The sequence below is a fragment of the Crocodylus siamensis genome, chromosome 12, assembly GCF_052110815.1.
Source record: "Crocodylus siamensis isolate JL-2025a chromosome 12, ASM5211081v1, whole genome shotgun sequence".
Taxonomy (NCBI): Eukaryota; Metazoa; Chordata; order Crocodylia; family Crocodylidae; genus Crocodylus; species Crocodylus siamensis.
In genome coordinates this window covers 7,856,020-7,916,967 of record NC_143406.1, presented here as the reverse complement: position 1 = coordinate 7,916,967, position 60,948 = coordinate 7,856,020, and the positions used below count along the sequence as shown (strand labels likewise).

Here is a 60,948-nt window from a genome sequence, read left to right as displayed (position 1 = left end):
TGCTCATTCATCAGGAAATTGACTCAGTCTGTCAAACACATTTCACACCAAGCAGTCATCAGATGGCAACGATTTACAGTGAGCAATGGTTTGGGCTGGATGCGAATCGTCAGCAGATGCTGAGGAAGGCTCTGTTTCTCATTACAGTACATCTCATTACAAATGCCTTGAGCCAACTAAGCCTTACTATTTATGGCTCATTTCCCAACGCTTCACGTGTTGGTAGCTTATTACATAACATGCAGAACAGCTTGCAAACAAGAATTCCTTTCTCTGGATAGCCATCTCCAAACTTCAGTGTTGTCAGGCTATGTGCTGTTAAAGACATTTTTATAGCACTCTAAATGGCCTTCAAAGCGCTCAGAAAATTGCAGCCATTTACAATCAACGTCACCTCCCAACAAAGGCTCAGAATTTCCTATGCAAGGCTGGGAATTCTGAGTAGACTGGAGCGTATAAAGGCTCCATTTTCTGTCCCCTCCGGTCCATATTTCTGGGGCCACAATGAACAATGAGCAATTTTTAGGCACCATAATGAATATACTTGGATAGGAAGAGTAGGAGTGGGAGCCATAAATAGGATCAAGGCCACAAAAGTCATTGTGATATTGTGATGTTGGCATGTTAGGGGAGCAAATGGAAATCGAAACTTCGTTGGCAAAACGGTACAGGCAAGAACATCGTGGCCTAGCCATTTGATAAGCTGACAAAATGTCCTGCAGTGCTGTGGATCAGTCTGAGCCCTTGAGGAAGCATTCCCCTGTTGATTATAGCCGTGTTGGTCTAAGGATCGCACTCCTGTGGGGATCAAGGCGGTGAAACAGAGGAGAACATTATAATTTGATGGATGGGATGGTGGAGGCATAAGGGGCTTCCAAGGAAGTGAACGATCGATTTATAAACGATGCTCATTATACAAAGAAACCGACAGGCCGACTGTCTAATCCCTCCTATGTTAGTCCCATTACAAAGATACGGGCAAATCATAAGTAAAGCCCAAGTTGTTTGTAACAAAAACCTGAGACACGCATCCACATTTATTGAAAGCTATTGTTTACACACATTTTTTTTTTCCTTTTAGCTCTTTGGCTAAAGATACATGAATACTAGGTGCTGAGCTAGGTAATGTAATTATCTGAGCCACGTTTTATCCAATCGGCATGTAATAAAAAGCATGTCAAGGAATGGATTTAAAATGATAAAGTTTCTACCATTTCATTTTTCTTTGCTTGCTAGGGAGCATTAAAAATAAATGACAAAGATGCAAAATAGTTTTTTTGCCATGCTAACAGGCCTCACCGCACCTCGTGGCAGTAGGTTTGCCAGCATAATTCAGCACGGTTAAAGATGCAAGGCATGTGCCTTCAAACGGTTTTATACCCACAGCAGTGCTAAAAGTACACAGGCCCAAAATGCATCCTCAGGTGTGAGTCTTATTGAAGCCAATAAACATTGCAGAGACTCATTTTGCAGCAAATATGCTGTGGCCCGCCTGCCGACTAGGCTTGGGGAGCTGCATTTGATAGCATGTGTGCATGGTCACGTCGCACTCTGCTGTCAGACCCATTCCACAGTGTTACGTGGCACTTTATGAATGGGGAGGGCATTGGACCTGGTACCATCCCAGTAGATTCAGTATCCCCCCATCCTGCCAACTGTCCATTCACATATCCTTTGTGATCTCATGCAGGGATCAAGGGAGCAAGAAACTGGATGGCAGCTGTAATGAGGTGATAAGTCATGGGCATGCCCTTTATCTCATGAGACAAAAGAACAGTGACTTTGTCCTTTCTTTTCCCCACCTGCGCAGAGTCTCAAATTATAAGGATGTCTTTTTTCCCCAAAGACAACTTCCTCCCGTCCCTGAACTTTTATCTTGAGGAAGTTTTTGAAAACCTTTAGTCACTCATGTTTTTTTCCCCAGAAATACTCCCCAGGAAACTGTCTTGTTCTTGTTCCTCCTAGTGAAAGACTCAAAAGGCCATTTCAGGATACACAGTTCCCAGCAACCTAGGTCCAACCTCACTCTGGGCTTTAATCCAAGGGGATGAGCCTTATCAACTCATTGCATGAGCTGCCACTGCACTTGATGATAGCTCTGTGCAATGTCATTCCTGCATTAGTTAGCCTAAACAGCAGGACACCAGCACCTGATTTGCAAGAGGACATAATTGGGAATCAGATTTTAGTAAGCCACAGTGGCTTATGCTTTAAAGCCAGCCAGTCAATCTGTCACATTCTCTTCACAGTGCAATGTGCAGTCACCTTCAGCTGGTGTCATGTGTGTATCTTAGCAGGGAGACAGCTCCTCTCAGGTATGCAGAATATGCTGCCTCAAATTGTCCTCTGCTGTTGTACATTTGCTTGGTTACTGCTCTCCTCGGTTCAGTTGCTTCCCATTCCATCTATTGAATTCAGTTGGGTGGCTAATGGCTCGGGCACTGACACTTCATCTTCTGGAGCTGGCGGCATTTTCAATGTGCACTGTGGGCAGAGCGTGGTTAAGTGAGAAATCCTCTTTCAACCCCCCCCACCTCAGTCCCAGTGGAATCATTTCAGTGTTGATTGCCCTTTATATGATGCACTGTCATCTTTGCTTTGACAACAGTTTATTGGCGTTTTCACAGTGCATAAACACCAGGTATCAGCATTTGGTTTAGCTTTGCTAAAAAAAACAGCACGATTTCTCCTCTGTGGGGTCGCTTCTCCACTACTTTAACTTGTGCTTTGCAAGGAAACAAACACCTTTGTGCTTTCACTGTCTGGAGTTTAGATGTCTCACAGCGCACTATGCTTTCCATTTGACGCAGCTCTTGCTGTTGCATCGATTATTTTGCAAAGCAAGTTTTAAGGACACAAGAATATCTCTTCTACTTTTGCACCATATTCCTTGCTCAAAAGCAGCTCTTTGCTACTAAGGAACAAGAGATGGGGAAAAGCCTGCTTGTATTTCAGTGAAGTCTATTATGCAGCTGCAGAACTATTGATGGATTCACAATTAAGCAATACACTGCACCCCCTTCTTTGTGTGCGTTTGTGTGCATGTACACGTGGGAACTTTTACCCTACAGCCTTGTCATGTTAATTTTTGTCCCTTTGGCATAAGATTTGAACTAGCTTATATCAATTCAGGGACCTGCAACTCTACTGTCATTTGCATCAGCCTCAAATTCTCTGTTAGCGTAAATACACTGACTTCAGGAGGAGTGAATGCCAGTAGAGAATTCAGGCTTAAGTGGTTCTATCTTCCAGTCCTTGTAAATGAGTACTTATAATGGTGAGCAACTTAGAGAGGACAGAAAATTTAATGCTTAAAGAGAGATTGTCGGCTAGTGACAAGGAAGTCTGCCTTCCTCTTACTATCTCTGCTATCATAGTGCATAATTAGATAGGAGCATTATGAAGATTTTTTACTTTCTCCTGAAATCTCCAATCTGGTAGAGGCAACATGCCAAATCAGATGGACTAGCGATCTGCTTTATGTGCTAATTTTGTCCCTTTCATCCTGGGCTTGGAAAGGAAATACATACGTGACTTCACAATGGTAAAAAAAAGACTCAAATATATTTATTTTGGCACAATTTAAAAATACCCCAGTACATTAAATACTTTCCTATGTCCTTGAATTAACCCATTAAGTTCAAGACTCAGAGAGTGAGTGTTTATTAAAGCCAGCTGTATGAGGGGTAAATGAGAGACCCAATGCCATAATATATATATAAAAAATAACACCATAAGAGACACAATAGTGGATTCTGCCTGGGGAAACAACTGGGTCAGATGCATTAATGAAATCAGAGCAGTTTCTGACTGCCAATAAGAATAAAATTTACTTCATTTGAACAGAACAGTCAGCATTGAGAAGCCTGAACTCTATCTTCAGAAAAAGGTTCTAGTGTATCAGATACTTGCCCATTTGAGGGTCAGGCAGGGTTCACTGGACAGATGCCTACGTAGGAGTCACGTAGGTGACTTGCAGTCCCAACACGGCAATGGAATGGATGACCCACCAATGATTTATGTAACAAAAGAATAGATAAGCATCTATGCAATTTTAGCGACAAACTCTTAAGAGGAAACGCCCTGCCTTCAAAAAGATGCAATTTCTTTGCACTATATTATTGCATAGTTACTTCTTTTCCTATAAGGTTAAATTTGGACTTTGTCACTTCATAGCTGTTATGTTTTCCTACTACCTCAAACACTCATTTGTACCAATGATAAATCCTACTGATATGAGGAGGAGAGATGACAGACTAACACTGGCAAAGCTGATGTCACCTGATGGAGGAACAGGCAGACAATACACATAGTATTTAAGAGTGAAATCTCCCCCTCTCATCAGTGCCTCACATTTGCTGTGGCTGTTCAGTTTGAGCAGATGGAACAATGTAAAGTAGGTACAATTTAAACATCGTATGAGTCAAAGTTTTATATTTCATAAATCAGTTTTTGTGGTCAGCAGGCCCCACTCCATCATGAATTCTCTTTACCCCACTATCTTGCTTCTGGCTGAAAGCTATTAAAACAAGACTGGCAGCTCCTCCCTGGCTCCCCCATGAAATTTTACTGTATGGCTTTGAACAAGCCTCTGACCTTGGGCAGAAAGGAATCTGGATCCAGAGGTTTGTATTGACTCGAGACAACTATTCTGGAGATAGTGAGGGTGAGTCCTTATTAACTCAAACCAAATCACTATGTTCCCAAAATCCTGATGGCCATACTGCCAACTGATGACAAAGTACCATAACGTGTCATTTCATCTCTGGACGTAGAAGGCCAATTCTGGTAGCGAGGTTCAAACAAGGGCAGGTGTGAATATGGAAACCCAAAGCCTGCCAAAATCTGCTGACTTGTAGGTCTAACACACACTAATGAAGGGCTAGATTGTGAAACATGTTATGGTACTGTCCAGAATTCATGATGGCTCTGATTGAAATCAGTAAGTTGACGCCCACTGAGATGACTACGGATCATGCAACCTACCCAAGGAGCCTTTCCTTTCCCAGCCCCAACCACCCTCAGACATGCTAGAATTCAAGCAAATTGTAGCAGGAGAGAGGGATGAAGCGAGTCAGAAATAGTAGCTTATCAACTGCAAAACCACAGCAAAATGGTCTCAACCAAACTGATCACTGGAAAGTCTCCCATTAGCCTGGATCTGACCCATACCAATCACGGCCTTTGTCAGCACCTAAGATGACAGTACCCTGGATAATAACTCCAGGTTTGGACCCCAGTTGAAGAACCATGGTGCTCCGTGCTTAAGAGGTTGAAGATGCTTCTGAAGGCATCGGTTTTTGCATTGAAAAACACTGCATTGTAAGTTACATTCCTACTTTCTTGCAGCTTTAAAGTTATGGCACTTAGTCTTAGCACTAACAAGTGAGTCCTTTACAACAAGCCCTCCTCACTGAGTAACCCCACTACTCTTCATTGGACTGTGGCATCAAGGTCTTCAGCTCCAAAGCCAGAGATGCAATCACGCTGCAGGAAAAAGGAACTCACCAGAATAGAGTGTACCAAAAAGGCAGATTCTTTACAGGATTTTAACATAACATCTATTAGGAGACGCATGAAACCAGAAAACTGAACAGTGCATTTCAAACGCAACAAAACAGTTCACAGAACTGGATTTGGCCAAGCATCTTTGCATTAGTCTGTCTTCCTTGGTCTGCATTTGGCACACACCCTTCTGACACAGTAGCATTTACTCAGTTGCTTGCGATGCTTTCCTGGCACTTCTGTAGACACAGAAAGTTTCTTTGACATCACGGACACTTAAGAAGTCCTCCGGTAAGTACTGAAGGCTAGACATTGCTGACCCTGGTTTCTGCAGAAGAGATCATGGCAGCAGATGCAGACATCGCTAGTGACCGATCTCGCCTGACGTAACGTGGCTTTCGAACTGAAAAGATGGTAGAAAATAAAATTCTATATATGGCACAATATTAGAAAATGAAAACAGACTACTAAATATCCCTTCTTCTGAAGAGAACGCTTGCTTGAGTGATCAACAGCTCCAAATCTTGTAGATATTTCCACTGTCAGCCTTACAGTGATAGGCCACATATTAGTCATATTTCATAGTGTCCCTGCTTACTGTTTCTGCAGCTAACAGTATTGCCAAAGGGCAGGCAGGGCCCAGGTATCAAGAGCTAGAGCTAGCCTTAACACACAGAAATTCTGGATTCAGAACAAGTTAGACTAAACCTGAAGGAAGGCCTAAAAATGAATCTTATAAAAGATTCAAAATCTTAATTCTGGCACCTCATTTAAAAAAGATCTACACATGCAAATTAAAAATAGAAATCAATAATTTAGCTCATTTAGAAAGACATTTCATCCAGTTTTTGCAGTTTGTTCCATTGCCCTTTGAAGTAGATTTGAATTTTGTCATTTTCTTCAAAAGACCAGGCATTTAGGAGTCAGCTAGTTTTTCTTGTACTGCAGCGATTATACCGCTTTGTAGCCAATATAAAAGTTGCTTTGATAACTTGATGCAAGATTGGCAGGTACAGTTTTGAAGCATTTATAAGCTGTATTATGTATAACTGACTTTTAAAAATAAAAATAAGATGTTGCTGTGTTTTCAGAAATGTGCAGAATGCAAGAGAAAGCTTATTTCTCCCTTTTACAATGAGACCGAATTCCCCTTCTCCCATGTCTGGAATGAAGAGGTAGCCATTGGGGTCTCTGCCATTTAACTTTCTTGTTTGCATGTTAGCAACCTTGAAAACAGCGTTCATTAATTTGTTGCTGTCTTTGGTGGCATTTGTAAGCACTTGCTTTTCCCCCCCGCCTTAGTGCTTTTTTTCTTTTAAATTAAAGCCATTTCCCTAGAATGGATGATTTAATTATACACTCAGTGCTACTTGTATGAAGTGCTTGTTAGGGGAGAGAGAGACCAGTTAGATGAGCTCCTCTCCAGGGAACAGGTCGCAGCCTGAACTCTTCATGCTTATTAAAAACTGCCTTGCCAAAAATCCCAATTTTTGTGTTCCAAACAGCACAAGTGTCATTTGTTTCAGGAAGGGTGACATGCTTCAATCCAGTGAGCCTGAAAATGAGCCATCCAGGAATCCTCAAGATGGTTCCAGCCTAAAAATATGTTCCAGCCTGAATAATTCATTTTTTTTGAATACCTCTGAAAAATACCATCGTGCTAAACTCTCACTCATCTACTTCTAAGCCTTCTCTATCTTAGCTGTCAAAGCCACCATTAAGGAAAGTGTGCTTTTTACAAAGTAATATGGTATGCCTACGTTAATGCCTCCAGTTATACCCAATTAAGAATAATAATTCAGGCATTGCCAGAATTTGTACCCTCAGCTGCCTTCATGGTTTCATTTCTGGAGGGTTTTTTTTAGTTTGGGGCTTGTGGTCTCCTCTTGATACACCAAGTATTTCTATATTGTATGGGATATTTTTTAATTACTTTGTATTTCCTACCTACTTTTAAACAAAGGAGGAAAACAAAGAAATGGGGCAAGTTGTTTGACATGAAAATATTGGTTGTAAAATAGGGAACAGCTGCCTACCTGAAGAAGTAGGTGGAGGTATCATTGATGCCTGCAGAATTAATAAGGAATGAGTCAGATACAAAACAACTTTGTCTTTACAGTTTCTACTACAAAAATTAAAAGTTGATACTGTAAGGTTACAAAAATGCAATATTCAAGAAGTGTCATCATAACTTTCCAAGATAGGAAAAGCTAATGTGATGCTTAAAAAATCCATTTTCTCATTGTGAAATGCTGTCTTTAACTTGTTTTTTTCCCCCCCTGCATGCATAATGCAAATTCTCTATTTTCTGAACAATTTTACTTCCAGTTTCTTACATGTTCATACAGGGTAGCAACCCACTTTTCCACATCCACAAGGGAATGTTTGCTGGGTTGACAGGATTCTTTTAAAGTAATTCAAGGACCTTTCTTATGGGTCTTATATTTTGAAAGACGTTTCACTTTACAAAAACTAGATTTGGGGCTGAACTAGCCCTGTATTCAACCCTGTGAAGAATGACATCGGTGCACATTAAAAAGAATGATTTTACTTACTGTTTCACTGGGCTGCAGAACAGATGCTAAGGGGGAAAAGAGACAGAGACCATCACTGCTTTAGAAGGTTAGAGCTGCTCATTTCAATTGTGTAGATACTGTTGGAAACACTTCTGTAGTAAAAGTGAAAGAATTATTTAAATCTTTCAAACTGAATAATCAGATCAGCCCAATATTTCTGAATTGAGGCAGAAATCTCTTGCATTGCTTTGTGGGAAGCAACAACTGAGCCACGTTTGAACTTTTCATTAATAAAGCTCATTGCCCAAATAACTTTTGCAGCATTACAGGGTTACAAAGCCTTCCAAAATATATATATCATTCTTACAGGGTTCATCCTGTTCTCAGTTTGCTCCCAGAGCTGCCAGAAAAAGGAACACATGGCAGCCTTACTATGCTTAGAACAAGCTGCAAGGAAGAAAAGCAGCAGTAGCTGGCTCTCAGGAACAGAAGGCAGCAAAACAGTTTGGAGAAAGCAGCAGATATAGGATCATACCAACCTTTCTGCAGACTATGAATTGCTTTTGTGGGCAGCATGCCAAATATTAACCCCCAAAAGTTAAAAACCAAGGGAGACACCTCTAAGAAATGCCTTCCAGGGGGTCATAATTCTCCTTCAGTGAGAAACCATTGTTTCAACTACTTGGGCTTCTTAGGACAAACAAAGGAAAAATTCTGCTCCACATACCGTTGAACCCTCTGTGCTAGTTTGGTGCCCTGCCAAGATTAAAGATGTCACAGCATGGAGGCTCTTGACCCACTTACAAACCCAAAGCGAGTCCCATGTTAACTAAATCCACTGAAAGGGACACCTAAGAGCAGCTTGCAGATTTCAATTTGTCCGTTATTGTGACACGCACAGCTTCTTTAACACTAAACCGCTTAGACCCTAGGTATCTGTTATTGTACACTTCATATTAAAAGGCATCACATTCACTGGAACTCCAATATATAATTAAGTTACTATGGTTAATCAGAAGATTTCTGATCTAATTTTTGAAGACCTGTTTTTCTTTGCTTGTTTATCACTCTTATTTAGTGATTTCTGTGTAGACAGTTTGGCTCTGAATTGGCTCTGTTTGTGGCTAATTGGAGGTGAATGGACTACCAAGCTAGTTAACAAGGTACCGAAACCTAAGTTTGCTAAGACAGAAGCAGCTCTCAGATGGTAACCACTGCACATGGGGTTGGACAAAGAAAGTGCTGGGGAGGCAGATACATTTCAGCTTCTTTTTATGTCTCTAATGGTACCAAAGTTACTGATCAAATATAACACATTTGTTCCCTAGCTTTGAAAGGCTGAAGTCCAATAACATTCAGATGTGTTACATAAATCTATTGCAGCAGAAGCAACTGAAACAAAAGCCCAGTAGATACCATAACAGCGAAATACTGGGGAAGTTTGCCCCCCTGTGTAGTACTATTGATTTCAATAGAGATACTTCAGGAACGAGTTCAACTCATTGCATCTTAGCTATATAATTGAATTTCAGATTCACATTACTTCCCAACACTGTTGTAGAAAGGCAGAAGCAGGAAAAAAAAAAATCTTGCCATAAGAAACAAACAAACAAAAAATAGTGACAGGTTCACATTATAATTGTCAGGTGATCGATTCTTGAGAGTCCCAAGTCACCCTACACACAGGACAGGAAGATGCAGAGGGATGGTGGATTTTACCCTGTTCTACTACTGCTACCTCATCTTGGGTAAATCCCATTACCCTTCTGTGCTTGTTTTCCCTATTTGTAAGAACAAATAATGCAGCAGGGTGTTGCGAGGGTCAGTCAATGTCTGAAAAGTGTTTTGAACACATTGGGATGAAAAGTAAGTGTTATACAGAATCACAGAAAATTAGGGTTGGGAGAGACCTCAGGAGGTCACATCTAGTTTAATCCTTGCTCAAAGCAGCCCCAACTACAACATCCCGGCCAAAGTTTTGTCTTGCTGGGACTTGGAAAACCTCCAAGGATGGAGCTTCCACCACCTTTCTGGGTAACCTGTTCCAGTGTTTCACTACCCGCCTAGTGAAAATATTTTTCCTAATATCCAACCTAAACTTCCTTGCTGCAACTTGAGCCCATTGCTCCTTGTTCTGTCATCTGCCACTACTGAGAACAGCTCAGCTTCATCTTCTTTCAAACTGCCCTTCAGGTAGTTGAAGGCTGCTATTAAGTCCCCTTTCAGTCTCCTTTTCTCTAGACTCAATAAGCACAGTTTCCTCAGTCTTCTGTCATAAGTCATGTCCTCCAGCCCTCTCACCATCTTCATTGCCCTCCACTGGACTCTCTCCAATTTGTCCGCATCCTTTCTGTAGTGGGAGGCCCAAAACTGGGCAAGGTACTCTAGATGTGGCTTCACCAGTGCTGAATAGAGGGGAATAATCACTTCCCTTGAGCTGCTGGCAATGCTACTAATGCAGCCCAGGATGCCATTAGCCTTCTTGGCAACAAGGGCACATCGCTGGCTCATATTCAGCTGATTGTCCACTGTCACCCCCAGGTCCTTTTCTGCAGAGCTGCTGCCCAGCCAGTCAGCCCCTAGCCTGTACTGGTGCATGGGATTGTTCTGTCCTAAGTGCAGGACTTCAAACTTGTCCTTGTTGAACCTCATGAGATCTCTTTGGGCCCAATTATTCCGCAATGCTCTCTGTACAAATAGTATCAGCTAATAAATCTGATCTAGAATGTTTAGTGACATCTAACGTGACATGCTGGACTGTCAGACCCCTTTGCGTGCTACAGACCATAAAAGAATCAACGTTGGTCTGGGACAAGACTGTACTGCTGCACTACAAAAGTATGCACAGCCAGTGGAGTGCAGATAGAGTGTTTATTCATTACGTTCTGCTTTGAATGGACAGCTTACAACAGCTACATAAAAATAATTTAGAATGCTGAACTCTGGAAGTTATGGAAATGGGGTTGGCCTTTGCTAAATTTCCCTGCTAAACTTAAGATGAAACAGGTAATTATTTAGAGAGACTTTACCTTTGTTTCTTCTGTAGAATATATTTGGAAGTTTATTGGCACGTTTGAGGTAGAAGAACGAAGCCACACACAGAATTAGGAATAAACTGATGAAGAATGTCCCTAAGATGAGCGAAGCTGCCACTTCTGGACCCGCTGTGAAATCAGAGGAAATAGCCTATTATTCACTAGAAATTGCTTACAATACAAGGGGCAAAGCAATTTGTTCTCTCATTGCTGTTATGGAAACTATGGAGTAACTCCTTCCTATTTAGAGGAGAACAACATTATCTTTGTATACCAAAATCTCTCTCACGAAAGCCTTCTTGAAATGGTTAGGAATCATCTTCCAATACTAATTTTACCACACTACAGCCTGAACCAACAACCAATGCAATGGTGTTTTTCTGAAAACATCCATATACTTTTGTTCTAAATGTTTCTACTTTTATGCTTTTTGAAACCAGTGTTGGCAGGCACTGAGCAAAAGCATCCAAAATAAAAAGAGCATTTTAGATTAACTTAAATTGCTTCATACAGAACTGGCCAAACTACATCAGACTACTTATCCACTGTACCTGGAAGCAGCCTACATGCATCTCCTAGGGACACTAGTAACATTTTTCTTCCAAAATACTTGCTCAATTTGCTTCATTTTTCTTCATCGAAGTCATTATCACATGAATAGGCAACAAATTATTTTAAGCAAAGGAATGCTGAAATTCTTGTTGTGATTAGGATAAAGAATCAACAGATACACCACCTCCAGTGTTTACTGGAAAACAGACTTTTCTGCATAAAGAAACCGCTGTGGTATCACTCTATTTTCAATCTGTTGCATTCTGAATCAGGGTAAAAGACTGTTTAGTGAGATTTCTAAAACTGCAAATATTTTCCGAAAAAAATCTGTATACATGCGACTGTACCTTCCAATGCTGGTTCCCAAAAATTTGCGATGCGTTACGAAGAATATTCTGTTAACGCTTCATTTTCCTAAGCAAAATAGCTCTTCTACACCATCTGGATGCTAACTTCTCTATGATATTTTTGTAAAGAAGGCTGGCCTCGATCACATGAAGGACTAAAAGAAATTCAGTACTTGTTTGATACGTGTATGAAAACAAACTTGATTGAGAAACCAGGAATCATAATGGACTTCATACGAGTACGATGGCACATCCTACACTGCCTAGTCTCCTGAGCAGACCGCAAGCTAACAACTGGATGTCTTGGGTAGGTTCTGCTTGACAAGTCCAAAATAATGAAGGTGAAACACGTGTCCACTAGCAAAGCTGTCTAGAAGCAGCTTGAGTAACACCTAACTGTATGTGGACCCAGATTAAGAAATTGCACTTAATCTTCCAATGCATGAGTACTAACACAAAGTAGTTATTTTAAAACCAGTCCAACAAGTCACTTGTCTGGGATTCTACCTCCAATGGTGACCCACACTTCAGCAGTCAAATATATCTGCTTGCAATACATGCAAAGTAACCAATCTGAAGTGATTGGTGAGCAATCATTTGTGGGTTAAAATGGCCCCCAAAATTAAAAGTTTCAGCCTTTATTCTAGGGCTGTAGTGCCTCAGATTTCATCAGAATTAGTAACATTAAAATTGCATACAAAACTCCCCATGAGCCTTGCTGCAGCAAGGTTTAACACTCAACTGGCAAGCAAGCGGCATAATCTATACATCTCTCTAAACTAATCTCTTCATGATTTGCTGCAAAAGGCTAGGGTAACACTACAGGTATTTGACACCCTGAAGTCTTGCTTTTTAAGAAAAGTTCTACAAAATACAGAACGAATTAAAGGTAGCTGCAACCCTTACGATAGGGGATAAAGCTTCTCACAAAAAGTAGCAAACAGAATGATAATGGGGGGAATGGAAAAAGACAACATAGAAGGCTGCCCCATTATAAGACATTTCTATTTACGTACCTATATTTGGTAGGATGGGGGTTACAGTGCTTACATTCATTTGGAAATGCATTCCTCTGGTAGGAGGAGCTATGTGAGGGGGGAAAAAAAAACATTTTTTTTAGGAAGCACGAAAACTGTGCACATTCATTAATGATTTTAAGTGATAAACTTCATCATATTTGACACCAGCTAATTACTGAGAAGCTTGAAATCTGTTTTCCCCCCACGAGATAATGCTATTTCACAATATCACCTCTGCCACTTCCAGACAGGGGAAAAAAGAAAGAGGTGTTTGATCACCCTCTTCTGGCAAAGGAAAGAACAATTCATTCCCCAGAACCTTTTGGATCAAGCTTTTTTTCTCCCCTTCCTAGTTTGGCTAAAAGATTTAGAGTCAAATAAAAGCATACCTCAGCGAGGAAAGCAAAAGAGGGAGAAATCTAACCTCTTCTGTGAGAGAGAGTGCAGCTGAGCTTCCTGAAAGAAGGAGCTATTTGTGCTCAGGAGGGATCCCTAGCACATGCCTACACCGACTGCCTCTTTCCGACAATAGAGGATAAAGCAACCAAGAAATAAAGTGTTCATTATGTTGGTCCATGCAAGTCTTTTCCTTCTTTTAAACATTTTGGTATTGAAGAGTTTGCAAAAATTCACACAATGAGAGTTCTTACTGCTTGTAAAGATCAGACATTCTGGCATGTACACAAAATATGTCAAAAAGGAGATTATGATCTTTTGTCTCCTAGATTCTGGCCTGTTGAACCTTACATGGTTCCCTGACAGCCTTTTATGGCTGATTTTAGGGAGACTGACAGGCTCTGGAGGGAGTTTGAAACCTCCATCCAACTCAGAGACCTTATTTTACCCTTAAGTAGCTTTGCAACCAAGAAAAAAAAAATGTAGAAACCAGAAACCCTCAGCCTCTTCTAGGATAGTCTTGGCTGGACAAAGTGTGTACAAATAGAGAGGCTGGCACACAGGAAAAGAGGGCGATAGATAACTTACTATTTTTGCAATCACTCAGATTGTAAGCTGATGTAACAGGAGTGGTGTCATTCTTGCATTTAATACAGCTGCTACTACCATCCTCGTTCCACCTTCTGTAACAACCTGCACAAGAACAAAAGTGTATACCATGCAGGAAATAACTGTCAGGAACATGCTCTTTTTTTTTTTTTTTTTTTTTTTTACAATCAAGCATCAGAAAACATGAACTTCTGTTCAGTAAAGTGGTCTTGCTTACTATCACACTAAGCAAAACAAAGCCCTTTCATTTCTAAAGCTCCCATTGTAACAAGATGTACCCTTTATACAGGAAACTAAGGACACATAAAAGTTGCAAGCAAACAAACACAAGAGGTTATTTTAAGACAAACCCATTCACCACTTAGCTTTTTTAAAGTACATTATAATTTCCTCTATTCAATCATTCCCTCAGCCACCCTTAAAGAACTACTACACAGAAAAAGCCCTGCCCTCCTTTCATTCTCCCTGCATCTTCAGATTCAGTCACTGCTAAAGAAAAATTTAATACCAAGAAAAATAATTTAAAAACTCAGAAAGGAGGGGAAAAAAATCCTTCGTGAATGAACGGATACACGAGACTCAGCACTGTCAGTCAGTCAGAGAGCAGGCAAATTAATAGCATCAACGTAGCCCATAATACAGATTTTTTTTTTTTTTTTTTTTTTATGGCCAAGCCTTCTCTACTATTGTGTAATTTGTTTCAGGTCAAAAGGACCAAAGCCTGTTTCAACTATTCTGTGACAGATGGTGGATCTTTTATATCAGCCATTCTACCAGATAGGGGTGGAAACTGATTAAGCTTTTGTTGTAGGAAATGTCTTTGGGTTCCAAGTTTCTCAATTTATGTTTCAGGACAAAAGTTTCTCGCTCTCTGATATAGAAAAGGGGGAAAAATGTTAAAGACACACGTTCAACACCAACTCTATTTAATAGACTAGAGATGCAATCGTTTTCTTTTTGCCTTGTGTCCTATGACACACAAACCTGGAGATTAGTAGGACATTCCTACTAGATCATATTACACTCTAGATTTTAAAGTTAAAACTCACTGTGCTGGCTAAAATCCAGTCCTTCTGAGCCTTCAGCCAAACTGGGATCAATTATCCCATAAAGCATACCATTAGTAAGGCGCTGATTTGAAAACAGCTCTGCTGTTAGGTTTTCCTCAGAGGGAAGCTGCACATTTGATGCCCTTAGTAATAAATTACATCTGACATTTAATCTAAACACAAACAGACCCACTGTAAGGGCAAAGCCTTTCTACAGTAATGGGAAGGAAGTAAGAAAGCACTTTATCTGACACCAAAGATTTTGGTAGATTAACATTTTACAATGCAATATAAGAGAACGTGATTCCATAACTTATGGACCACAGATTTGCCATGTTTTGCATCATTTAAGAACAGAAACGGAAGCAGTAATCAAGTAATGTTTAAATAAACTAAAAGCAAAGCACTTAGATTAGATGCGTTTAATTGGCATTTTAATATCTACTGCAAGGAAAAGACAGACTGCAGGGTCTGTGTCTCAGGTAAAGGGATAATATGATTTTCAACTCTTTAGTTTTAAAGCAGAGTCAGTAATGTTTGTGCCTGCACATTCTTACACTGACTTGGTGTCTACAACAGATTAATTTAAAGATTTTAAATTTGTCTTAAACATTAGATTGCCAATTTATTTCATAACATTATTGGAGAATGACAATAGCAGAGGGAATCAACTAGGGTTTCTCTGAAGGCCTACTGTGACAGAAAGAGAAAATGCAGCATTTCCCTGTAATAAAAAAGATAACACCGTTGTATCATAATAGCCAAGTCAGAAGTCTGTCTTTCTGTTCCTTTGGCTGCATGCTGCTGTGTTTTTGTGATACATACCCAACACAGGTACTTGTAAATATTAATTTACAACACATTTTGTATCATATGACTTGTACCAAGTAAGAACCTAACAGGTATGCCAATGGAAGGCTACTTTTCTTCCCCTTGTGAAAAATCTAACTTCTATAAGATACACATGGCATAGTGAGAAGAGAAAAGCATTCCTCAAAATGCTGATATTCAGCATCTTCTCCTTCCTTCTCCAGTTAATTAAATTCTGTTTTGTCACTGGCTACAGAAAAATACTTTGGGATTTCCCTTGAGCAAGGTGACACTACCTGGACTGCACTGGTTGGTGACAGGACAAGTACTGTTGGCATCCAACACATCGATGCAACACTCTGACTGCGAAACCTAAAAAGAGAAAAAGAGCATTTTTCCCACAGCATTCTCTGCACCGCAAGGGCATGCTGTCCAAGTATATGCTGCTCCAGGGTTTTTTTCCATGGTTTTTTTTTTGGATCCCTGGATACCCAGGGGTCAAAAAAGAAAAAAAAAAAAAAGCTGCAGAAAAAAACCCGGAGCAGCACACACCCGAGTAACATGCTGCTGAAAAGCAGAGCTGGGGTGCCTGGAGCTGTGCTGCAGCTGCCAGCAGGTTTGCCACAGCTGCAGCCCTGAGAGACCCCCGGGACACCAGGTAAGGCTGCTGGAGCCCAGCCTCCCCTACTGCCCCCTGGTGTAATTTGCCATGTGCCAAAGTACACATGGCACGGACATTCCTGGGGACAAGTAGCAGTAGTGCAAGGTGCACCACTGCTACTTGTCCCTGGGAAACCAAGTGTCCATGCATGTCTGGATGCACCCACTCAGTTTATATGAATGGTAAAATACAACAGCAGGTGATACCTGTGGCAACAGTCAGTTCACCATCACTTTTTTGGGATAAACAATACTAAGGGATGCAGAACAGGCTGTATTGTTCTAACATGACACACTTAAACTTGCCCAGGCCAGGTTTTTGGGGAATGAATTTAAAAACACTATGCATCAGTGCTGACTTTGGATATAGCTTCCACGAATGGCCCTTAACAGCACTGGCTAAGCCAACAATGTACAGCTATTACCAAAGATTTTTCTCTTCTTTGGTAAACCCATGGAAAAGAAATCTCAGCAAGTTTCCAATAATAGATTTTCCCCTGGCCACTTCCTTTGGGGAGAAGAACAGATCATAGGAGTGTTGATAGTGTAACAGATTCTAAAGGACCCTTCATTACGAGAGGCTGTACTTCCAGAACAGTTCTGGTCCCTGATGGCCCCAGTCACATCTCCTGATGACACAAAAGATTCACTGGAGTTGTGCGACCAGAGACTTCCCCAGGCCATGACTACTTCAAAAACTTTCCTCACACGGGGGAACCCCTCTAGAGAAGGAGTCCACAATTTACAGTTAAGACAATATATCCTCTACCTTGATTAGCCCAGTCCTCACCCTTTTTTCAGAGACGGCAGCCTAGCAAAAAGTCCGTTGCAGGATGCAGGAACCTGCTGACAAGACAGCAGAGCAAGGCCTCCTCCTGGCACAGATCTGAGGGTCTATCTTTCTCCCCGCACTCTAAAGCAAGGCAGCCTGTTATTTTGTCTATGCTTCACACTTTTGGGTAGACTCTTAATTTCACAGAGCACATGGAGAAATAGGGATCTTTGCATTGATGTTGTAGTTAAAATAAAAAAACAAACATGTAAGACTGTCAGCATCACGGCAAGAACCAAGCTCGTGTGCGACAGCTCACTGAATTAAGCTGCTCTTTTTGACTTGTCTAGATGCACTGACAGTAGGACTCAATTATGAAAAAATAAACTTGCTCTCACTCTTAGGAAGTCTGCTATAAAAAAAGCACTCATTAGAAAACTTGACATTGGTGTAAACAAGCCAATTTCCATATGGGAAATTTTAAAAATAAGTGTTTTTGCAAGGAAAATGTTACTAGCAAAATAAGTGGAAAAGCCATTCTGTCGTTAGATACCCATATTGCAATAAACAATAACATCCTTTTCCATGTTAAAAGCAAAACAGCCCAAAGCTGAACAAGCATCTTCTTTACAGGGTTAAAATGTCCCTGAAGACCATTCTTTCTTACTTAATTATACACGTTTCTTAAAAACCAAAACAAGAAGGAGAATAAAAGAATGTGCTCTATTGGTCTGAGCAGAGGTAGGAGTTGGGAATTCCCTAGCTTTTTCCAGCTCTGCACAGGCTCACTACGGGCACATACCCATCTTGATCACCAGTCAAAGAAGAATAACGCTACAAAACACCCCTATGAAGTACAAGCCTGCTACCATCTTGTAAGCTTGCTAGGTAGCATTTTGTATAACACTGAGGATACTAAGTATGATTAAGTGAAATTCTCCTGCAAAAATAGCGAGCTAATTAATTTTCAAATCATAAAGACTGAAGTGAAATGGGTAGAAAGTAAAGATTGACTAGTACCCAAGCATGACAGATCACACAGGTGATGAGAAATAAGAGTATCAGATAGTGTGTCGTTTACTCCTGAGGTAGTTGAGATAATAAAGTTTAATTACAGGGACGAACTTCACCGAGTCAGTAGAACGTGGGAGGGAAGGTTATGCTACAGTAAAGAACTAGAAAGAGTCATCAATGAGAAAATAGGCTGTTTAGTGCATATAAAGGCTTGTAGGTTGAATTTTCCTGGAGAGAGGTTATAGGTTTCTGTCCACTTGTTATGGAATAAAGCAAGAGGCAGATTCTTGGGCAACTTTTTGAAGTCACTATATTGCAGGCCTTAGTATCTAGCTAAGATACTACCATAAAGTGTGAAAGATGGAAAAAGCTTTTAAAATCATGTTTTTCAGTGGGTGTTCTGCTACCAGCTGCCTTTCTTCTAGCCAAAACGTGTGCCTTGGGTGGGTTCAGTACTTTGATAGACAATCTGTTCTCAGGGCAAGTTCAATCTCACTGGGTACCTAAGTTAATAGCCGGATACAGCATCCAATCAAAAATGTTGTTCTGAGGGCTAGCTCTTCACCCCTGTTGGACAAGGTCTGCTCAGTTTAACAAATGGCTTGTTTGCCACAAACTCTTCCTGAGGAAGAACAAAAAGGGTAATGACATTTAGAGCCGAGATCCTGGTGCACCAGTTTTCCTGCAATCAGTGAACCCTCTCTAAGCTACAATGCAAGGGAAAATGCACCTACATCCCTCCTGGCAGAAAATCAGCACATACATGGGGCAAATTTGAACCCTCTTTCCTTCAGGGCAGCGTGACTATTTGTGCAGTGCTATGGCATACAATACGTACCGAACTTTCGGTAGATTTGCTGGTAACTTCAGCTACGAGTCCAGTTAAGAGAAGGACATATGGCACTGCCATGCCCAGGGATGAGAGATGTCTAAATAAAAAGAGGACAAAAGTATAGCAGCATTAAAAGACAAAGAAAGTAGAACCTCTCTCCATCCAAAAGGAACTTCTGCTGAAATGTTATTTAAGCAAATATAAACGCTTTAGATCAAGTGGATCTGAGGGGAAAGACTTACCTCAGTTAAAGGTACAATTTTGAGACATTCAGTATTCTCATTCCAGCTGCAGAGGGGCAGGTTCTGATTATGGCAGACGTGTGGTTGCTAGGAAACAAGGAGCCTTATCAGTCCGCTCCCAACAGGGCCACGCAGAGACTATTCCACACCCAGGATCTAAAAATCAATGTGATTGCAATAGGAACAGTTACTGCCTGGCACTGTCACTGATAAAACCTCCCCACAACAACTAACTCCGGCTGCAGCACTGAACTGGGAGGGATTGGGACCAGGACAGAGAGCGAGCAGCTCTTCAGAAAAGCAATGTCATAGTTATTCTTCCTGCACGGACGGCCCTAAAGCGTAAATCAGGATGTGAAGGTGCAATATTACTAAATTGAAGCAGAGGATCAGCTAGCAAGGATTTCTGACAGCAATAATTTAATGAGGTTATTTCCAGGCTATTCATATTTAAAACAGAACATAGTTTTTCAAGCTATGTACAGTCTCTTTTCCCCACTTTTCATACCAAGCCTCAAAGAACCCTTGTGAAAACCTATTCCATTCTCCCCATAAGATATTCAAATAACCAAAATGGGTATTCCCTATGCCTTTGTGTTGTTCAGATCCTTTCTGTGTCACCATCATGTCATCCAAACACTCTGCAGCCAGACTTATTTTCTCCGAACTGCTATGCCTGCAGCTTGGCCACTTTTAAAATTTCCGCTTTCATATTAGAAGAGGAAAATTGGAAACATGAAAGACATCCTGATTGCGGTTTAATAAGAGGAGAAAGTTAGAAGTGGCTGACTGCAGCCTGAAAGCTCCAGGTGGGCCTTCACATGTCTCGTTTCACAAACCAAAACTTGTATTAAAAAACCTGTTTTATAAAAATGTCCAGTGGGTGACTTTTAAATAACTCACAACATTACTAAATTAGCATGAGTCATGTAAATGTAGCCCCTGACCAAGTATAAGAAAGCACAAGGAATCAATAAACTGTGCTAAACAACTTTGACTTCAGGTAACTTGGAGGAAAACAAAATGTTTATGTATTAACTTTTGTAGACGCTGGCATGTGCATACAATCCTTTAACTCCAAAAATTGGACTAGTTCAGTTTTGTGGGAAAGAAGCCTCCACTTCACATTAGCAGCCTTCACAATTTGCACCCTCGTCCCCAGAGGCTCTCTCGAGCTTAAAGAGCAACAACTGAAGGGAAGAGGAAGAAATACTCCTAGATGTGGTCCCTTAAATTAGGGCTGAATTAGGCACTTTGGCAGTGCTGTGTGGGAAAAGCTTGCACTGCTTCAATACCTATTACTGTGCTTAATCAAGTGATGTCAAGTCTTTGGTCGTGTCAGTCTGACACTTTGCATGATTTCCTCAACTCAACTTTAAAATTTGTACACATGAATAAAATGACACTACTGCCAAATGATAAGCAGTCAGTGAGTTCAAGTTCATTATGCCCTTGGCACTAGGTGACATTGATAATTGAAAACTGCAGAAGAAGGCTCAGCACCTGATTAGACTCGCTATTGGTGAGGTAGATTATAGCAATTGGAGGATATAAGTGGTACATTTCTACCATGAATGAAATAGTTCTCCAGAATGAGACACTTACAGAGAATTAATGAGCCTCAAGAGTGACTGGATTAACTCTGCCACACTCGGCCTTCCTATTACAAAATGTTATTGAATATTCTGCACTGGGAAGAGAGAATTTGGAGTCATCTTAACTTAAGACAATGGGCTCTTAAGATTTTGGGGGAGAGAGTTCAGAAATAAAAGTGGTTATGAAAGAAAGCGGAAGATTCAGATTTTGATAAGTAGCTTAAAAGCAGGATGGGAATAAATGTATAACCCATAGTTAGGTTACCAAATTGCTGGTCAACGAGTTATTTAGGAGCTTGTTGGGTATCAGAAAGTCTTTACTGTAAGTTTTATTCAAAACTGCATTTTCAGCATTCTTCTCAGATAACTGAAGGAGACAGACTGTTTCGAGATTAGAGCATAGGACCTAAATTACAGTTCTGGTTCTCCCAGTTACTTGTGCAAGACACAGAGTTGATCCATGCTGCAATTGACATAATTGTAAAGCAGGGAACACACACTCCCACTCACACATACCCACTCTGGCCATAAAAATCTGCGTAGGGTTATCACTATAGAAAGAACACATTTGCTCTGTGTTGTGGGTTCATCCTTGTTCACAGGATAGGATTCCACAAAGATTTGCTTTAAATGTCCTTCTGCTACAATTCAACTACAAATTTATCAGCTGTACAAAAAAACCAAAGTGAAAATGGACTGATAGTGTAGATGAGATGCATATGGCGGTTAGGTAAGATGGCCAAGCCCCTCTAGCAAAATAGTGGAATAATGAAGATTACCTTGCATGCACCCTGCACAAAGGATAAATGTTGCAGAATTACACATCTTCATCGAATATATTCTAATTGAAAAAAAATATCTTTGGTATTGTTTACATACTTACAATTTTAAAAGCCACTGGGCTTGTGATTCATAGTGGAAATGACAAATAGGATTCAAAAACATCAGATTAGAGAGAAAGTTTGTCACGTTATCCAAACACTTATCAAAAACAAAAAACCCCCAGATTCTTTATGGATTTAAAGGAAGCACCCCAACTAGAGTTTTCAGATGGCAGCAGACCTGTTTCTGGTTTCTGAACACCTGGCCTATAGCTAGAATAATAGAAAGTGAGGGTTGGAAGGGACCTCAGGAGGTCATATCTAGTCCAACCCCCAACTCAAAACAGGACCATCCCCAACCTGGTCATACCAGCCAAGTTTTTGTCTAGCTAGGTCTTAAAAACTTCCAAGGATGGAGATTCCACCACCTCTCTGGATATACCCAGCACAAAGCTACTTATAAAGGGCACACACATCAATGTTCTGTTACAGCACTTTTGGCCAAATTTTAGCTGCTGTGAATGAGCACAGGGGAACCAACGCTATTTTTTATGTTTTTTCAGATCAATCCAGCCCAGGAAGTCAGATCTAAAGCTTTAAATCATTTGATAACAGTGCATATATTTTAACATTTTCTGAGACCCACAAAATACACCAAGAGAAGTTGCTTTATCTATCAATCATTTTTTACATCTCATCCCCAAAAGACAAAATATTGCTTTTATGTTGAACTAGACCTCCATTGAGAAAATGTCCTTGGTTGCTATAGCCAGGTGAGGATCAATTTTCATTATTTTGGCACTGTGTATGAGCACCCGTCAATACTTCCTTCATTAGTATAATAAAAGTTAAATATTGGGGAGAAGCAGAGGAGAAATCTATTTATTTGAACAGGTATTTTCTTGTCATCTAAAACATATTTATCTTTCAGGAATGAAAAATCGAATTCCTTCTGCAGAAGAAAACGTTGGCCTAACTAGCTACTTTCAGAATGACTGATGCTTATTCTTGTGGGACACAAATGGCTTTTCGGGATAGGTTCTACATCTCTTGTATTTCCATTCCTGAAATACATTAGGCTACTAATCAACAAGACCATTGCATTTATGGACAAATACTTGTTCACAGCTGCTGCGGATTGCACTGAACTAGAACATCTGCCCTGCAGCTGTTCCTGCAGAAATAGAACATGAGATTATCTGCCTCTGAACTGTCAGTGTGATTTGATCTTTCTTCCCTTAAAAAAAATACAAAAGGCAGCATTTTATTTTGTTTGAACCAATATTTGCCTATAAAAAAATGAGACCAAACACCAATAACTGTTTTTAAGACCAAATACCATTTGTAATGTTCTATGCCCCCTCCACTTCCAAACTAGAGCTCAAGGCACCAGCTTATTTCTTGTAAACTTTATAGTAAGAAAAGTTTTGCAGCACTGGACTTGGGGTTAGAAAACACCAAAAGTAATTTGAAGTTTGTGCCCTAAGAACATTCAGACAATGAGTGATACCAGTAACCAGTATAAGGACATATAAATGTTAATGAAAGGTGTCAGACAGAACAAGAAACTCAAATTTATTATTTGTATACATTTGTGCAGAACATATGCAAGTTTCCTGAAGTTTTGCTGCTAGTGCATGGATCTTTCCCGCACTCCTGCTTCAGCATGGTTAGAGAAAGAACCAGGTCACAATTATGACAGTGGTTTTGTGCTGCAGACACTAATCCACTAAGAAATAAATGAGAGCACTTTACTCATTTTGCACAGGCTCCCAGTCATGAAATAGTAACAGCTTTGTTACCATCACCTTAGAAAACACTTTTAAGTAGTCATTCTGACTTTAGAAGAAAGACTGTATGACCCTTAGAAGCCTCCTTTATGGGACACTGCACACAAAATCTCAGTCCAAAGGAGGAAGAAAAATTAGAATTTGCCATTTAAACAGGAGGGGATATAGTTTGGTCAGGATGTGGGGGGGAGGAATCACAAAACAATTAGACAAAACACAAACCCAAAGCCAAGAACACAAACAAAAGAGCTCCATTTTGAATATGCTGTACATTTTTCAGGACTTCTACTTTCAGTTTAAGAAGTTAAGAGCCCCAAAGAAGACTATTTATGGTTTAGACAGTAACATATACTTATAAACAGACATAAAATGAAAACAATGAATATCAAAATACTAAAAACATATGCTTAGACATCATCTTGAGTACAGTAAAGCATTGAAAAGTTTCAAATTTTTACTAAAGCTGTACGTTCATTGCCTGTACCTTTGTTTCCTTTAAAATCAAACGACCAGATGAGCAAAAAAATTAACCCTTTACTCCAATGAGGGCGCCGTGTAGGAAACAAAGAGCTAATTAAAAGATTTCATAGCTAAGAACAATCAACTGTGTTAGCATAGGTGTGCTTTCAGCATCTATTCGGTTTACAGAATTATGAAGAAACAGCATAGGCATATGCTCTTATTTTATTGGCCACGTCTAGGCCAAAGAGAAAAGAAAGCAGAGAGAAACTTGGTGCATACATTTCAGGTGGCTTTCGTGTCTGGTTATTAGATCCAAATGTGAATTTTTATCATGTTCGCTCTACTGCCAAGTGCACTCTCCATTCAGAAGTGACTGAGTCACTCATCGCTCTCAGGAGACCGCACAGACAATACATTTGTCCCCAGCTTTATAAGCCACAGATTTAGAAATGCCAAACAACTCTCACTTACCATCTTTTTCAGAGGTCCACACTCAGTCTGGCATCTTCCCTTTTTATACAGAAGTTGACAGGTTGCTGCCAATTTCTCATTCGAATCACAGCTACTTAGCCAGAAACCTACACGGTAAAAGAACAGAAATCAGCATCTGAGCCGAGCGTAGCACAGTCCCTTAACAATGAACGCTTCGAGGCAGACTTGTTTTTCCAGCTCTCCTTAACACACCCATGAGGTGGTGGGAGTTGGGCCCACTTTAAGCCACGCTCCCAACATGAGGGTGGCACAGCCAAAACGCGCCCATCGCAGACACGGGTGCTGATGTTACCCCTAAATTCGGTTTAGTTTCTAGGACAGGACGTGGCTAAACGACGTTGACGCCGGCAAGGTTTTCTAAAAAAAAACTTCTAGACACAAAGGTGTTCAACCTGCGGCCCCGGGAGCCCAGGGCGGGTCGGAACACGCCATAGATTCCCAGTTGTTCAGGGCTGGAAGGGGCTTTATGAGATCATCGGGTCCATCCCCCTCCCCTTGCATTTGGGCAGGAAAGGCTGATGGGGTCAGATGAGGTCAAGGCGCTTTTTGGACATTGCCAGGCCTCCTTCCAGAAACGGGCCCTTGGGCCCCTTCCTCTTCCCAGCCCACGAGTGTCACTGGGTTTGGGGGTGCGAGGAGGAGGAACGGTGCAAGCAAGGGGTCTCCCCTACCCCCACGAGGCCGAGAGGTCGCCCCCAGGGCCGCTGGGCCTCGAGTGCCGCCCCCGCCTCACCTGGGCGCGGAGTCGCCGGCAGCAGGTTCCCGCTCGTCCACCCCGCCCTCCCGTGGCCCCGCGCCTCCCTGGGACGTGTAGTCCGCCCCCGCCCTGCGGCCGCGGCGCTCCAGGCCTGCCGCACTACAACTCCCGGCGGCCTCCGCGGCAGCACCACACCTGCGCTCTCCTCCCCGCAGGTAACCCCCCCTCGGCTAGAGGCCCCCGCCGCGCGCGGGGCCTGCCGGGAAATGCAGTTCCCGCGGCCCGTGCTGTGCCCGCGCCGCCGCGAGGCGGGGACTACGCGTCCCAGGAGGCTGTGCGCAGCGGGCGGCCATTTTGAGCGTTGCTAGGAGACGCAGACGCCCCTGGAGGAGGAGGAGGAGGGGGGAGCAGGTGAGCTGATGGCTGAAGGATGGAAAAAAAATGGGAGGATGGAGGATATTGGGAGGGGGTTGGGGATGGAGCTGGGCCTCTCCCTCACATCCTGTCCATTGCAACATGGGTACATGGGTGGGGGGGCTTGGAAAGGGGCAGGGGGGGAGCTGCGGCAGCATGACAAGGGTCCCCAGTTCCCAGTGCGGGGGCAGGGCAGGAGGGAGGGAGCAACGCCCTTGCCCTGCCTGGCCCTGGCGACGCATCTTGTGCGGAAATACAGGGCGTCGCACGTGCAACAGGACGCTGGTGCGGGAGGGGCAATGACAGCACCTTCTCTTTGCACCCACTGGGCCATGCTCGCTCAGAAAATCATCGTACAAACTGCTACGAGACCTAGAAGTAGGGATTGAAGCCTATGCAGGTGCGGTGTCGCAGACGGGCTCTCTCTGGGATGTGATACGTGTTCATTCTGGTGGAGCTCGTAGCCCCTGGGTTGTTATGTTCACCCCTGCATGCTAGCACGTTTCAGTGATGTAAGAAAAAACCCTTGCCTACTCAGAAAACCTTGCCTGCCTTACGTGGCTTAAAGCACATGCTATGTGGCTCAAAGTTACGCCCCTCCGGGGCAGGATTATCTCTTGATCCACATTACCCAGCTCCTGTTGCATTGAGGTGGGACCCCTCCCCGCAGATGTGCCGCCCAAGTTGGAGGTGTGACTGCGAGCTTGCACTCAGCCAATCAATATTTGTGCAGCTCGTAGTGAGTGTAACGTGTAGCATGGCCCTCAGACTGATGCCAGCGTCTTAAACGTGATACCTGTCATCACCAAACCATCGCCCGGCGCAGGAAACCAGCAAGGAGGGGGTGATCCCATTAGGTACACAATACCGTAGACAGCATTTCATTTTGTTCCAGTGAGTGAGCAAAGGCTGTTATACTTCCTGGGCCTACCTTTCCTCCCTCATCTGACTACCGCAAAGGGCATGGTGACACCATGTTCATTTATCAGGAGCACAAAAAACAGCAGTTACCTGCAGATGGGCAATATTACAGCAAGGGAACAAAAAGTTGTTGAATAAGACTAACTGGTACAGGAGACAGCCCAAAATCTAGGTTATGGGAGACTAGAGAGGCATTGCCCATGGGGTAATTAACAAAATTCCAATTTGACAAACCATTCCTTAAACTTGGAAGTCCAGAGTACATATATTTAAAAGAAAATCCTTGGAACATTGCTTTCGTCTGGATGTTTAAATGGGCCTTTCTAGTAAAGGGAGAAATAAATTGACAATAAATAAAAATAGTGAAACTTGCTTTACAAAAAGCATTTCCAGATATGCATGGATTTCCAGTAATATTTTCCTGGCTGGGCAAATAGGAAGATAACTGGAAAGCTTAAGAAAATTTGAACAGTAAGCTGCTGGTTTACATTTTAAAAATATACGCCTTTTGAAGTTTCCAGATTAGTAGCTTTGGAAAGCAGCCTGGTATCGAAGCTGCAGTGCCCAAAAGCTAAAGCAAAAATCTTGCAGGAAGACTCCTTTTAAGTGTACTCCCTGAGAACAAGGAAGACACTTAGCACAAAAAGATGCTGGGGAACCTCTAGAGAGCACTCCTCGTGCTTCACCCACACTATACAAACCTGTGGTACCAGTCAGACTAGCTTGCCCAAGAGGCATAAAGAAGGAAAGAAAAGAAATAAAAAAGATATTCCTTGAATTTCTGCTGTCAGCTCTGTAATTCTATTTGACACTTTTGATAAATATGTCATAGCTTCTCATAAACAGATGCCCAAAGTAAACACTGAAAAATAGCAAGAATTTCTTTGCTAACTTCTGTTGTAGAATATCCTGAGGCATTACTTGTAGTTAAAGCATATACCTCTTCAAGCTGTCTGTATCTCTACAAATGGACTTTGAGGTTCTCTAAAATATTGAGGAGAGGGCATACTATAATGACCCTGAATTTTAACTTACAGGGATTGTCTTGTTGATGTCATACATTTTCCCCCCCTTTAACCAAGACAGCAGCCCCACCCTTCTCTCCACTTTCTATTCTGTCCATCACTATAAACGCACAGTGGACATAAGTGCCAAAAATATATATTTCCTCTCCTGCTTTGCATTGTTTACCGTGGTTTGCGCTAAAGTTCAGTGAATATATCACTTTGAGCTTGTTCTGAAGCTTCATAAGCTCTTTGTAGCGTTACCATCCCCTCCCATAAGAATTTCACAAATGAAACTCTTGCTTGAATATATATAATGAAAAAGGAGTCCAGTCACATCACAGTACCAGATCAAGTGTATGCAAGAGCCAGTCCTTCAAATCCTTTGAATAGTTTAGCTTTTACAATACCCAAACTTATTGCATTTTTCAATAACTGGGGACTTTGTAAAACTCTCAGTGTCATTTCTATGTAACGTGCCCGTGCTGAGCAAGATATGCTACTTTCAAGTTTGTAGATGGAAAATTGGGTGCTTTTTGAATCAGGAATCAGCAAAACATTTCAATAATTTACAAGGTAGAAGGAAATTCTATGCGCTGACAACCATAGCCAGTTCTTTAAATTGTTCTGTTTGCATAATTCAGAGTCCAGCACTGCTGTGAAATAGAATTGCTGGAAAAGAATCCCAAATGTTGGCAATGTAAATGAATACACTAACTACCTATCTTGGCTGCTAGAATTCCCAAAGTCATTACTACTGCATCACTTGAAAAATCAGAGGATGGTCCTTCCAAACTAGGTTTCTGTCCATGGACACACATTTCTCAGCATGGAAGAGAAAGCTGGCTTTAAGTAGATAAATGAGGCATGCAGTCCAGCCAGATTTCTGCAGTAATCTTTCCAAGTGAGGATGGTATAAGGTCTCATCCTGTGCGTGCACTATACAAGCTAATAGACATGCTGAGACAATTAACTAAATATGGGTGCATGATTTATAGAAGCTGTTTTTGCGATAGAGCCAATGCTGATTTTTTTAAAGGATTATGTAGCACTATTGAAGTGTTTCCTCTGCTCCTGCTTGTTTAGTTCTCCCTATGAAATATGTCCAGGCAGCTCTCTGAGATGGTGTGGGGGGGATCATTAGAACAGATAAAAGAACATCTGATAGAAGTATGCTTGACAGGAGAGTTGTCCAAGAATGTTACATGTTCTGGAGTAGACATAAGGGAGAATTGTAAATTGCCTTTAAATGAAAGGAAGTAGCAGCTGGGAGATAAGACCCAAGATAGTAAAGATGTTTATCAAAGCTACCAGAAAGGGAGCTATGGCTTTTCTGGACCATATTATCTGTAGTTTATCAATGGTATTTTATCACTAGGAGCCCATGGGGGAGTGTTTGTGTTGCTAGCATGGAAAGGGCTTTTTTCTGCCACTTGTGGGCATGAAAGATTAATGTCAGTCTAGTCACTTCTCTAGTATTTAAATAGATGTTCAGTTCTGGCCTCTTATTTATCTCTTTCTGCACAATACAGTTTCCTGTCATTTATGACTTCCTGATTTGGTGCACCGAGCTGTTAGCTGAGGCCATTACTCACATTGCCTCTGAAAGTGAAAGGCAAAGCAGGTCTTGGGTATAGCAAAGCAGTACCAGGAGTGCTGAGAGGAAGGCCTCCAACACACAGAAGGGACAATCATACACAGGCTCATCTGAGGGGCTGGCGAAACACCACCATGCCCATAGGGAGACCTAATTCTGCCTTGCTCACGTACGGTTGTGCGTGCAATAACTTTTCAGTCTATATGTTACAGAATGCTGCAATTACCTTTACAGAAGGGTATATACGAAGGCATGCTGTAATGCTGCTAAAGACAAACTGACATATAACCTGATTCCTTTTATCCAAGGCAGGAAAAAAATCCAGCTTGCTTTATGACTGAAGAGATGCTGTGATCCTGAAGATTTATTTGATGTATTTTTGGAGGATGGCAATGAGACTGAGGGTTATTGTAGAAAGCTAGAGGTATCTGAGCATAGTCCATCCCTTATTCATTATCTTGACCAATGGCAGAGCTCCGGTGAGTCTCACTACTTCTAAGGCAAAAGATTTGGGATATTAAAATCAGATTATGAGAGATGCACAACTTCTAGTCATGCTGGCATTATTTTGGAAGTGTTTTATTCTCCTGGTAGGTAATTTGAAGGGGGTGCAGCAATGTTCCACTTGACAAACTGCTGATCGAATCCCCCTCCCCAGGCTACTGCCATCCTGTGCTGCAGTGCAACGCTTGACAAAAGATGCAGCTGTACCATGCAACCTATAGGACCTGAAAAAGTGCCAACCCTTCCTTATAAACACCCTCACACTACCAAATTGGCCAAGATAAGTCTCAATCTCTGGTATTTTTACTTTCTAGATTGTGTCAATTAAGTGAATGGATTGGCAGGCAAACAAATATCTGATATTCAAAGCCATTCTCTTAAACTTATTATTTCTCATTGACCATGCAGGGATGCCTATTTTAGCTCAAACAGAGCTAAAAGATAAGCTTCAGGCTTGACTCTGTTTTCTCTCTCTCTCGCATCCATTTTCCACTGTTGTAGTTCCACTAACTTCAGAGGATTACACTGATACATGGGGGAAAAATCAGGGCCTCAGTGTTCAATAGCAATTCTTACAGAGTTATTTTAAGAGTCTGCAGTAGGATACATCAAACAGTACATGCCAGACAGCAAATGATACTTTGTGTTTTTGCAAATGAATTTGCTTATCCTGTTACCTTCCTACAAGATTACTTTTGTGACATGTAGTTGGGCACCCATGCAGAAAGTTATCACACTGGAGTAGAATTGACCTACATAACCAAAGTATAAATACTAGTGGTTGTAATCTTTGTGTCTTGTCAAGAGAATCTGTCTCTGGTTGCTATAATTTTGTAGTCCACTATAATGGTAGCAAAGTTTCTGTATGACAGCCAGGGAAATGCACATATTCCTTGCTTATACAGAAACACCCTTGGGCAAACTAAATTACATATTGTATTTGCTAGAAATGGTTTGATTCTTACTGGCAAGATTATACAAAATTAGGCAGTTTACACAGAAAATTCAAAATATAACTGCAAAACTGCAACAATTGAGAAGTAGGTGGGAGATTACCTTATATCTTTTGCATAAGACAGAGGAATCACAAAAAAACTTCCTAAGGCAAGTACTCCTCCATCAAGACATTAATGTGCTATACTAGAAATTTGAATTAAACTGCATGTTTATCAATTCACATTGACTGTTTCTGTAAAGTGGAGCAGCTCACCTGTGGAGTGCCTGCCAGATAGATTTCAACCAATGAGCTCTTTCAAGTGGGTGATTCTACTTTAGAGCCTATAAGAATATTTCTAGACCACTTTTTATGGAACATCTGGGTATCTTTGTTCCACTATTTCTTCTAATTATACTATAAGTACCAAAAGGTCTTTTACAAGCAGGATTTATTGTAATGTAATTTAGTCTTACAAAGATATCATTTGCCTTTCCAAATGGCTTTCAAGTTACAACTCATTTATGTAGCTAACTTTTTCATAACTGCAGGTCCAAAATAGTTGCCTAGAAAAAAGCGTGGAAGCAACAATGAAGAAATACTGCAGTTTCACAGTGTATCTTGAAGATGTAGATCAGGAGAAAAATAAAAAAGAAACAGAGATCCAGAGCATACAGGAGGCATTTCAGAAGTTCAGAAGAAAACGCCAGGTAAGATGATCTGTATCTAATTTACAGTGGGGAACTGAGATTAGTAATCCATGTGATGCAGTTTATATGACAAGCCACACAACAAAAATGCTACTATGACAGGAGAGTGGTTTGGGGTGTTAGTATCAAATATGCTAATAGCACAACTCAGGTACTTTCCTCCCCCTACAAGATAAGATTTCATGGTATTTTTTTTCCTGCATATTGGTTAATTTTAAGACTGTAGCCATCATAAGGAGTTGTTTCTATTCCAAGTTATTTTTAGGTCTTCCTTTTAAATAGCTACTATCAGTACAATATCAAATATATAGCAATGGAAATTTGGGGATTGGTCCTACAAATGTACATAAAGGATTGCACATGAATACACGTCATAAAAATTAATGAATGATGTGGGAGCCTCTTAATCTTGTATTAAGAAGGTGCTGCTATGTAACTGAGGGAATCCTGGTTACCTAACGAGAGTAAGGTCAAAGCAGAAAGCATGTCACTATGTGTCTACTGATAATTAAACACACATCTCAAAATCTGCCCATCACATTCTTGACTCCCATCCCTTTTTTTGGGCATATTTGCAAGTAAGGAGGCTGTTCTGTAGAGGTGTAAAAACTTATTAATGCTCAACATAAAACTGTGTCTAGCACTTAACCTTACTTGTCCTTACACATAGCATCTGCTTGAATTTGGACAGGACTGCAAGAACATTATGCATGTGGGTCAAGTCCTCCGTGTGTTGCTAGATTTGTGAAAGGTTTTCAGAGGCCATAGCTGTACTTGTAATCAACTACATTTTCTGTAAAGTACATTGCCACTTGAGTGTTATCCCTGCTAGTCTTCCACGGCACTCTCTTCTATTGTATTTCATTGACATCAAGAGAATGTCAGGACATACCCAGCATATTGTATTGCACAGTCGGTTTGTTCTACAGGATTTTTTAACTGTTATTTTGTGTACTTAGGAGGTACCTTCAGGACCAGAATGGTCCCTGGTAATACATGGCTATCTTGTCACTTCATACTGTTCATGATTTTTTAAATGTGACACTTCTGTCTTGGGATTTTTTGAGTGAAAACCTATTTGCTATCAATTTGAGACTCTTTAGCTATGATAGCTGAATGACTGACTGCATTACTAGTGAAAAGCAAGAATCAATTGTGCAGTTGAATTCACTGTTTTTTTCAGTGGTAGTCGATTGGCAGATGGAGTGCACCTGAAAAGTGATACATAAATTAAAAGTCTTTTAGATTCCACTTGACAACGAGGTTTTAAGCAAAAACCTCTCTTATAAATAATTGTATAGACAACACTGCCTGATATACTACAGAGGGTTTGCTTGGTACACACAGTTATTTGGAGCAAACGATGATATTGGGATGCATCTTGAAGACAGTCTGTAAAATAAGATAAAAAATCATGCAAATTAATCCTGTATTCATGTTGGTTTGGGATGCTCCACTATTGCATCAAAATACATCTTCTTATTGACAATAAACTTTTAGCTTTGGATATTATTCATTTTCTTCATTTATGGTCCTATTTTAAAGTGTTGACATACATTATAAATACTCCTACAGAAAAAAAAAAAGCTTATTTTTCATACAGCTATGAAGGATAGAGTGCAGTGTACTTGCCAGGGGTATACTAGCTTGGCTATTCAGTGCTGAAGTCATGCTGACAACAGATAGAGACATATATAATATAGTTCTTACAGACATTTGGAAATGCTTACAAGCAAGAGCTTACTAATAATTTTAGTTCAGCAATAAGGAGTAGGTATGTTTCTTTAGGAAGGACTGGTAAATCTGTCAAAGGTTGGGAAAAAAAATTGTAAAAACACAAAAGTTACATGTTATAGTTAAACTTTAGGATTGATCTGGCGTGCAAACTTCCAAGTATAACAGAGCAATATACTTTTTAATGCTAAATGTTAAAGTCCCTTCTTGCCTGGAGAAATATTGAATAAGAATACAGACTATTCTTGAGGCTGTGTAAGTGGGTAAAATTTTGAATAGATTGATACTAAAATAAGAAATCTTACAGGGTCCTTGTTTTTAAGCAAAAATAGAAAAAAAAATTATTGCATTACTTGTTCCACCATGAGTTGTATTTCAACTCCTCTTAATTTGAGAAACCAGAACAGTATAGCCAGGAAATTAATTCTTTTCCATCTTGCCTTTTAATACCTAATCTCTTTTTAAATACTATAACTTTTATTCAGCCAACTGTATTGTGATAATAGTAGCTTTCCTCCTTATGGACTTCTGAACTGTAATACAGATCAAAAGCTTTGTATGCAATTGTATGGGTTGTTGGTTTTTTGCACACAATTCATTTGTTAATGTGCACAGTGGTCAAAAATGTAAAACTGCAGGAAATTTAATTAAACCTGATGAATATATTATTCATATATCATGCATTTTACGATGCATTCCTCACCACAGAGGTATAATTATATATATTGCTGTTAAAAGGACTTCAGCTTTTCCTAGTTCTCCGGGTTATGTCAGACATGACCTATGTTCCATTTGGGGAGGATGGAGAAAAAAGAGGCATAAGTAGATGCATTAGAGCAGTGGTTCTCAACCTTTTTTGTACCAGGACCCATTTGTAAACATCGATGGCCAGTCTTTACCCAGTGCTCCTCACTCCCGACATGCTGGCCCCCATCCCCAGGCCCATGCCCCACAACGTGTGGGACAGGGAGTGGGTGTGTGGGGCATCGGCAGCCCCAGGGTGGAAGTCTGATAACCTGTAAGGGAAAAGCCATGGATCCCCACCTTTTTCTCCTTTAAAAGGAAAATCCATTTTTAAAGTTCATTTGCAACCCTTTCATATATTCTTGTGACCCACTTTTGTGACCCATGGGTTGAGAAACGCTGCATTAGACTCTCAAAGCTCTTGCTACAAGTACAAAGGTGAAATACAAGAACACGTTTAAGAAAACACTCTAGGACAATCATTAAAACTTAACTTTTTCAATACCTTTAGCAATATATAGGTTCTATTGTTACGTTGAGCAATATATTGTCTCTTATTTAAGCTTTATTGAAAAAAATAAATTGTGTTTTGTTTGAGTGGGGTTATATTTATCTGGTGTGATGAGCACAAAAACTAAATAGCAATGGAAGCACACTTGGATTATGTGGGGATGTAAAGGACCTCCCTAGGTCTAGTATGTGCTGGTGTTCATTGTATATCTTATAAAAAATTGAAAAATGTGCAATATCTGGTTTTGCAAGGTAAATAGCATGGTGTGCTATGAATAGGGACCCACCTAACTGGCATCAAGAGAAAGCCATTTTCATGGCTTGGTCAAAGAGCCCAAAGAGCCGATTTTGCAGTCATTTTGTGGCAGCCCCACCTCTCAGCACTGATTGGCAGAGAGGCCTGGGGGGGTGGGGAAGGGAGGAGGGCACAGCCACCATCTTGACTACTGGCTGCCCTTTGTGTAGCCTTACCCCTTGGCACTGATTGGCGGAGAGGCATGATGGGGCAATTGCCATTTGGCAGCTTCCCTTTCTGCTGTCCTGCCTGCTGGTGCCTTCCCAGGCAGGCTACAAGTTCTGGCCGTGGTAACAAGAACCTCTGCCTCCATTGGGGAGCCAGCATTTTATTTTTATTAAGTTTGTTTTGGGTTTTTGGGCTGATTTCCTGGGAAACTGCAGCCGATGCCTTTTTTTGCAGTGATCACAGACTGCCATTTTTTGTGGTTTCTGCCAAAATCGTGAAACCGTGATTTAAGTAGGCCCCTATTTATGAAGTTGTGGGTAGGAATGACTGTGTGATATCCTTGGGGAAATCCAGAAATAACTCTTATGGAGTTTGAACAACAAAGTATCAAAATTCTTTTGAGCACTAGGGTTAATTTTGCTCTCATATCTGATTAATTTGACAAAGTACTACTGTACTGAACAGCACTTCTTGGAAGAAACAGGCCAGTTTTAACTAGATTTGCTATTCACTAAGCGTACGTCTAAGCACAAGTGACAGAAGAGCCTACAGAGAACCATTTATAGGAAGTTAGAGAGATTACACTAATTTCATGGTCCTTCCAAAAAGGCCTAACTGGATTTAGAAGTCCTGACATGCAAGAGAGTATCCCTCAGGCAGTGTCACTCTTCTGCTCCAAGATCCTTTCTTTCAGCAGCCTGAAACAGTGGGAGCTTGATCTTTGCAGAAGCAAAGCATTGCATTTAGTTGCACCTTCAGGTGGTCTGAGCACCTCTCTACAGCTTTTGAGCCATGAGTCCCCTGCCCCCGGCTCAATATTTTCCGCTACACAATACTAAGGATTGTAGCTCTGCTTTCATTTTTAAAACTGTCCAGCTACATAAAAAACTTACATGAACTTATCAACCTAAGCGATAATAAGCTCTCATCTGTAAAAGCAGCACATGCATAACACATAATTACTGTTGATTGGCTACACAATTGTTCCCATGTTGCAGAAATTCTGTCTTTTGCTTTTTAGCATTCTGGATGTAAGGAGAGTTAAAGTCACAGACTTCTGCATGCTGTAGAGGCTCTCTTTCTATTAGAGGTATGCTATGTAGTTAGGTGTCAACTGGAATGTTCTTGTTTTCAAGCCAGAAAGAGAAAGAGAGAGAGAGAGAAAATCATAGGTTTCTGACAGGTGAACATTGTATGGATACACGTGCACAGAAGCAAACATCTCTCCTACTATGCCGCACCATAAGATCTCAGCGTCAGCTCAAACAAGTGTTTTGTCCCCAGTACAGCTGAGAAATAATCAGAACAGCACACCTCAAAGTGCTTTTGGGAAAGGAAAAAAAAAAAAATCAAAGCACGTTTCCTTTAAGGACTTCTCTGATCTGAACTCCAGTAAGTCTTTGCCCTACCTGTCTACATTTACCAGGATTCATCATCCTTTTCTTTTTCAGAGTCTCCTTCACATTTCACGCTCCCCTTACAGAACACTTAATGCCGTAAGTCACAGAAAACTCAGCTTGGAATGCGAATACTTACAGATTTCCCTGAGTGAGCAAAAAGAGCACTAGAAGTGTCTGGGAGAAACTGTCTTGAACAGCCCTTGGCTCTATAAAAAGGACCTTGGGAACAAACAAAAAAGTCAAGGAGCACAAAAAAAGAAAGTCCTTTAAACCCTTCGCAGAGCTCATGAGATTGATTGTTTCTGATGAAAAAATAACACTGCAAAAGGAAGTAACAGGAAAACAAAGATCTGCGCAACAGGATTTCCTGCCAAGGGGCTTCTAGCAGCTACTGAACTGGGTAATTTAATAGCTCTCCTTCTGTATGGGTTTATTAAGCATGAGGTTTCTGCCATTTATCATGCTGCCCTTGGGGTTTACTTTTTCCTTTCCTGAGCAAACAGCTGATAATCTGTAAATGCCTCTCTCCTACCCAGAACATTCACAGTTTAATTCAAATGGTATGTGCGAGTTGCATACAGAATAAAGAGCATGCCATCCTTTTACAAAAATGGACATTCCCCCTCAATAATCACGAGGACAGATACAGAGTGCCAATATTAATATTCATGGTTGTGCCATGAATTCACACCAGTGAAGCTGAAGACTCTCTTTCAGCCCCCCTCACTAGAAAAGAGAATGGGCTTTTTAGTAACCTGGTATTTACAAGCGGAATTCAACTTAAAACCTTTGTGCTGAATAGTGAGGAGTCTTCTGCCACCTCCAGTATTTGCATTTGTATTCAAAAGTGGTTTAGCTTAAGATGACCCATTCATGAAAATTTAAATCCATAGTATCCCTCATTAACTTAAGAATAGTAGAAGTCAAAAAAGAATGGCTGTAAGTCTGTGCCATCCTACAAAAGTTTTTGCATTATAGGATATTTAGTGTACACTTTCAGAAACAGAACCGAGTCTGTCTGTCATGAGGGGACTGAGTAACAACAGAAATAACTGAAAGGTGGAAACTCTAAAGAGACAGAAGAATTTGGTGTGGTTTCTAAAGATGTAATGACAAGAGCAGAAGAAGTTTCAGTGGTAAAAATATTCTTACAGTAAAATGATCATTTGGATGGTTGAAAGGCAGATTAAGAAGAAAAAAAAAAAAAAAAAGCACTTTTCCCATAAAGTATATTATAGACAGTCAGCCTGCATTTGCTGCGTAGTAAGAACATTGAGATGTTTGGTTTCCCTTTTCAGTTGTCTTGCTATCATACATGCCTAGAGTGTAATATTTTCCCCATCCTCTCTCATAAGTAATTTGAAACATCCTTAAATCGTTGTTAGATACCAGGTGTCCACTGAACCCAAAGCTTCCCTCCTAGTCTATAGTTCCCATAAATTGACCTTGATGTCCACTTTCAGAAACAGTGTTGAGAGATTATGGAGAGACTACTAAAAATGAAGCAGCAGGATGTTCTTACATTTTCTTCCCATCTGAACATACATTAGAAACAAGACATAGTTGAGAGAAAATCCTAGAAGGAAATTTGATGATCCCAGATATCTATAGTTAAGACATCTTAGAAGCATGATGGACTGATGGGTAAACTGCAAGGTTTTGCAAGTGCCTAGAAAACCTGAGAATGTAGCAGAATCCTGCTACTATTTTGGATGTTTCCCAGTATTAATAAAGCTATGATAGATTCCTAAGCTTACATAATCCCCCTCTTGTCAGCCAGAATCCATTTGTAGCTCAACTTCTTGAACTTTAAAGCCTTCTAAAAACCATATGTAAAAAGCAGCACATAACTAAACATCTGTTTTTTTCAGTTCCTCTTATTGCCCCTTACACTGATCTTATTCCTTCATTGACCCTTACATACCCCTCACCTCCACAGACCTTCCTATATATTCTCATTTGCTAACCAATTAACGCCCTTTTAGTGGGTGCACCTGCAGTAGCTTGAACATCAGCTCGGCTGCTCTGGAATGTTTAACTCTTTCCTTACATTGCATTACACAAAAGAGAGGGCTGTTTCATTCCCTCCCTGCCCCAACCCTTACATTTCTTTTTTTTATTTTACAGCTAGTGAATCAGGCTCCATATACTTTTAATAGACACTGTTCTTATGTTGGATCATACCTGAATTTTTCTGGGTCCAGTTGCAACATGCTGTCCACCCACAAGACAGTATTTCAACACTCCCTGAATCGCTGAAAGATGACTTCCTGGGACTTTCTCAAAATATGCAAAGATCTAACTAAAGACTTAAATCCGAACATGCTAACATAAGTATAAAAAATGTAACCACAGAGATTCATTTTTCTCATTTATAAAGCATGGGCGCTCATAGTAATGTCTGTGTTTATCTGCAATTTAACAACAGGGTTAATGCAAGTGAACACTGGCTACAGTTTATAGACACTTCCTTAATAACCAGGATGTATTCAGTCACTCAGGAAAAACAGGAACAAAAACTCTCTCCCCTAACTTAGGCAAAAGCATATGTCAGTATTTTCAGAAGTGACTTCAATTTTCTGGCTGTCCTGGAGCATGTTCTGTGTTTTAGCTCTGCAGAGTCATTCTTGAACCAGCCAAGTTAGTGAGAAGCAGCTTTGCCTGAAGGACTGAGCATGGGACTACTAGCTAGAAGCTCCTGGCCTCTAATCCTGCCTCTGAAAAACTCTTTGTGCCTTATTTCCTCTATGTGCACCAGGGGGATAATAGTTCTGCACTCCTTACTGTGGCTTTGCAAAGACTAATTGGTTAATGAGCACAAATGCTATACAGTACAAGGCAAGAAATGAACAAAGACAGCAGGAATTATTCTTGCCACCTTGTGGAATCCATATTACATAACTATTATCACCAGGAACTTGGGCCACACTTAGTCATAAACAAATTGATATATTTTTGGATAGTGTCTCTGACGAAAGAAGCTCTGATTAAAGGTACTTCATATAAATGATAATCTTCCAACCCAAATCCTGTCCCTGTGATCACTCTGATTATAGGCTGTATCATTTTTTTTCTACCTTTCATGTCTCTCTTATTTATTCACAATGTGGTTTCTACAGGGCCAAGACCTCTTCTGCCTGTATGTCTTCAGACTGCCTAATACTTTTGGGTGGTACAATAAAATGAATTGCACAATACTGTACTCTGTTTTTGCTACTAATAATACCAGTGCTATTAAGGCCACTGGTAATGGAGGAGGTACTGTCATTTAAAAGAAAACTGTGGAGATAACTTATTCTCTTTATGGACCGTTTATCCCATCTTTCTGCAAACCACTGTTGTTTTGTTCTGATCAGGCATCACAATCTTACTTTTATGACATGACAATCTCCTCCCAGAAGAATTTTATCACCAAATCAGCACTGTGATCTTAGTACAGATGAAACACCAAAAAGAAGAATATATGCCAGGGCTGGGGGGCCTGTGTATTGCTTATATTGGTTCAGTAAAATGTTAATTAAACATGAGCTGTGTTAGCAAGAAATGTAGCCATAAACCCTGGGTTTGTTGCATTCTGTTTTATTGTCAAAATCTCAATGATAGAAATTGGCAGCTCTGCAAAAAATGGAAAAAAAGTCTTCCTTTTCTTTTTTAACAGCCATAGCACCTACCTTCCTCTGCTTTCTCAGCGAGCCTGCCCTACAACTATTTAAATATATACATAATGTTTCATAAATGAGTTGAACCTACTGTTCTGTGGACAAGTGCGTGGGTTAGTGCTTTAGCCTAATGCCTAAACTGCATACCTGGCACTCCAGTAAGGAAGGATGGTCCAGAGGTAAAGGTGCTAAGTCTAGAACCTGGGGAATGCAGGTTCAGTATCATACTGTCACCTGTTTCTTCTATGATGGTGGGCAGGTCACCTGTTCTTGCTCTCTGGGAACCTGGGGAAAGTGTGCTTGTTGTGGATTACTTGTAATCCGCTATTCTTTTGACACCAGTGTTATGTTGGTACAAATGAACCTGGAATTCTGACTGGTAAACTGCAGCATTATCCAGATGCAGTTCAGCAAACCCTGTAGGATATCAAGGACAGAGTACAGAAAAGCTTCCAAACCTCATACAAATTTGAGGTCTCATTTATGATCATACTTGAATGCCCTCCAAATTTAAACAGAGGGAGGAGTTCTGCTCCCTTCTCTCTCCTATTAGCACTTAGCAGCCCAAAACTGCCCCTCATCACAAATTCAGGTGTGCCAGGTGCAGATGGAGTTGATCCATATGACAGTGTGGTAGGAAGTATTCATAGATTCATAGATGTTAGTGGCTGGAAGGGACCTCTCGAGATCATCAGGTCCAGCCCCCCTGCTCTGTGCTTCTGTGGTGTGCAGAACAATTCACAGTCAGTTTTATGGAGATTTCTCTGAATTCGAGGAGTCCATTTAACCATCCAGAATCTGTGGGTGCAAAGACTGCTTAAAACCTCCTTTTGCCCTACTTCTCACTGGCCATGCTTTCTGTGACAAGTTCTTGAAGCACAGCAGAATCTCAGTCAAAGTATTAAACAAAACAGATCTCCCTAAAGTCACTGCAGGTGGATCAGCCTGAATTTAGCCAACAAAGATGCAACTCCTTGCCCTAAATGAACACAAATAGGGGCCTTTCTTTACCTCAGATCCTGAGAGAGATTCTACTTAGTGCTAAAGTGGGAAAGAAGGTAGCTCATCTGAGAAAGAACCAGTTGACATCAAAACTACCAACAATGGAGCCACGTTCACCAGGGATGCCTTACATATGAAATGGGATTCTGGGACACATTTCTATCTCAACTGTGGGCAATTATAAAGCATATGAATGGTTTTGTATGGAGTCTTAGAGATATGCAGAGCATTAGAAATATATTTTATTCTGTTTCTTCTTCTTCTCCATTTGTCCTCTTCATTGGCAAATCCACTGAGACCTTCCTGGATTTTCTTTCAGTTTCTCTCCTACCATGATTTCTGTGTTGATCAAAGATCTTATGTAACATAGAGATCTGTCCCCTGCTGACACCTGCCACATCTAATATTTATTTTCTGAGAAGAGACTGTGTTAAACTTAACTTAAGCTACCCACAGATCTGGGAACTTATGAAGTATCTTAGCTGGGGATATGAAAAAAAAAATAGACCTCATGAGACCATGGGAAGTTTGAAGATCTTCAAAAGAAATCATTTGTTTATTGCAGACATAATGGACCACTAACAAAAGTGGCAAGAAAGATTACAGAAAACCTGATTGTTTATTGAGTGTTGTTTGCTGTGCATTGGATAAGCATCTAAGAAGGTGCTTGGGGAAAACAGATAAACATATAGTTAGTTTAACTGTTATTGCTAAATGCACTGCTATGACACCTATTATTTGTGCTGAATAGTGAAAATAAGCTTTAGAGAGTCATCAGATTTCTTTTTCATCAATAGAGCTAGATTCTGAATTGTACTCTCTTCAGAGAGAACTACTTACTTGAATGCACATTAAATTCAGGTGTTGGCCGTCCAGAAGAACATTGCTCTGGTAGTTATGTACCAGGTAGGACAAGGCCCAGACAAAGTGATGGGTCTCACAGTGTGAGCTATTGGGGGTCCTGATTCCTGGCAGAAGTGAAAGTCAGTAGCCATACTCAAAGATTCCCCAGGCCTAGGAATTTCGCAGTAGGGCATGAGAGCAGGAACCTGTACTTTAATGAATCTCAGATGGTTATAGTAGGAATCTGATGTGACTACAGAGCTGCTGGGTCTACTTTGAAAATCTTTGAAAATTCCTGGTGGTTGGAAGATGTCCTGGACAATTGGAAAAGAGAAAATATAGTGCCCGTTCTTAAGAAAGAGAAGACGGAGGATCCAGGAAACTGCAGAGCAGTCAGCTTCACCTCAGTCACTGGAAGAAGCATGGGCCAGGTCCTCAAGGAATCTTTTTTAAGCACTTGGAGAAGAAGGTGATTAGGAACAGTCAGCATGGATTCACCAAGGGCAAGTCATTACTGATCAACATGATTGCCTTCTATGATGAGATAACTGGCTCTGTAGATATGGGGAGAGCAGTGGATGTGAAATACCTTGACTTTAGTAAAGCTTTTGATATGGTCCCCCACAACATTCATGCACGCAAGCTAAGGAAGTATTGGGTTGGATGAATGGACTTTAAGGTGGACAGAAAACTGGCTGGATTGTCAGGCTAGTAATCAATGGCTCAATGTCTAGTTGGCATCTGTTATCAAATGGAGTGCCCCAGGGGTCAGTCCTGGGTCTGGTTTTGTTCAATATTTTAGTCAACAGCCTGGAAGGTGAAGTGGAGAGCACCCACAGCAACTTCACAAATGACACCAAACTGGGGGGAGTAGTAGATACGCTGGAGGGTAGAGCTAGGATTCTGAGAGATGTAGATGCATTGGAGGATTGGACCATGTGAAAGAAGAGACCCCCAGAAATGGAGAGAAACCGGGGGGGTGACCCTTCCCTTTTACTTACCCCAGGCAGGAGAAGGAACCCTGCCAGGGAACAGAGTACCACACCACACTTCCAGAGCCAGTGCTCGGTCTGTATTGGTGGAGGTGGAGCCCAGAGCTGTACCTCCTGCACTGGAGAGGGGCAGCTGGAGAGAGACAGCAGTGCTGGGAAATAGAAGACACAGGAGGACTCTCAGGTTGATGCCAGCTGGCTGATACTGGTGGGTGAAGGGAGTGCAGCCACAGGTATGGGTGGTCGGAGGACCAGCCATGAAGACTACAATCTCCCATGTGAACAGGTAGGTACCTGAGTACCTGGGAGGTGCGGCATGGGACCCTGCTGGGGAATGGGCAACTTGAGCCAACTGATATGAGTGCCATCTTTGGATTGATTTATTTTTCTTTTTTCTTTTTTCTTTTTTTGTGGGGGATTATTTAACTAAATTGATAAAGGTGAATTACTCCCCTGTCCCCCTGAAGAGGGAAAAGAATAAGTTGATTTTGCCCCTTTTCCTGTTGGGGATTCCTGAATGAATTTGATAAGAAGGGAGAAGCTGTGTGTGGAGGGGGAGGGAATCAACCAAAGAAGAGGGTTTGGACTCAAGTGAACTCACCTGTCTGAATCTGCTAATGAGGCTTGATACGGGGCAGCACCCTGAATGGGAAAAGGGACTTTATCTGCTGTATCTTTCTCACCTGATGTATGAATGGTATAAAGAGCCTAAAGGGGCTTTATGCTGTATTTGTCACAAGGGGCTTGTCCTCCAAAAGAAGGAGTCAGTCAACAACAAGGAAGTGGTAAGAGTAAAGTGTAGGGAAGAAGGAGCCCCACAAAGAAATTCCTCCAACAGGCCTGACTTATCACCCATTGGAACCAGCTCCCTAATTAAAGAAAGATCAAAGTCGAGGCAGAACAAATAACACCGGAGTGAGGCTGGGGGATAGCATCAACCCTTCCATATCCTGACACCATTCACTGGGAAGACACCAGGCCAGAGGGGGCCTAGGCCTTGAAGCACCTACCCTGACAGACCAGAAGAGTCAAGTCCTGTACTTGGAACAATCCCATGTACTGGTACAGGCTGGGACCAACTGCCTAAGCAGCTGTCCTGCAGAAAAGGATCTGTAAGTGGACAGTAAGCTGGATCTGAGCCAACAGTGTGCCCATGTTGCAAAATAGGCTGATGGTATACTGTACTGCATTAGTAGGAGCATTTCCAGGAGATCAAGGGAAGTGGTTCTTCCCCCCTATTCAGCATGGGTAAGGCCACATTTGGAGTACTGTGTCCAGTTTTGGGCCCCCCACTGCAGAAGGGAAGTGGGCAAATTGGAGAGAGTTTATTGGAGGGGAACAAAAATGGTTAGAGGGCTGGGGCACATGATTTCTGGGGTACCTGAGAGGGTGAGGAAACTGGGCTTATCTAGTGTGGAGAAGAGGAAATAAAGATGGGGATTTACTAACAACCTTCAACTATCTGAAGCATGATTCTAAAGCGGATCGAATGAACCTGTTTTCACTGGTGGCAGGTGACAGAACAAGGAGCAATGGTCTCAAATTGCAGCAAGGCAAGTTTAGGTTAGATATTAGGAAAAATTCTCTCACTGGGAGGGTAGCAAAGCACTGGAACAGGCTACCCAGAGTGGTTGTAGAATCTCGATCGTTGGAGGTTTTTGAGACTCGGCTAGACAAAGCCTTGGCTGGGATAAACTAGTTGGGGATGGTTCTGCTTTGAGCAGGAGGTTGGACTAGATGTGACCTTCTGAGGTCCTTTCCAACCCTAATTTTCTAAGATTCTATGATCTCTGAGATAGCTAGTTCATTTAGACTTTAAGGCATGCATATATGTATATGGAATGTATAAAAAATGATTGCTGAGTTGATGAATTCTTTTATGAATTCAGAATCAGCTCTCTGCTGCTTCATTTTCAGAATCCAGGACTATCTGGTAACTTGCTGGATATGAAACATGATGTATTGCTGCAAAATTTCTATACACAAACCAGAAATGTCTTTCTATGAGTGGCAATTATATTTCAATTTCAGAAAAACACATGATACTGTTGCAGAAGCAAGTGACAGGGATTGATGTTTTGAACTCTTAGCATCAGAAGCTTGATCAGATGAGTTGTCAAATGCCCCAACTTTCTTTGAATTCAGTGGTGCCCCGGGAGAGAATTTAACACCTCAAAGAATTAGGTCTTAAGGGAGTCAGAGTAAATATTCAAAGCACTGAGGAGATTAGACCGCATGGAGCCTGTCTTTCTGGAGAAGTCTATAGCCCTTGCACATCCATTGCAAGAGGATTTCATTTTCTAAAGCATGGAAGGAAAGATGGAATTTGCATTAGGCATGTAAACTTATGTTGGTAAGAGCCTGTAAACTGAGATCTCAAGAAGTTTCTACATGGTATACAAACAGATCAGTCCCCCCTTTCCTTAGTTAAGTGTACATGGCATTGTTACAGTCGTTTATTCCCTGAGGGCCTAATCCTACTCCTCTCTCACAATGAATACAGAAGGGCCTAAATGCAAAAAGTTTCTTTATAATACTGCTGTGCCTAGGACAGATGGAAAAAAGTACTCCACAGATCCTGGTTTGAGGCATTTTTCCCCATTGTACAAGCAAGGGGAGTTGTCAGCCTGTAGAATAGATGGATGTAGCCAGTAGGTTCCCAGCTACCTGAATTAATGGTTACTACCACCCCACAGCACAGGCATAGGTCAGTAGCTGGTGTATGACTGCCCCAAGTTGTGGGAAGTGAAGATTTTGTCCTGCCCAGATCTCAAAGACCTTTCACAAGGCCCAACTAACTCACCTGCAATTCCTTGCCTAGAGTCACACTGGAATACCTTCATCTTATGTTCAGATAAGGTTCTTTGGGTAAATCTGATGAATTTTATTAGATCAACTCAACCAATTAGAAACATTCTTCTTATGGTTGCACCCAGAAGCTGCTTTCTTGACTCTTCCAGGTGCTATAAAAAAAAAGAGAAAATATGGTCTCTGCTACACAAAACTTTTCATCTGAGGCATATAGAGATATACAAAGGATGTGACAGTGGGAAACAATAAAAATAAGAACAGGGAGGGCTTGGTTTTTTGTTTTGTTTTTTAAGAACAATGGATGTGTACATGTGGAGAAAATATACAAGATGCATCACTCTTATCCAATTGTCTTGTCAGTCGTCAGCCTATGTTGCACCGCGCGTGAAGTCCAAGATCCAGATCCTCAGCTAGTGTATACTGGTGAGGCTCCATAGACTACAGTAGGGTTATACGGATTTACACGGGCTGAAGGTTTGACCCCTTAAGTCCTATTTTTCACTCTGGTATCACCATCACTAAACTCCACATCATGAAAACACCCCATGCTTTTCTATGAAACCACCCTAGAGTACCCTCTAACCTGACATTAGTCATTGAGAAATGCATAGGCTTCCTGGGAGCGATAACCCCAAAGTGTTTTGTTATCCTAATCTACCAAAACAGGACAATAAATACGTATCTGAAAGGTAGGAGAAATTTATTAAAAGGGTGTCACTCGTGATTTCTCTTCCCCCTTTGGCTCATTAACTGAACTGATGATTCTTGCCAGCACTCCAAGACAGACACTGTTTCTCTAAAGGGGATCCGTATGTCAAAAAGCATTTGTGGGTAGAACCAGACCCTACAATGAAGTTATAAATTAAGCTTTTATGAAGGCACAAAAAGCATCCTGATGTCCTTTTTATAGCTTCATATAAGGGTAATGGCAATAAATTATTTGACATGCTGCAAGGGCATTTTACCCTTGTGCCAACCTGATTGCTTTTTACTTTGCCGCATCTCACTGGGGTTGAGTTTATACCAAAATGTTTCTTTACACATTTATAAGCTCAGATTATGGTATGATTTGCTTAGTTTCCCAAATAAGTTCTTTAAAATTAAAGCCAAACATCTCCTCTCAAACACAGATATCTTACCGATATTTTCTTCTCTTGTCCTTCCTTACCAGCATCACACCTAATTTTAGTGACATTGCTGAAATGCAGCTTTAACAGGTGAATAATTAACCGTATATTATGATAACACAAATGAATATCAAATTGGAGGCATAATTGCAGGAACCAAAGCTATGAATTCTTTTGAGTTATGTACTGGCCATAACTAAAGCGTCACGGATGAAATAACAGCACCACTGTGCATAGAAGATCAACTCTCAGTATTGCAGAGCTCAAGGAGAGCAAAACACACACACACACACACACACGTATATATATTTGTATAGTGGGCATAAAAATGACAGCAAGAACTGTATTCTCTAAGTGTCTCCATTCCATCCATCATTTCTATTCAGGGCAAGTAGGAGGCAGGGAAGGGGCAATCTCTCTTTGTTATGTCTGGGGATCTGGGAAAATCAAACAACACACATCTCATCCCTGCTTCAAGTTTTAGGAAACTGCTGTTTTTGAACAGGCTAGAGCCAAGCCGCTGGGATGAGATAAGGGAAAAAGAAAGTGTGTAGCCTGTGTAGTGATAGCTAAGAGCATTATGTCCACTTATTGCAGAAGTAGTGTCAGTAAGGGAAACTGTGCTGACTTGTGATTATTACTGTATCTATATAACAGGTGCAGGTTGCAGAGAGTATGTCAGGGAGGAGTCACAAGCATTCCTCTCATCTGAGGTTTCCATGGAAGTACCAACTTGTCTCCTATCCTTGCTTTTTTAAGTGCCAGCAGACAAATAATATCTGCTTCCTCCTTAAACCAAGGAGAAAAGGGCTGCTTGTGCCCTTTTGCCTTCCAAGTTGACCTTACAAAGAGGCCATAATCTGTTCCTGTGGTTTTTAGATACACTCTGAGCCATTTCCTAGCATCTGTTTTTCTAAGCTTCATAATAAAAAGGTTAAGGATGCTACTTCCCTACTACTGGAATCAGAAAGTAGGATTCTGTGCGATAAGTAGGCACCATAAATACCTGTGCAGTCAGTAGGAGCTGAGTCACTCTGTGTCTTTAATGGGCACTCAGCACCTTTCAGGACTGTGCTCCAAAAAATTAGCGACAGAAAATACCTATCACTGGTAGGTCATCTTGTCCAGGTGTGTGTGCTAGTTCAAGATTTATCCTACTGTAGAGTCTCATATGCTTCATTGAATCTAGTAGCAAAATGAGTCAGACATTGAAGCTTCTGCCTCTTCTTCTGGGAGACAATTCCTCAGGCAAATAGAGTTCATAGTAAGAAAATGCTATCTGATCTCTAAGCTAATGCTCCTTTTCTCAGCTTTAATCTCTTGCTCTTACGTATGCCACCTCTGACCACCCAATACGATATCAGGAGCTTATTTCAAACCGATTTCCAAGCCAAGAAACTTTTTGTATGGTTTGCTCACTTTCTTGGAAAAGATGTTTTGCTCTTGCAGACAGGAGCGCTAAATCAATCCATGTCAAGGGCAGGGTTGAAATGGCCTGGCACCTGGTTGCCTGATTTTTGGTGGCTTCTCTGTGCTACTTTGGGTCCTGTAGAATGACCTTAAAGGGAAATGAAGTTGTTCTTAATGGCCAAAAATCTTTCCCTGTTGCCTACTCTGATTAATTCAGCAGGGCACTGGGGAACTATGTGGGTGGCAGCAGAAGAAACCTAAACTGACTAATTTCCTCCTACTGCACAGATAAAACTTTAGTTTCCCCCTTCTCTCTCCTGTTCGTCACCTGTAGCAAGGTGGAAGGTTTTTAACAGAGTTTTTTGTGGATGTAGTGGATTACAGGGGTTGAAGTAGATGTTCTTCTGGGCCAGCTTCGAAAATTGGTTGCCTACAAATGCTAGGGACTAGATTTGATAACTCAGGAAACCCCTTCTGGTGCTCTGTTCCTATGGTCCCCATCAGGCTACTGAGATAGAAGTAAAACCACCCCAGGGCAAGAATAGTTTCCAAAGCCCCAATAGCTTCCTATGACGTTTCTTGGCAGGATTAACAAGACGTAGATTTCTCAGCTGCATCCCTCCACCATGCTGGTCCTTTCCCCATCCCAAACCACAGCCTAGCACAATCAGAGCATGAATAGCCTGTTTACCCCCCTTCATTCCTTCTCCAAATGATGCCTGGGGAGCAAAAGATTACACTAGTTGTACTGTCACAGGAACAGCTATGATTGTAAAGAGAAAGGGGAAATTTGGTGCTCTTTGTGGTCCAAAGGACAAATAAAAAGATGTGATCTGTGTAGATTTGGGCTCCAATGAAGGAGATTCAGAAACAACTCGATTTTCCAGGAGGCTGCAAGAATTTCTGCTGCATGAAGGATGCAAAAGCAGAAGATATCCACAAACAATGTGTTGGGTGTAATCTAAAACAATAATAATATAAACTGTATGATAAGCAGACTCTTTGGGGTTGTGCAGACTTAAAACAGATGGAGCAAACGCAGCCCTCAGAGTATCAAAACTTTCTGACCAGACGCTTCAGCGAGATGACTCATTCTGCAGGGGTAGGCTGGAATGGTTAGCAGTGCTGGAGAGACCCCTCGTGGTAGACCTCTCATTTACAGACCAACATGCTAAAAGCTGTGGCATCATTTTCCTATATTTTGCAGAATGAAGACAGACACAGATAGCTTATAATTCTTTTGGTTGCTTGTATTTCCAGACATATCCCAAATGATCTTTATCATTCTAAAAAAAAAAAAGAAACCTCTGTGAGTCAGAGTCTCCTCTCAGACTGGTGTAAATCAAGAATAACTCCACCCAAGTCCGTGGAGTTACAGTAAGAAAATCGAGCGCTTTGATTTTTGGATGATTGGCTACACAGTCCGTTATGAATCTGTGTTATTTTGCATCATATTGTAGTGTATCACTGTTGTGAAATGACACGGTGCAAGTTATTACACATCAAAAAGAAAATCAATCTTTTGATTAGGTGTCTCCAGATGACATTTATAGCAGATCAAGAATTAATTCAGCAAAAGTGAGTATTTGAAATTTTAATTGCCTTGGTCGGTGAATAATTCTGCATATGTGCACTACAGATATAAAATAACTGAGGTTGTTTTATTTTTCCTTACAGATGGTCTCCTTCATCTACAATGCAATTTCAGTAAGGAAATTTATTTCTGATTGAGAGCGAGAGTCATAAATAGAAACCTATTATCTGCAGTGATGATAGGAGAAGGGCCTTCTGTTAAAATGATCAAGAATGAGGAGAGAAAAGGCCTAATGTTGCAATTAACTTCAGTTTGCGACCTGTCAAAAGCCTCCTACTTCATGAGAAATTCTCCACTGTGTAAAGGGAGGATGGGTGGAGGAGATACTATTTGAAAATCTAATTCAAAGCACATGCTGCCCTCAGATAACACAGCAAGAGGTAATCTGGTTCTACAGGTAAATATCCTTTCAAGAGATTCAGAACTGAGCCATGATTAAGCTAAACAGAGCATATAATTTCATGAATTATCCACATTTCCACTCATGATTCAGTAGCGAGGCTGCTTTATCTAATTCCACAACCAGAGGTAAATAAATGCCTGTGAACTTCTCTCATACAGATCCTTCGTTGTTTCTGTTATTTACTTTTAAAGGAAATTTAGTGCTCAAGAACGGTGCTAGGACTGACAGCTCTGAAGACCTCTAGTTATTCATAAAGCGCTTGCTACAGGGTCAGTGGAGCATATGTTCCCCACTCCTATGCACCAGCTTGCTTTTGTGCCTCAGTCTGTGTCGCTGTTGTGGACACCTGTCCACTAGGAACTGAGACTCATCAACTCATTTAACATAGGCTGTTGAGCAGCTATTACTCGATAATGATTTTTTGTTTAGGAGACTGACATGGGCTAGATACAAATTGGTTACCTAGAGCTGAAATGTTCCATATCACATTATCAACCCCTCAGAGAGATCCATTCCTCTCAGCTGAAGAATTTTCCTATTGCTATCAAAAGTATAGCAGAAAAAAAAAGACACAGCCACTAAAAACTGTCCAGTGTTTAATAGCCAATAAACATTGATTTAAATTATTGTTACCTGTAAAACACCCAAATGGAGACTTGTTTTGATGCAGCAACCTGACTATAGAAGCAGCAGTAATAGTAATCTTAGTAATGTTCAGATACAGATCTCAAATTGCTTTTCAGAGCTCAGTAAATATTTTCTCCCACATTTTAAAGACAGAGAAATTAAGGCACAGAGGAATTAACACTCAAAATGGTGATTCTGCTCTGAAAACTCAAATTCTAAGTGTGCACTCAGGTAGGGAAGCACTCAAAAATTATGGTGTAAATGTAAAGAATGACATTATTTTCAATTGCCCATGGACCAGGCGTTTAATGGACATTTTGGGAAAGTTTGGGCATTGCCCAAGGTTACACATTATGTCAGTTTTAAAGCCTAGGTTATATCCCAGACTTCCTGATTCTACTCAAGTGCCCTGCCTCCTATATGACACTGCCTCCTTATCTTCTTATTGCACCCTTATTCTATGAAGACAGTCTTCTACTGTGAACTTGAGCTGGTGGTGCGAGAGAGCCTGTATACCTAATAAGCACGCTGAAGCAAAACTTAGGTAAGGTTAGTCTGACCCCATACTGTTCAAAAGCTGACTACCACGACAAGAAAACATAAAACAAGCAATGACACCAAACAAGATCTACAATATGTAGATTGTGTTTAAATGAGTTCTCCCTATGCAGGGGCTGCAGTAATTACATTTTTATGAGGGAGTAAATGTTTAATAACATTGTTTAATAGTGCGTCATAGGCTGGTAAAACCCGCTTTAGAGACTGCACGTCCTATTGCTGCTTCAGTTCTTTTCAGCAATGATCAGCACAGAAGGGTTCCTGCTGTAGTTCTCTGAGCTGCTTTTACTGGGATTTGCAATGATCTATCTACTAGTATATACAACAGAAGGTAAAAGAGAAAGACTCCTTCTTGGGTGGCTACTTCAAAACTGGTAGCCCCCAGATTTCACCTCCATTTCTTGGTGTGCACTGTCCATGTAGTCCTTTAAGGTCATGAGCCCATGATGCTGATGTAAAGAGGAATTTTGTCAGTGACTTAGGGATTGGGCCCTAAGTTCAATTCTGCAGCTTTCCTAGGCTCAGCATGATTTCCTATCAAAGCCTCCCTCAGCTTTACAAGAAACTTGTGGTTTTTCATAGTTTTTCAGTCCCTGAATAGTAACTGAGCCATCATGGGCAAAATGAGCCCATGAAGCTAATGACAAATTGCCGGGCATCTCAGACACCTAGCCTACAGACCAAGTCCAATAGCTCAGCTTTCCCTGCCCTCTTACTTGTCACATGTCCTAAAACCAACTTTGCTCCTGCAAGTAGAATCACACTAATAGGGGAACAGAAAGGAGAAGTGATATTATTAGGTTGACATGAAGGAGGAGTGGTTGCCCTTTACTTTCCTGTGTACTAGCCTACATGAATCAAAACTGTCCCCTATGTGTCCTCGGTCACTGTTGCCCTGGCTAGTGTTTGCAGTTTTGAGTTGGAAAATCCAATACATTGCACTCAATCAACCCTCTGGCAAAAACAAATCCATACTTGGCATGGGACTGAGCTGCAGACTTCGGATCTAGATGTCAAACCCCTGTGGCTCCTGGGTGTTTGGAGTTATGTTTGAATATAAGGCCATCCCAAAAGGAGTACTTTATAAGGAAACAGATTTCAGTATAATGCCTACCAATGAGTCCCTGGAAGCAGGGAGGAAAAGGAAGGTTTTAAACATAGTGACTAAGCCCTTTTAAATTATTGGCTGTCATAGAAATTGGTGCAAGGAAGACCTTACATGAAACAATACTGTGTCCTTGTTCAGACCAAAGCCGTCATTTTTAATTACCACTAGTTTACTTGTTAAAGACATGGTGTTACACAACTGGGTTAACCCTTTGAAAGAAATATGGTAGGAGAGAAAAACAGCTCTACAAAATGACTATCTGCACTTAATTAGCATAAAAATGTGAAGAGAATGCATTTTGGAGACAGTAAGGTGGTTTTGTATGTAAAATGAAACGAAGCAATTAACAGTACATCCAGCAGTCGACTAAGGGTATTCAAAAGTGAAGGATCAATGACACTTGAAGAGAAGCTCCTTCTAAATTCTCAGTCCTTTAATAGCATCAGTTTACATTCTTCTGCTAGATTAACTTCCTTTTTCTGCACGCTGCAAGTCATGCTGAACTGAGTCTAAATGATTTGTGGCATGCTCTGAAGATCAAGTTGAGACAAATAAATCCATTGCCCTGCTGGGCTGCAAGTGAATTCAACTGCTGCCCACTGCTCGTTTTAGTCAGACCATGAGCCCAGTGGCAGAAGAATGCAATTACATAGCCCCCATTCTCCAGAAGGATCACAGAGCGCTTTACCATCTATGTGTTTATTTCCATTTTTCAGGGTGAAATGTGGCAGGAATTTTAAAGCAATAATGTAGCAGTTTATATCAGGAAATGACAAATCATCAGTGTATCCTTTGAAACCAGAGTTGAGTGTCTAGATAAGGAAAGTATATCTACCAGATGTCTTAGAGTCAAGAATGAGCATTCAGGTTCTTAGGAACAACTGCTTGAAGTTTTTCTCAGAGGTTTCCCAATCAGTTCTTGATCAGGCCTAAGTTTGAGGAGACGACCTAATGAGATCCTAGGGCAGAGTGGTTTGGCAGCCAACCATCCAAGCACAGCAGGATTTTTTAAACACTCCTACCAAAACATGAAAAGAACACAGGAACTCATCATGTGGTTTTAGCCCAGGATGCTTTCTCTTTTACTATAGTATCTTTGTCTGTTTATGACACGGAGAACGAAAAAATACCATTGTAATATATGAAGAACTTATTTTAGTTATCACGACTCCTCAAAGCTACCTTTTTGACAATGGTGCTCTACATTTTTAGTATAAGGTCAACTGTTGAATTTAAAAGGAAGCCTTTGTTAAAAGAAACAAATAGGGTAAAACTGAGTCCTTCAAGCCCCGTTCTTGGAAACTTCAAAACTGATTTCAGTGGAGCAGGATTGCGTCTGTAAGAATCAACAAAATCCTCTCACACATAAAAGGGACATCTTACTGTCACGTAATGAGCTAAAAAACTACATTTGGGAAAGAGTGAGGCTCAGGGTCAGTTATGTGTAATATGAACAATATAAGATGTGCCTCAACAGTTCCCTTGTCATATTATCTTCAGTTAACCTTCTCAGTTCCCTTCTTTAGCTCTTTGGAAAAAAAAATCTACTACTACTACCTGTCAAGCATAAGGGTAGTAGTTAAAGAGTGAATAATAATATTAATAATAATACATATGCAATAGTAGGGGAATCTGAGAACTCCACCTAATGAGCAGGTGAGGGGATTGATAACTCTCCTGAAATAAACCCCAGTGATTATTTAGGGGTTGCAATAATGTAAAGCTTGTAGCTCAGAGGGTGGTTCAATTATGTAGTATACAGTACAATTAACTGCTTGCAATTAGAACAAGTGCCTTAATTACTGTGTTTACATTTTGTAACCTCTTTGCTGAGATCAAATAGTGCCTTCTCTGCATATAAAGTTGCACGTAAACATATTTTACTTTCCACTGCTGATTCCTTACCATATGCTAATTTAAAGAGCAGAGATTGAGTTTAGGGAATGATAGTTATTTGGTTTGGCTGAACATAAAGCAATAAAAGCAGCAAAGTTTTGACAAAGGCAAAACCCAGACTGAAATGATTTTATGCTTAATAAATATATATTATGATTTCTAATCTTTTCACACAGACACTCATAACTATTCCTTCTGTTTCTAGAGGTTCATAAAATGGACTTTATAGTTTAAATCCTCTTAAACTATGTGCTTTCTGATACTAATTTCTCATCCCTATGCATGTTGGTTAAACTATAGCTTTATCTGCCAAAGGCATTTTTGGCGATGTATATAAAAATTGCCTTTTAAGATTTGTGATATCACGTCACAGAAGTAATGATGCAATATTTCCAAATCTTGTCAAGCTGTTTCTGAAGTCAATAGCAGAGCTTCCAAAAACTGTAGAACAGTAGTTTTCAACCTGTGGACCATGGACCCCTTATGGTCCACAGACAATATCTAAGGGGTCCATAAAAGATGACTATGATCAATCAAAAGTATGTGAATACCCACATTTACAATTCAAAGGGGTCTGCACCTCCACTGAAAAATTTTTAGGGGTCTGCAAATGAAAAAGGTCGAAAATCACTGCTTTAGAATATAATCCACTAAGCCTACTTGATCATTTGAGGAATATACAACTAATATGCATTACAAAAAGTAGGCACCTATACCACATGTAAATATCAAACTGGACAACAAAGTGCCAAAACAGTTTTAGGTACTAGAGTACCCCATTTAGCTCCTGAATGTAAATGAAATGGCTTATGCTTATGACCTCACCTTTGAAAACAAGGTGCGTTTCCATTTACTCAAAATTACTTTATGAACATAAAGGAATCCAGCTGTTCAGAGAATGTACCTTCCATTCCACATTAGTTAAACAAGTGGCTTAGAGAGAAGAGCTCCTTTGGAGCCCAACTCTACTGCGCCTTTTATAGAATAGCACTCAACATGGCCAGATTTTGCTTAGCAGCTTTCGAGGAGATCCTTACAAAGAAAGCTGTGAGGTCTTAGGTAACAGGCAAAGGTCAAGTTCCATTCCCTTTTATTTTCTTATGCACAGGGTCATATTATTACCTGCTGCATTTTCTGTTAGAACTTCGCCATACAGAAAAGATCAAATGGGAAACCAAACATTACAATAGGAAACTCAACGAGGAAATGTCTCGAGGTTCATAAACCTGACCGCTAGATGTCACCAGTTATCAATAAAGCTAAAGCCAAAATGGCCGTCCTTAAGCAATTTCAAAAATCACCTATAAGATGTCGTATGAGCATAACCAGGGCATAACGTGGCTATGTGAATTACCCAAGCTCACATAAAAAGTCAGTGGAAGAGTAGGGTAATGTAATAGAGGCCTTTTGCTCTAACCACTAGACTGACAATCCTGTCTCTCTCTTTGATCCAGATATGGATTATTACTTAAACGCTTTATGAATTTCCAAACAGGTACGTTTTACTTTTCTTCATGTCGTTTTTCTTTAATTTTTTTTCTTAAAAGACATGAAAGAAATGGCTGTGACCTTGATTCACCTGAGTTTCACGCAAAGAAGCCAAGTGTTGGCTCTGTCCTTGTGATTGGAAATGCACTAATAACCTTTCATTTTTGTATGCTCACACACTGGAATATAACAAAGTTCACTCACGTTCTTGAGTCTGAAGTGTAGTTAATGGGAAAGTGGGCTGGAAAAACAAGACTTAGCTAGAAAGTCACTCTTCTTATAAGAGGAAAGTAGCTTGGCATTTAGATCTGTTCAGCAGGCTATAACATAATTTGCTTTTAGAAGAAATGTTATTACCCTGGAGCTTGTGAATTAATGTTACTTGGCTGTTTATGAATTTCTCATGCAAATTGGCTGTTTCAAAAGCAGTTTTTTCCCCAAATTCTGATTGATCACATTCAACTTTATAATTGTTAAAGACTCTCCTCAAGTACCCCTAGTACCTCCCTCTATTGCTGTTGTTGTTCAATATATAGATGCTGAAGCATTATGGGCCAACTGCTCAGTTAGCTCTAATGAGGTCAGCATACTTACACTCACAGTCTGTAGTGACAAGGCGGACAGAGGTAGCAATAATAAAAGGTATTGTCCTTTATTTCACAGCGGGGGAACTGAGGCACACAAAGATTTGTCACAGTTTTCTCAGAAATGCATGGAGGACCCAGGAAGTAAATCTAGACTTATTAAATTGCAGTCCAGTACCTGAAACACAAGACGATTCATCTGGATGCAAGATCTAAAATGTTGGGGTACCTACTCCTCCCTGCCCTGCCAATGGACAGGTCTGTGCAATTTTAAATTCAGCCCAATCCAGAGATCAAGTTTGGTTCTGAACTTCCTTATGGTTCAGGGATAGTCATCCCTGGGGTTCATTTGACTATTACATTACATATGATAAAAGCCATTTAGAGAAACTGTTGCATTCTCAGAGAGAGAGTCATTCTGTCCTACTCCATTCCTTGCCCATGGCTAGCTGATAGGAACACATTAGATAGAGAATGACAGACATTGCATGCAGCAAAAGTTCAGTGGTATCTCAAAGTCTGTGGGGAAAAGGTGAAGTGGGATGATGTATCCCACCTTTGGTGCTTCAGGGCAACAGAAAGTGAAAACCAGTCATGTTCCCATGAAAAGGCAACAGGTAACAATGCAGGTATGTTTCCTGAAGACACATTGAGAAATACAGAGAACACACCTTGTACTTAGTTTAATTGGTTTCATACTTTTGTCTGTACTTTGTCAGGTCATCATATGGCCACCAAGATTCAGTTTCAGGAATATCTTTGCCTCTTTCATCAGATTTAGCTTCACTTGAACTCCTGGCTGCATCATACTTTGCTTATCACTAGAACTGCATCTGTTGTTAGACTCTAGCACTAACCTCCAAAATACTGATTCAGAGGTTCCAAGGTATTATGATCTGACCTCCTTCATGACACGGACCATAGCAATGCATCCAGCCATTTCTGTTCCTAACCTCAAACTTCTGTTGGAGTTAGGTTATGCCTTTGAGAAAGACAGCCTGTCTGGATTGAAAGATATGAAATGATGAAGAACCCACCACTTTCTCAGGCACATTGCTTGGATGACCTCTGCAGAACTGTAATGTGTGCAAAACACCTTGCAAATTCAGGAAGGATGAAGAATGACCTGTCTCTAATTGACCCCTTTGTATGCAACCCCAAGCAGTGGATGATACCCACAGGAGCAAATATTTACTTTACAAATTAGGTTAAACAGGATGAAGATACAGAAGTATTTCATGCTCTAATTGGAGTAAACTGTCAGATTATACAGGTAAATGGGCAGGTGAGAGGTTACTTATCTATTTGCCTTATCTTAATGCATACTCACCAATGAGGAAGGGTGGTGATAAGGATGGCCTGGAAACAGGGGGAAAAGCAGGAGAGGAAGAGGTTAGAGAGCAAAGGGGATGAAAGTGAAGCAGGTTATATCTGAATGCCCAGAGTCTTAAGGTTTGGAATAAACCTTCCATTAGCTTTAGACATGGGCCCAGTGTCCAAACCCCTTAGATTTGGAGAGGAGTTTGGATCCAGACCTGAACTGTGGAGGTTGGCCTCAGAGCTTATGAACATAGATCTATGCTCTCAGAAATGACTACTGATTGTTGTATGCCCAACTTGAGAAGCTTTCAAAGAACCTGATTTTCAGAGTGTACCAAGCTCTTGCTTTCTCAGGATCAGGGCCCTTCAACATGTCTTGAGCCACTGAGCCAAAAATCGAGTCATCTAACATTGTTGGTTCTAAAAATGTAGGTTAGCATTTATTTCACTGATGGCACAGTGTAGAGAATAGCAAATATGTTACCTTTCTCATGTTCTTGCCTTCACTGAACAGCTCCTCCTCTGTAAAGCAGCTTTATATATAGCCGGTGTTCAATGCCCTCCTAGCAAGAACAGAGGAACTGGGCTTTGTAGAGGAATGGGTGAATGTGCTGATTGCTTCTATGACTTTTTTGTTTTACTAATCTGAGTTGAGGCAGCAGATCAGAGAACGCTATCACATGCACAATCCATATTCTTTTTCCATTGCTGAAGATGGGGTATTTTTGGAGACTCTGTGACAAACACATTGCTGATGTAACTGTGAGTCAGGGATGGATGTGTCCTTCTTAGAGAGATGGCTGTGATATAAGTCATGAGAACCAAATGCCAAGGACATATAGTTTGTGCATTACTATCATGTTATTTTTTCTTTGTATTAGGGGAGTTTCTGGAGTTCCAGATGAGATGAGGATCCTTTTGTGCTAAGTGATGTACTCCCATATAGTGAGGGAGAGCCCATGCTTCAAAAACCTTATAGTCAAAATAGATAAAAAATAGTGGGAAGGGAAACAAAGGAACAGAGAGAGATCAAATGACATGCCTGGGGTCAAACAGCTGATCCGTGGCGGAGCTGGAAACAGAACACAGATCTCATTCCACCTTCACTGTTCTAGCCATAACTGAATGCTGCCAATTTCAGAAATGATCTTTGAATATTTCTGGAATATATCTTAATAAAGTAAAGCACTACAACAGTCTTAAAAATCTTGGATCAGCTGGTACAGTATTGATCTCTCTGGTAGTCATCACAGTGGTGTTCCAGCTGTTTAACCTTTTACATTAAACAGAATATTATCACAATATATTTCAGGTCTCATATAACCTCTCTTCATACATTTGTCTTGCTTAGGGAGGTGTTTACACATAACGTCTACCAACCCTGAGGGGAGTTACAGCCAGCACATCCAATTAGCCACGCCTACACGAGATGCTGACTGTTCAGTAACTGCGCAGTAGCATCATGTGGCACGAAACATGATGCGATGCTACTGCACGGTAGTAACAAGCTACTGCACCATCAGCATCACCTAAAAGCCATTTGGCAATGCTACTGCACAGTAATGCTGATTACTGCGCGGTCATCTAAATGGCTGCGCAGTAATGAGTACGTAGTCAGCATCTCATGTAGATGCAGCCATTAATCCCCATTTGTTCTGATGGGATTTTACAATGACACTAGTAAAAAGGAACTGGCTACTTGGTTCAAAATACATTTTCCATGGGGGTCTCCCACTGAAAAGAATGGGAGAGGCAATCTCTTGCTTCTCCTCCAGCTCCTTGTGGTCTCAGTAGTTTTTCAGCAGTATTGTCATCATGTTTCCCCGTGTATGTAGAAATAGTACGCCACTGAAATCAGTGGATTTCAGATCAGAAGTGGGGATCTAGCCTTGTGTGTACTGGCTCAGGACAGAGAAATAGTTCTCTGAGCTAGTATGGCACCCACCTGGGCTAAATCAGCTCTGCTGAGAGACAGGGCTGATTGATTAGCCCAGGCATAGCCCTGGTGTAACACAACTATATTGCTTCCAGCTTCAGATCCAGTGTGCACAGTGGCAGTTCAGGCAGATTCAGTGTGGGTTTCAATCCACTTGGTGAAGAAAGTGTCTCACTACGGGTTCAGAGATGCAAGTTGCAGCCTTGCTCTGGACTCATAGCAAAGACCACCTCCAGCTGTAAATGTATAAATGATCATTCAGGTTGGGGAGTCAAAGGCAGCTAGATGTGGTACTAGCCCCATCACTGCCTTGTGTTCTACAGAAGCCGGCGTGGTTTAACTTGCATTTGTCTAATGGGCCAGCTAGGCTCTGGGGGACTTCACACTTTGATCACGTTGATTTGCAAATATGACAAGACAAGCCAAGCTGTGTAGTAGAGACAGAGAGCTTTGTAGTACTAAGGAGTCATTTTCTAGCAAAAGGGCTCATAAAACTGATGAGAGCAACCAAAAAGGGAAATGTGTAATTTTAAATGGGCAGCCAACAGTATAGCTAGGAGCGGGTGATCACCAGCCCTGGGTACCCACTTAGAGGGGCACAAGAATGGTGGGAGCTGCCACTGCTACCACCATTTCTGCCCCTGCCACAGCTGCCTGCCTGGGCACAGACCCTAGCTGCTAACCCTTTGTGAACAGAGCTGAGGAGAAGCATGGCTGGCTTTGCTCAGCACAGTTTGCACTACAGTATAAATCATGTAGGTCTGATTTTCCTTTGTGAGGTGCTTGTGCCCATCCTTTCTCTAGTCCTGTTCTGGTGCAGCTTATCAAAGACCTTTGAGTCCAGTGTTTCCAACCAGATGCTACTGATTCCCCTCCAGAAGCTTTCTTGACATAGTGGCTCAGCTGAGAGGGAGGCTTTTTGCCCATGTCTTCCTCTTTTGCCCCCTATCATCTGACTGTTCTGTCCTTCCTTTTGCAGCAAATGCACTCACTGCTTGTTCCCTGCCTTCATGCACATTTTTGGCACTTCTTGTACTGACCACCCAGGGGCACCAGCGTGCTAGGCACATGGCCCTCTGTCTGTCCTGAAAGAGCCGGAGTGGAAGCAAGGTACTAGAGATATGCTAAAATGGGGGAGGACTTGATTCCTTTATGGTTTGATTTGCATAGCAGGTTTTTCAGCTCACTGTATTTCTCAGAACGTTCTGGGTGACCTCATGGCAAGCCGGTGGAAGCAAAGTGCAAAAGAAAATGAGCCAAATGCTTCTCAGCTGCCGCTCCAGTGAGATGAATGAAACCCAATGTCTTTCACCAGGCTGGCTTTTCTCCAACCTCTTTACTGTCTGGTTTGCAGCATTATCTGTCCCTGATAACAGGCGACAAAGGCAGGGGCCTGGACTGCAGCCAAAACCGTCTTGTCTTGCTCTGGTGTCACATCCT

At 41.1% G+C, this 60,948-nt stretch overlaps 1 protein-coding gene across 2 annotated transcripts; it reads right to left on the bottom strand.

Annotated features, from left to right (window-relative positions):
• Positions 1-3,544: 3,544 nt before the first annotated feature.
• C12H1orf159 (chromosome 12 C1orf159 homolog) lies at positions 3,545-25,370 on the bottom strand. Of its 2 annotated transcripts, none has more exons than XM_090024460.1 (11): positions 25,252-25,370; positions 24,498-24,604; positions 19,359-19,514; positions 19,123-19,213; positions 16,135-16,210; positions 13,959-14,063; positions 12,972-13,040; positions 11,051-11,185; positions 8,061-8,086; positions 7,542-7,572; positions 3,545-5,908 (listed from the first exon to the last, which is right to left on the bottom strand). In XM_090024460.1, the coding sequence occupies exons 4-11, from the start codon at positions 19,192-19,194 to the stop codon at positions 5,811-5,813; spliced, it is 612 nt and encodes a 203-aa protein (XP_089880586.1). In that variant the 5' UTR covers positions 19,195-19,213; positions 19,359-19,514; positions 24,498-24,604; positions 25,252-25,370; the 3' UTR covers positions 3,545-5,810. The 2 variants fall into 2 exon arrangements, with proteins under 2 accessions (XP_089880586.1, XP_089880587.1); XM_090024461.1 differs by having other exon boundaries at positions 25,190-25,298.
• Positions 25,371-60,948: the final 35,578 nt, after the last annotated feature.

Coding starts and splice junctions, on each gene's coding strand:
- C12H1orf159 (XM_090024460.1), bottom strand. CDS start 19,194: ATGGCAGTGCCATATGTCCTTCTCTTAACTGGACTCGTAGCTGAAGTT. Junction 16,211..19,122: donor GCAAATCTACCGAAAGTTCG/GTACGTATTGTA, acceptor TTCTCTTTTTAG/GTTTCGCAGTCAGAGTGTTG. Junction 13,041..13,958: donor TCTGAGTGATTGCAAAAATA/GTAAGTTATCTA, acceptor CCCCTCACATAG/CTCCTCCTACCAGAGGAATG.